This window comes from Candoia aspera, chromosome 5 (genome assembly GCF_035149785.1).
Source record: "Candoia aspera isolate rCanAsp1 chromosome 5, rCanAsp1.hap2, whole genome shotgun sequence".
NCBI lineage: Eukaryota > Metazoa > Chordata > Lepidosauria > Squamata > Boidae > Candoia > Candoia aspera.
This window is the reverse complement of record NC_086157.1, coordinates 93,090,145-93,162,233: the sequence shown is the minus strand read 5'-3', so window position 1 is coordinate 93,162,233 and position 72,089 is coordinate 93,090,145. Positions and strand designations below refer to the sequence as shown.

The 72,089-nt window shown below is 40.8% G+C and overlaps 1 protein-coding gene across 2 annotated transcripts; it reads right to left on the bottom strand.

Annotated features, from left to right (window-relative positions):
- Positions 1-26,883: 26,883 nt before the first annotated feature.
- On the bottom strand, positions 26,884-71,213 carry KATNAL1 (katanin catalytic subunit A1 like 1). 2 transcript variants are annotated; one of them, XM_063305721.1, is made up of 12 exons: positions 71,041-71,213; positions 67,529-67,601; positions 63,168-63,343; positions 56,170-56,330; positions 48,868-49,033; positions 47,526-47,653; positions 46,294-46,399; positions 37,267-37,425; positions 36,682-36,808; positions 34,755-34,889; positions 29,004-29,130; positions 26,884-27,162 (listed from the first exon to the last, which is right to left on the bottom strand). In XM_063305721.1, the coding sequence occupies exons 2-12, from the start codon at positions 67,563-67,565 to the stop codon at positions 26,964-26,966; spliced, it is 1,521 nt and encodes a 506-aa protein (XP_063161791.1). In that variant the 5' UTR covers positions 67,566-67,601; positions 71,041-71,213; the 3' UTR covers positions 26,884-26,963. The 2 variants fall into 2 exon arrangements, with proteins under 2 accessions (XP_063161791.1, XP_063161792.1); XM_063305722.1 differs by lacking the exon at positions 67,529-67,601.
- Between the last annotated feature and the right edge of the window lie 876 nt (positions 71,214-72,089).

The window sequence follows — 72,089 nt, the reverse complement described above, 5'->3', positions numbered from 1 at the left end:
CATGAAGCACGTGAGAGGAGACAATCACTTGCAACCTTTCACCCGGCCAAATGATTAGGTATAATAGTAGCTTAATCTGTTAGTAGGGAAACCTTAACACTCCCCTTTTTACACTACAGATTAAGATGCATAACCAATCTTCTCTGACACCTTTATATGTCTTTCCATTATCTCCCCTTTGGTTTAACAGAAAGCTACCATCCTTCTTCCTGTGTTTTTCCAAACCTAGGTTATTATAATTCCAAGGCTTCTTAATATGAAATGGCTTTTCATGCAGGCTTCAAAATCAAGCCTTTGTTTTTCTGTTGATGTGAACAGCAGCAAATCATCAACATAAATGCAGAGATACATACAGCCTTGTTTGTCCTTCTTCATATATACACAGGGATCTGCTTTTCCTTTTTCAAAACCAAAATTCTGCAGTTTTTCATCTACTTTTTGGTTCCAGGATCTAGCAGCTTGTTTTAACCCATAGATTGACTTCTGCAGTTCACAGACTAGATTCTCCCCTTTTTCATAGCCAGGGGGTTGCTGCATGTATAATCTGTGGTCTAAATCACCATAGAGAAATGCAGTTTGAATGTCATAGTGGTTAACTGACATTCCCTTGAGTGCAGCAACTTTTAACAGTAATCTAATTGATTCACCTTTAGTAACTGGTGCAAAAGTCTTGTCAAAGTCTAAATCTTTCCTTTGAGTGAACCCTTTTGCAACCAACCTTGCTTTATATTTTTGGATTTTGCCATCAGCATCCCTTTTCAGTTTGAAAACCCACCTACAACCCAGACAGCGTTCATTGGGAGGTAGATTTACCAGTTTCCATGTTTTATTTTCTTTCAAGGATGCTAATTCCTGTTGCATGGCAGAATGCCAATTTTGTGCAATCTCAGGTGGTAAAGCATTCACTTGTTCTAAAGATTCAGGTTCTGTGAATATGTGAAAAGCCTTTACTGTTTCAGCCTGAAAACGTGATGGAGGAACGCCTTTATTACTCCTCTGAGATCTGCGAGGTAATACAGGGCTTAAATTTTGACTCCTATCACTTTCCTGAGAAGCATCTATCTCATCAGACAGATCTTCAGTTTGCTTTTCTGGTTTAATGTCCTCATCAGGCAAAAGATCACCATCAGCAAGTCCTTGCTGTTCTCTTGTGGTGGTCAGTTCAACTGGAGAGCTAGAATTTAATCTCCCCCAGTTTTGTTCAGCAAAAGAAGCGCTTTTGCTAATTATTAATTTCTCTCCCATTATGAACCTGTAGCTCCTCTGGCTTTGTTCATAGCCAACAAAGATGGCTTTCTTTGTTGTGGGGCCTCCTTTCCTTCTCTGCTGTTTTGGAATGTGAACCCATGCAGTGCTACCAAACACTCTAAGATGGCTTACCTTTGGTTTCACACCATAAAACAAATGGAATGGAGTGTCCTGAATCATAGAGTTATACAACCTGTTCTGAACATAACAAGCAGTCGATATAGCTTCTCCCCAGAACTTAAAACATAATCGTGAATCTTTTAACATGCATTCCATCGCATTTTGCAAGGTTCTGCCCTTTCTTTCAGCAACACCATTTTGCTGAGGGGTGTACGGGTTAGAAAGAATTTGTTCTATCCCCTTTTCCACTAGGAACCTTCTGAATTTGTGAGAAAGGTATTCTCCTCCTCTATCACATTGGAGTGTAGATACAGGCCTAGGGAATTTTCCATTTGCCCATGTCACAAAACTTTTAAATTTCTCAAATGCCTCATCTTTATGTTTTAAGATGTAGATAAATGTGTATCTTGAGAAATCATCAATGATGGTCATTGCATACCTTGCTTGTCCAAGACTTGGAGCAAAAGGACCAATAATATCAGAGTGTACAATTTCCAAAGGTCTAGTTGTAACTCTGTCACTGTGCTTACTCACAGGAGCTTTCAGTGTTTTGCATTCTTTGCAAACTACACAATCTAAGTATTTATCACAGGGTTTTATCTTTAGGTCAGCACACAGCTGTGGCATTTGTGCTATATACTTGTAATTAGCATGACCAAGTCTCCTGTGCATCAGGTGTACACATTGGTCATGATATGGTGTGTTGCCAACTGCAGCCTTGCAGCTTGGCTTCCTTGCATTTTGCACAATGTACAAGGAGTCTTTTAACATACCAGTAGCACACAATTTCCCATTTTTACGTATCTCACAACCATTTTTCTTAAATGTTATGATATACCCTGTTGCAGCCAATTGTGCCACAGATAAAAGGTTTGATTGTAAATTTGGCACATACAACACACCTTTTACAGTTTCTCCTAAGCAGGATAAATACAAGTCACCTTGTCCCATAATTTTGGTCACAGACCCATCAGCCAAAGATACACTTTGTCTTTCAGTTTTAGACAGTGACACAAAAGAGCTTTTACAATTACATAAATGACAACTGGCCCCAGAATCTAACACCCATACATCAGAATTACCCTTCTCAGCAACCTGTGCAATTTGGGTTGTCTGAAGAGCCTTCTTCTGTGTTGCCCTTGTGTTCTTCTGCTCTGTCTTTCTACTCTTGGGTCTCATGGCACAGTCTCTTTGCAAATGTCCAGCTGAACCACAAGTGAAGCATCTCTGGCTTGCTAGTGCTGTGCCCTCAGGTTCCTTTCCCTTCTTTTCCCTCATTTTCTGGTCTTGCAGCTTTCCAGAAGAGATGGGGGGGGATCTTTCCTCTCTCTTCTCCCATTCAGCGAGTAAGCGCTGTGTAACATACGATGGGGTGAGGTCTGCTTCAGGCATAGCCTCCAGGGTACAAATCAGCGTGTCCCACGTTTCATTTAGTGAGGACAGGAGGATATAGGATTTTGTGAGAGGTGTAAATTCCATTCCTCTCTCCTGCAACTCAACATACAGCTGCTGAATATAATGCAGGTGCTCAGGAAGGCTTTCTCCTTCTGCAAGGTAGGCTCTGTACAGCTTTTTCGTCAGAGTAACTTTACTCCCTGCTGTTGCCTTTACATATAAGTCTCTCAAAGCGTCCCAAAGTTGCTTTGCAGACTGCATGCCTCGCACGTGGACTAGCTGATTGTCCTCAACTCCCAAGATAATGGTGGCTCTAGCCCACTCATCCTGTCTCAGCCATTCAGCATTGGGATTTTGGGGGGTTTGCTCACCAATTTGCAGCCAAAGATTCTCTCTGCGAAGATACATCTCCATCTTCAGGGCCCAATTCAAATAGTTGGTCTCTGATAGGCGCTCCAGAGGCATCGCTGAGGGCTGGGAGGTAGCCATGGCTTCTTCCTTCTTTTGCAAGTCACCTCAGCTAGCTTCTTTGTCCTGCAGACCGGCAGTTGCTGGAAAATCTCCAGGTGGCTCCAAAGAAAATCTTCACAGGTCTTTGCTACCTGCCTTTAAATTGTGCATGAGGTGTGGAGCTGACCTCTCTTTTCTCTCTGGGTTTTACTGCGTTGTTTACTGGGCACATAACCTGTTGCAGAATGCTGGGAAAGCCTTTAGCCCAGGAGAGGTCAAAAAAGTCACACACCAAGCATTTCTATAAAAATAATTTATTTACAGAAAGCAAAAACAAAAGCAAAACATTTAAAGTACTTAGCTCCGTTTGGAGCAAGCCTTGCTGAGCTACATTTCCAGCAGAGAGAAAAAGAGGAAGTGAGAAGACAAGTCCGGGCAGGATTCTCCCCTCCCCCAGGCTATTTGCATGAAGCACGTGAGAGGAGACAATCACTTGCAACCTTTCACCCGGCCAAATGATTAGGTATAATAGTAGCTTAATCTGTTAGTAGGGAAACCTTAACAGATACCACTTGGATGGCTGAAAGCGAAGAGGAACTGAGAAGCCATATGATGAAGGTGAAAGAAGAAAGTGCAAAAGCTGGCTTACAGCTAAACCTCAAAAAAACCAAGATTATGGCAACCAGCTTGATTGATAACTGGCAAATAGAGGGAGAAAATGTAGAAGCAGTGAAAGACTTTGTATTTCTAGGTGCGAAGATTACTGCAGATGCTGACTGCAGTCAGGAAATCAGAAGACACTTAATCCTTGGGAGAAGAGCAATGACAAATCTCAATAAAAGAGTTAAGAGCAGAGACATCACACTGACAACAAAGGTCCGCATAGTTAAAGCAATGGTATTCCCGATAGTGACATATGGCTGCGAGAGCTGGACCATAAGGAAGGCTGAGAGAAGGTAGGTGCTTTTGAACTGTGGTGTTGGAGGAAAATTCTGAGAGTGCCTTGGACTGCAAGAAGATCAAACCAGTCCATCCTCCAGGAAATCAAGCCAGACTGCTCACTTGAGGGAATGATATTAAAGGCCAAACTGAAATACTTTGGCCACATAATGAGAAGACAAGACACCCTGGAGAAGATGCTGATGCTAGGGAGAATGGAAGGCAAAAAGAAGAGGGGCCGACCAAGGGCAAGATGGATGGATGATATTCTAGAGGTGACGGACTTGTCCCTGGGGGAGCTGGGGGTGTTGACGACTGACAGGAAGTTCTGGCGTGGGCTGGTCCATGAAGTCACGAAGAGTCGGAAGCGACTAAGCGAATAAACAACAACAATTGGCACCAAACTGTCTTTCATAAGAGCACTTCCAATTAAAATCCATATTTTATGGATTTACCTTGTAAAATGATTTATTTATCAATTTGTGCATGCTTTTATTTCTACTTTTATCCTCCAGCCTCATTTCCCAAGGATAATAGCTGCAGGCTACTTTATAAATTGTCTTAACAGAAATAACTCTTATTTTGTCATTTCATTTCCTGTAGATCTCTGCTTCCAGCACCTTCTCTCCCTGGAGAGTTTATTATACCGTTTTTTCTCACATTATGGAAAAATAATAAAACTTTTGGGAAAAAAATTAAGAACATAAATCTTGCAGTTCTGTGTTAAATTCTCCTTCTCCCTCCTAACATTTGCGTATTCCTTTAGAGGCACACACAAGAAACTTCCAATAGGCATAATACTTTTTTTTTCTCCCAAAAAACACAAATCACTGATGACTTCACACAATTTTAGAATAGAAGGGGCTTCATTCTGTCCTTCACAGAAATTACATATACTTTGATTAAGGTGCTATAGTTCAATTTAACAATGTTGGATATCTGACATTGCTACAGTTGGAAGATTTAGTCCACTAATCTGGCTTTAAGATAGATATAAATGGGCAAAAATATCCATGGGCCACAGACAACCACATCCCCACTTTTGTGGCCCCACAACTCAAGAACTGGTATTGACATTCAGCGATTGAATCGAACATTAAGCCTTGGTAAGTTGATTGTCCTCCCCCTGACCCACAAAGAGCTGAAAATGTTGGGGCCACTGCCCCAGTTGTGTCATTATCACATCCCTTGCAGGCTTCAGGGACTGAACATTTAAATTTTAAAATTTCTTTTAAAATTTAAAAGAAGGATATCTCTTACTAGAGGAAAGGTACTTGCTTCTGATACAGGCTGACTGTAACAACTTCTTTAAATGATAGAGGCCATTTCCTAAAAAAAAAAAAAAAGCAATTGAACCATCTTACATAGCCGAACCAGTAGAGGGCAGCTCCACCATATTTTAAAAGCATAAAGAATAATTGCTTATGGAGCAGCAGCTATTTACAGCAGATTCCAAATTGGGTTAAGCCTCTTTTGTACTAAAACCTATAGGATTAAATGGAACTAGTTATCCCAGTGAAGTAGATGCAAGATGCTTTCAGACAGACATGACTAGTGTTACCAGTCAGAAGACAGACAGCTGTTCCATTCTTTTCACCCTTAAATAGTTTATTATGGAAAGAAAAAAATGCAGATACAGCTGTGGAAAAACTTGGGAGAGTTGCATCTGGAAGTCAGCATTGCCTGGGCCTCCCATACCATTCTGTGAATGAGGTAGGACTTTGCATCATTAAAGTTTCACTTGGAAATAACTCCAAACTGATTAGCTTCAGCAGCCCACATTTTATTTTCCTCTTTTGCATATATAAAGTCAAATGCAGCCTGGCCATACGATGGAAATAACTCTTGAAGTTAAAATCATTTTCTTATGATGCTCAATGCCAGATCAGAGTGTTCTGTTGCCTGATGTGGAGATTGATCCATGAAATCCCACCCACTCATTTTCCAAGACTAAGACATTTCAAAAAGGTTAAAGCAGTGGTTCTCAACCTTGGGAACTTTAAGATATGTGGACTTCAACTCCCAGAATTCCCCAGCCAGTCATCCTGTTAGGGGAATTCTGGGAGTTGAAATCCACACAGCTTAAAGTTCCCAAGGTTGAGAAACACTGGTCTAGAAGCTTGAAGAGGTTAGAGTCCGGGCGAGAACCAAAATGTGAAAGAGAGAAGGATGGGGGAGCAGAAAATACATGATTGATTTGGAAAAAGAGAAGGAAATTGTAAGAGAGAAAAATATTGGAATGCTGAGTGAATGTTTTGGAATTTAGCTGAGGTCTTCTGGAGAGAGGGTAAGGGACCAAAAGATAAAATGAAAGTGTGGGAAGACAAAAATAACTATTGTTAAAAATGTGGAGGGATACTAGTAAAAGTGAAGATGAAAAGAAGGAAGTGTAGGATTGTTGTTACAAGTTGGAAAGAATGGTTCAGTGGAAGTTAGTTGGAAAGAACTTCATCTCTTTGGGTATGGTCATATTCCCTTTGAAGGAGCAGGCTTCTTGAAGGAGCTTAAGGGTACTTCTCAACCCTACACTATCCTTAAGTGCTCAGGTAAGGACTGGCTTCTTTCAACTATGTTTGATTTACCAACTTCATTTCTTCCTGAATAGGTGTGACGTGGCCTCCATTATTTACTTGCTGGTTACCTCCTGAATATATTACTGTAATATGCTTTATGTGAGGATGCCCTTAAAGGAAACCCAGAAACTCCGCTGGGTTTAGAGTGTGATAGTCTGGCTTCTGCTGGATGTTTCTCATTGGGAATACATTTCATCTGACTTCCCATGGTTTTCCAAGTCAAAGTCAGTGCTTATTGTAACATAAATCCCTTTATCGCTTGAGTCTGTATTTCTCAAGGAATAACTTCCCCAGTATGTTACCAATCAGAAGCTCTGTTTGCCCTCTATGGCTTTGGTAATGGTGCCAGCTAGAAATAACTATGCTCAAGACCATTTCAGTTGTGCCCTTATGCTATGGAACATCCCCCTTGAGGTCCAGACTTCCACCATCCAATTTTGAGAGAAATCTGAATGCTTTTTTTTTTATGCAAGTCTTGTCTTCTTAATAGCCCTTTATTATTGATGATTAGTTTGGTGCTGGATTTTCAAATGGTCTTCTAGTTCATTTGCCCGGGATTTCACAAGATGGACGTGTTCCTTTCTTCAAAGCCCTGAAAGAACACTGAAAGTCAAGTTAGAAATAGCAAACATTAATTTGAAAGAGGACACATCAACACTTACGATTTGGATGTTTATGATGTTTCCTTTTTTATTGTTCTTACTTTTTTAATGTAAGCCACCCAGAGTCATCTGGGGTCAGTCATCCTCTAAACGGAAGGAAGGAAGGAAGGAAGGAAGGAAGGAAGGAAGGAAGGAAGGAAGGAAGGAAGGAAGGAAGGAAGGAAGGAAGGAAGGAAGGAAGGAAGGAAGGAAGGAAGGAAGGAAGGAAGGAAGGAAGGAAGGAAGGAAGGAAGGAAGGAAGGAAGGAAGGAAGGAAGGAAGGAAGGAAGGAAGGAAGGAAGGAAGGAAGGAAGGAAGGAAGGAAGGAAGGAAGGAAGGAAGGAAGGAAGGAAGGAAGGAAGGAAGGAAGGCCTCCTTATACATGATTTTGTTATCCATAGTTTTGATTATCTGTATTTAATACAGATGAGACCTCATTTTCTGTGCTAGAGGATTTTGCATATCTGCAGTTTGGGATATCTGCCATTTGTGTATGCATAAAAGTGTAAATCAAGCATCCATCCCATCTTCTCAACGATTTGTTGCCCATCTATCCTTCAACCCACTCAGCCCTGATCTTCCTGCTGTTTACCCACTAATCTTTAAGGAACTTCTCTCCCTCCTTCCCATTAGCTCATCTAGCCCCACTCTTCACACCACATGCCCACTGTTCTTCACACTGCCTTTTTGGACATTTTCCAGGGCTCTGGAATCTAACTCCCCACTCCTCATACACTCTAGGTTTCATTATTTATAGTTTCATTATTCACAATAGTAGACTGGACTGGAATGCACAAAAAAAATGAGGGCCACCTATATATTTTTACATATATGACCACCTTGGTGTAGGGAGCAAGACCATTCCTGGGTTTTGGAGTTCTGCACCTAATATAACCCCACCACCGCAACCAAAAATAAACAATTTCTATATATTTGTTTATCCCAGTATAAATATTATTTTGTAAACCTCCTGAGAATAAATCCCATTAAGCATAACTGAAAGGATTTCTGAATAGATATGTGTAGGACTGATATATTCCTGGGTTTTCACATGGAATTTAGTAATAATTAAGTGGCATGAAGAACCTTCTCAAATTAATGAAAATATCCACGTATCGAGTCCTTCTTAAGGAGAGGCAGATGCTGTTGTTTGATGGTGTTAAAGGTATTGCAGCAAGATGTAAGCTGCTCCAAGTAAAACTGCCTTTTGCAATTGACTGTGATTTTGTCAATCCCAATGGTGTTCAAGCGGTGCTCCAGATCTTTTGGAATTGCACCCAAGGCGCCTATTACTATTGGTACTACCTTTGCTTTCTTTTGCCACACTCTACTTCTATTTGCAGATCTTTGTATTTTGTGATGTTCTGTAGTTCTTTCTCTTCTCTTCTACTGTCTCTAGGTATTACAATGTCCACTATGCAGGCTTGTTTTTCTAAACCACAATTGTTAAGTCTGGAGTGTTGTGTGGCAGGTGCTTGTCTGTTTGAATTGTAGTCCCAGGGCACTTTACCTTCTTCATTTTCAATTATTTGACTATTTTGTGGTCCCACGAGTTCTTGTTTGCAGGCAAGTGATATTTCTTGCATATATTCCAATTCACCACTGTTGCTGCTTTGTCATACTGCTGTTTGTAATCAGTCAGTATTATCTTCTTGCAGCAGCTAATTAGGCGGTCCACTGCTTCTTCTACTTCTTTGCAGAGATGGCATGTAATACTTTGCCTCGCCATGTCTCTTTTCTATTCTTACTCTAACGCTTAGTTTGAAATGTTGTACTTTAGCTTCTGAACTACTGTTGCAAAATAATTCAACCACAACTGAAAAATTTCTGACCAGCATAGAGATAAATCCTACAGTTTACCTTTGTAGGTGACAGGGATCTACTGCACTTCAGATCCAAAAAGAAACTGCATTTTTTCCTGGGCTCAAATGGTAGCCATACAATCCCACAAAATATATATTTCAAGTTAAAGAGGTGCCAGCAATGCACCCATCCCCTCTCCAGACCACCTCATCACTTGCTGTCAGCACCTTCACAAAGCTGAGTGTGATACTCTATACAAGCCACTTATGCCCAACTCTTGAGTTTTCTGATGCTATCACCTTTTCACAGAAAAACATCTTCAATTGTCATGACAACCTACAAGAGGGAGAGCAAATAGCAGAAACTAGTACATTAGCTGGGATAGGAAAAACTGTACAGAGGAAGACATTTTAAAATTTTTAGATTTCATTTTTCCTTGTGACAAGTCACATTGCCCAGGGTGCACCACGAGGAGGCTTGTCTACATTGCACCAAGTTGGGCTGAGAGAAAGTCTACACATCTGGCTGCTGGACCTCACAAGGATTTCCCAGCAACAAAAAGCAGCATGAACACCAGACTGCTATGCCATTCGATTAATTTTTTTTTCTTTGTGGGTTTAAAATCCAGATTACATATTGAAATTCAACTGGATCAGTTTTCTAACGACCACAAGTGAGATATGAATGACATGATACCTTACCATTGTTACAAAGACACAGGAAGTCTGTTCTCTTGCTGATTAATCAGAGACGTGTCCAGGGTGTATTACGTGGGTGCTCAATAAGGCCCTTTTAAATATTTTTATATAAAACTGACAAACCACTTCACAGTAAAAGAATTCTAAGGAGCATGCATATCCCTCAGCAACTGAGTTTAACTGCAGCCAGATTTTTAACTGAACAAAATTAGTTCCATTGGCTCAACTTTCTACCATGCAGGCAAACAGCCAAGTGTTTGACTCCATTACCACAATAGCAACAGAGAGTTCAGAAAAGCCCTTCACTGACCTCTGAGTTTGATAACTTCCATTTGCCTGTTCTTGATTTAGGTATTATGATGAGCACCCAAGGTATCAAAGGTTGCTTCCACACTTCATTTATTCTTTGAGGCAGCAACAAAATGGCAGCAACAACATCAGCAGTGACAGAGGGCAAGTCCACCAAATACACTCCCTTAAGGCTTGCAATTGCCATCGAATTAGCCAGCCAAAGGAAGTATTTCGTGACTAGTCTAGTCCTGGTCTCCTGGACATTACCTGATCCCTTTCCCACAATTCAGACTTGAGGCTGGAAGCAACTGTTTCAAGAAGGGGTTGTTTTCAAAACCATTCTGCTTTTTGGCATAAAGGAAGAGAACCTGTTCCCTTAACAACGTAACAGCCTTCTGGATCTGCCCAAAGCCCATCTAGTCCAACATTCTATAGAAGCCAACCAGGTGATAATAGGAAGCCCCAAGCAGAGCAAGAATGGGAAAATACTCCCTTGCTGTTCCCCTGAAACTGCTATTTAAAAGCCTTTTACCTTTGATATTGTACAGCCCTTGATTATTAGACACTGATAATTTCTACTCCATGAATTTCTCTAACATGCTTTTAAAGTCATCCAATTAGATAGCCAATCACTACATTTGTGGTATCAAATTTTGATGGGGTAGACTGCACTAATCAGTATACACACACCTATAATTGTCAGGTGAGGAGTAGAAAGCAAGCAATAAAGTCAAAAGGAAATGCAGAAGCTCTGGACAGTACCAATAGTGTCCCTTGAAGATAGCTTGTGTACATAATTCACCATGGAAGCCTGATCAATGCATATCATGCCATTAAAGACCAAAATGATGAAACAATCATAGTATTAATAACTTGGTTTTGATTCATACCCTATCTTTTCCCCACAGGCAATCAAGATAAATAACAATAAACACATACAATATCTGTCATAAAAATTCTTTTGAGTCCTTTCCTAAAAGCAGAAAAAGTGAGGGCAAAGCACAATTTGCCTAACTGGGCCTGCGTAATATAGATTGGGAATAGATTGTATTTATTGCTCCCTGGAAAGCAAAAATTAGTACAGCTGTATTAAAGGCTCCAGACAGCCTATTTTCTGTCATGTTGATTCAGCAAAGCATCAATACTTTCAATCTCGAAAGAGTCAGTTAATTTTATTCTGCTGCATACATCCAATTTTGTACAGCAAAATATGCCTATCAAGCCAGCCCTACCATTAGGCAGAGTGAAGCAGTTGCCCTGGACTTCAACTGAGGGAGGGAGGTAGCAATGGCGAGGTACTATATGTTCCATAAAGCATGTCTTGCATTTCCAAAAGGTAGACTCTGCCCCACTGGCTGTCCCCTTATTAAGGGGTTATATTAAGTTATATTAAGAAGCAATTGTTGGCATTTACAGCTGAACACTTTCAGAGGAGACAGCTTTGGAAAATATGGGACACAACATTGCAAGGCCTGGGCTGATTCTGAAAAGGAACAGCCAAGTTATTTAGAGCCAACAGATATTCACACATGGTCTTTTGCAGTAGAAGTGTACTATCAGAAAATGTCAAGAGCTGGTGCCTTACATCTTAATTGTCATAGCATTTAATCTTCACGGTATGAAGATTCCTCAGCTCTTAAGGCTTGTAAGTGCTCAGTGGAACTGAATGAACCAGGGTAAATTAAATTTAAATGAACAGGGTAAGAAATCTTGTGACATTTTTAAAACAATAGACAAATTACATGACATAAGCTTTGAAGATTTGAGTCCCCATGTGTACCTGGAAGTATCTTACATATAACTGGTTTACACATCGCAAGGACTGAGGACCTTTGGTCTGTAGGCCTAATCTGGTCCCATCAGGTTAGGCTGTGATTATATTACTAGCTGATAGAGAAGTAAGTTTTTAGTGTGAATGCATTTGTGTCACTTTATTAAACATGCAAGCAGTAGCAACTCTAAGCTATAGCTTAGCATACAGTCTTCAGGTCATTCAACCCACTTCTGCTGAAATATATACTACTATATTATTTCTAAGTAATATTAATAAGAAAATAACTATTTCAATAAAGCCCCTGGGATATGATGTGGAAAACATGAATGAGAACAGCCAAACCTCGGTGTGTAGCTTCTGCCTTCACAATACAGACATACTACTACTCATTATGAAGAGCATTTGGCAGCAAACATCATATCTACTCATGGAAGAGTTTTAAATATTGCTCTGCAACATTTGAAAATACATATTTCAAAACATAATACAGTATGTGTGTGTGTGTGTGTATTCATTCATAATACACAGTATGCCTCAAAAATAGAAGACCTTTTCTGCGCTGTTGCCTCTACTCTGGAAAATCCCTAGAGGATTTTCAAGGCACTGTCATTGCAATCTTTTCAAACATTTCCAGACTACATGTATTTTACTTTAATGTTTCAGCATACAAAATCACTTCATTGTATTGTTCCCAGAAGTATTACTGGAATGATGGTAATCTTTAGACTCCAACAGATTTGCAGAGGTTTACAGCATATGAAATCCGTAAAACATTTTAAAAAGCCATCAAACTAACATCTGAAACCAAGCTTTCCACACCAAAAGTTCCTCAGGAATTTGGTTTTGACTGCCATCCCAAACATGGTAAAGGAGGTACCATTTGGATCTCCAGAACTGAGGGATTCTATAATGGGAGTGTCATGTTCATCGTTTCAATGTTCTGTATACATAGTCACTTTTCTAACCCGTGTTTGCGGGTTGGAAATTTCCAGCCGTGCCAGGCTGTAATCTTCTTGCTGCAACTGTGGAATGTATGTTTGGGTTAGTGACTCTGTTCAAGGTTACTTTCTCAGGCTGATGCGGGTAACGGTTGCTAACATCTGGGAGGGGGTGGTTGCTAGGAGGGTGGAAGGGCGGGGCTGGTTTTGAAGCGAGGGCTTTTAGTTTGTATTTGGCGCGCTTTTGCTCATTCTCAGCTTTCTTCGTATTTGCATACTATCCTTTCAATAAATCAGTTTTATTCACTAAACTCTGGTGAGACTGACTTCGTTGGGATAAGGCAATCATTACATAAAGCTGAGAAATCATCAAAGAAACTTATCCCGCTAGCCCCTAGCCAGGTTACCTGTGACGGGGAGCACTAGCGATGTCTCTACTACGGGAAGCCGAGTGGATTGAAGAGGAACCGGACACCACGGTGCGGGTGGCCCGGAGTGCCCACGCGGAGAGGGCGGCCCGCCAGGAACAGCTGGGGCTATTACCCGGTGAGCAGTTGGTAACGTCGGAAACGACGGGCACGTCAGGGGCCGAATATAGAATGGGGGACGAGGACGAGGACTCCGCTGTAGGGGATGCCCAAAAGGTCCGGAAACCAGGACCTCCGTTGTCACCTACAGTGGTAGTGGTAACCGGTGCGGCCGAAGAATTGGTCACCCCCGCGCGTATGAAAGCTTTGGAGGAAAAGTTGGAGTCTTTGGCGGTGATGCTAAGGGAAAGCCGTGGGAAGTCGGGGTCGGCTGAGGGGAGACGAAAGGGCGCTAGGGATCAGAGCGTTAACCCGGAGTCACCACCTCCATCTCCGCGGAGAAGAGGTCAGACTCGGTTCCGACAGTCAGCGACAGGGAGGAGGACCCTAGACGTGACTGAAAAAGCCGAACGGCTGGAGGCGGCGAGACCCCCCCCCCTTTCCTGTGAAGTTTGACGGCGACCCTACGAAGCTGTCCTTCTTCATTACCAATGCTAATAGCTACATGGAGGATTGGGAGCAGAGTTTCCGTTCCGAGAGGGGGAAAATCAATGCCGTTGCAAATAGGCTGAAGAGGAGGGTGGTGGATTGGTACGTCCAGCTGTGTCAAGCAGAGGCCCCAGAGCTAGAGGACTTTGAGGAGTTCCTGTGGGCACTAAAGCAACACTTCGAGGACCCTCTGGCACAAGAAAGGGCAAAACGGGCTCTAAAGAACCTGGCCCAGGGATCGCTGTCAGTGGCAGACTACGCATTAGAATTCAAAGCACTGGCTGGAAAAGTTGAGCATTGGTCCCAGTCCACCTTAGTAGAGATGTTTAAAGATGGACTGGAAACTGAGGTCCTTCGGTGGGCTCTGGGGCGTGATGACCCAAAGACCTTGTATGGGTGGATTCAGCTAGCGGGCAGCACCAAAAACGCCCTGGAAACCTTCGCACATCGTAAGGCGGTGAAGCAAGGCAAAACCATCAAAAGCGCCCGCGCTCCGATCTCTTCGGGACAACCCAGCCACCGTGCGTGGGAAGAGGAGAGGGAGTGTTGCTTTGCAAAGGGGCAATGTCTGCGCTGCGGGAAGGAAGGGCACCAGGCAGCGGTGTGCCCAAAAAGAGCCGAGGATCGCCCAGCTAAACCGGCTGGGAAATCGCCATCCCTACCAAGAAAGATGAAAGCCGCCCTGGCTGAGGCGGAACCGGAGGGCAGCCCTTTCTTTGGAGAAGAGAGGGAACAGGAGACCGATGAGCCGGCAGGAAACGCCAGCCACCTGCTTTAAAGGGCGCCGTGGGGCAGGTGGAAGAAGCAGAAGATGGGCGCGACCATGTTTCGGTGCGTGGGGATTTCCCTACCCTGACCGTTAGAGTGAAGTTGGGGTCCAGCACCTGAACCATAGAACTGTGGGCCATGGTTGATTCGGGGTGCTCACGGTCCTTGATGCACCCCGACATGGTTACTGCGTTGGGGTTACCCACGTTCCCTTTAAAGCGGCCGATGATCTTTACCCAGTTGGACGGGACCATGGCAGGGGGGAAACCAGTCACCCACTCCACCGGGATGGTTGCCTTGCAAATGGGCAGCCATTGGGAAAAATTACCGTTTATTGTGGCACCAGTAGGGGGACCTTTGGTCATCTTGGGGATGCCCTGGTTTGTACGGCAAAATCCCTCCATAAACTGGGTGCATCGAACGGTGACGTTCGCAGATGGATTTTATAAAGCCCCTGCGAAAGACCAGCTAGACGACAATGAGGTGGGACGGGCAGCAACCACTTCTCTGCAAGTCCTCCAGCCGCTTGAAGGGCTGCCGGAGCAATACCAGGACTTTGCAGATGTGTTTGGTGAAAAAGAGGCAGATCGGCTACCGCCTCATCGCAAAACTGACTGTGCAATAGAATTTGTTCCTAATGTGAAATTGCCTAGTCCGAAAATTTATTCTATGACCCAGAAGGAGCTGGCAGCCCTACGAGAGTTCATTGACAAAAATCTAGCTAGGGGTTTCATTGAACCCGCCAGCTCTCCGGTAGGCGCACCTGTACTGTTTCGACCAAAGAAGTATGGCACTTTGAGACTGTGTACAGATTTCTGTGGGCTCAATGCAGTATCGATATTAAATAAATATCCTTTGCCCCTGATAAAGGACATGCTAACACATCTGGCAAAGTGGAAAATATTCTCTAAGCTGGACTTGAGGGAGGCATATTTCCGTATTCGCATACGGGAGGGGGATGAATGGAAAACTGCGTTTAATTGTCCTTTGGGTGCTTTTCAATATAAAGTGTTGCCATTTGGATTGGCGGGGGCACCAGGAGTTTTTATGCAACTGATCAATGAAGTCTTGCATGACCACCTATTTAAAGGGGTATTGGTGTATTTAGATGATGTTTTAATATATACTGAAACGATGGAGGAACATATATATCTAGTCAGACAGGTTCTAAGCAAACTGAGAAAGGCAGAATTGTATGCTAAACTGTCAAAATGTGCATTTCATAAGTCGCAAATTGATTATCTGGGCTATAGGATTTCCGATAAAGGAATTGAAATGGATCCCGCTAAAATTGAAGCCATTTTGGCATGGGAGCCACCACACACGCGTAAGCAGCTCCAAAGTCTCCTTGGATTCGCGAATTTTTATTGGCCCTTCATCAAGGGGTTCGCGGAAATTGCGCTACCCCTCACCGAGTTGCTCAAAACTAAAGGTTTGGGGGACACACGGAGGGTGAAAAATCCAGGAGCACTGCTAAAGTGGACACCCGCATGCCAGAGGGCTTTTCAGACCCTTAAACAGCTGTTTACGTCCGAACCCATTCTGCAGCATCCTGATCCTGACAAACCATTTGTGGTACAGGTGGACGCTTCTGATTTCTCAATTGGAGCTCTGTTAATGCAAAGGGACAATCTCGGACAGTTAAAGCCATGTGCTTACCTCTCCTGAAAATTTTCGGAGACGGAAAGGAGATGGCACGTTTGGGAGAAAGAGGCTTTTGCTGTTAAAGCTGCTTTGGAAAGCTGGCGTCACTTATTGGAGGGGGCTACCCACCCGTTCGAAGTTTGGACTGATCATAAAAACCTGGAGGCACTGACTGCCTCTCGTAAACTGAGCCCAAAACAAATTAGGTGGGCTCAATTCTTTAGTCGTTTTGACTTTAAACTGAAATTTATACCTGGAAAAACCAACTTCCTGGCTGATGCGCTTTCGCGCCAGCCGCAAGATGCTAGTATGGTGCCAAATCTAGTGGGAACTCTCTGGACTGAGCCCCAAATGAGTCTAGCAGCTGTGACTCGCAGCCAAACCCGAGCGCAGCGCACAGACGCTTCAGTTTCACCTCGCCTGCCTGTTCCCTCAGACTTGCAACAACAGTTTCTTTCCGAGCTAAAAACAGACACTTGGTTGCAAGCAAACCTCAACGAGGTTACTTTTAAACAAGATTTTGCATGGAAGCATGATCGTCTCTATGTACCTGAGACGTTGCGCAAAACCATTCTGTCACGATCCCATGATGACAGGATGGCTGGGCATTTTGGGTTCGGGAAGACCCTTCATCTGGTCAGACGCCAATTCTGGTGGCCAACGCTCCAGCGCAACATCAAAGAATACGTCAATTCCTGCTCAGTATGTGCTGCTTCCAAACGGAAAGTGGGAAAGCCCCAGGGCTTGTTACAACCAGTGGCTAATCCTTCCCGCCCTTGGGAGGAGATCTCTATGGACTTCATTGTTGATTTACCTCCTAGCCAAAGGAAAACTGTCATTTGGGTGGTGAAAGATGTTTTCTCTAAACAAGCCCATTTCATCCCATGTACCTCCATCCCATCTGCACAACAGCTAGCCCGCCTTTTCATTGTACACGTGTACAAAATTCACGGATGCCCCGCCCGCTTGGTGACGGACAGAGGAACACAATTCACGTCCAAGTTTTGGCGGGAATTTATGAAATTACTGGGTACTAACCAAGCATTGTCAACTGCGTCGCATCCGGAGACTGACGGAAATACGGAGGCGGTCAATTCTACCCTTGAATAATATCTGCATGCTTTTGTCAATTATCAGCAAGATGATTGGGTCGACCTCCTACCATTTGCAGAAGTTGCCTACAACAATGCTGTTCATCAAAGCACTGGCCAGGTGCCATTTCATACCGTTTTTGGGCGTGACTTTGTCCCGATCCCAGAACTGCCTCAGCCAGCCTCCCCCCCGTCTTCACCTGCTGATTGGGCTACACGTCTGGCAGCTGCCTGGCCAACAATACAACAGGTGCTTGCTGATGCTCAAGCCACTTACAAACGACATGCAGATTCCAAACGATCCACCTCGCCACCTTTCCAAGTGGGGGATAAGGTGTATCTTTCCACCAAATTCATCAAGTCTACACAGCCTTCAAAAAAGTTGGCACATAAGTTTATTGGTCCTTTTCCTATTGTTGCTCAAATTAACCCTGTTACTTTTAAGTTAGGTTTGCCTGCAAATCTTAAACGCTTACACCCTGTCTTTCATTGCAGCCTGCTTAAGCCTTTCCACGAATCAGCCCGCTGCTTATCCCGCTAAGCCTGCTCCATGAGGTCATTTCTTTTATCGAAGGGGGGCGATATGTCATGTTCATCGTTTCAATGTTCTGTATACATAGTAACGTTTCGCATGTCACTTTTCTAACCCATGTTTGCGGGTTGGAAATTTCCAGCCGTGCCAGGCTGTAATCTTCTTGCTGCAACTGTGGAATGTATGTTTGGGTTAGTGACTCTGTTCAAGGTTACTTTCTCAGGCCGATGTGGGTAATGGTTGCTAACACCTGGGAGGGGGTGGTTGCTAGGAGGGTGGAAGGGCGGGGCTGGTTTTGAAGCGAGGGTTTTTAGTTTGTATTTGGCGCGCTTTTGCTCATTCTCAGCTTTCTTCGTATTTGCATACTATCCTTTCAATAAATCAGTTTTATTCACTAAACTCTGGTGAGACTGACTTCGTTGGGATAAGGCAATCATTACAGGGAGTGGGGTAGAGGGAAAAAACAAGAAAGGCTGGGCTCTAGCACTCCCTGGCCCTGATATCATAAGGGCAATGTTTCTCAACTGTGGCAACTTTAAGATAGGGTTACTTCAACTCCCAGAATTCCCCAGCCAGCATAGCACCTACCTATCTTAAAGTTGCCAAGGTTGAGAAACACTGCATTAGGGACAGAAATTCTTCACATGTTCCTCTTGGCAGAACCTTCCAGATGAGACGATTCTCCGTTAAAGAAGGTGGATCTGCAGATACCTAGATGCCAAGCCATTGAAGGCTTTATAGGATAAAACCTGTATGTTTGATTTTTAGCATCGTTTTGCTGCAACCAAAGTGGAGAAAGAATTCATCTGAGATCAAGCATTTCAAGCTGGTGAGAGCCAGTCTGGTGCAATGGTTAAGGCTCCAGGCTAGAAACTGGGAGACTGAGAGTTCTAGTCCTGCCTTAGGCACAAAGCCATCTGGATGACCTTGGGCCAGTCGCGCGCTCTCAGCCCTAGGAAGGAGGCAACTTCTTCCTGGAGAAAGTAAGAAACAGAACTAATAGCTCCAAGATAGAGTATCTATTTTATATGCAAAATGTGCTAACTTCAGTCCTTCACATTTCCAGCTTTAAAAGATAGGGAAAGCATGCAGGGACTGGCTTCTGGGATTTTTTTACAACTTTTTTACCTGCAGTGGCCATAGGAGGCTTCTGTATTTTTTCCGGCATAACAAAGTAACATTGCGTTCATTGTTCATATAATAAATAACATTGTTCATGCCCTTTTCTCCCCAGGAACTAATCTGGATGTGGACATAAACACACTATGTGGGGTGGGGGGGTATGAGATTCTAATCCAGTGTTTCTCAACCTTGACAACTTTAAGATAGGTGGACTTCAACTCCCAGAATTCTGGCTCATGCTGGCTGGGGAATTCTGGGAATTGAAGTCCACCTATCTTAAAGTTGCCAAGGTTGGGAAACACTGCTCTAATCTCAAACCAAGTATGTCCACTTCTGTTTTCAGAGCTATCCTGCTGACAGACAAACAGATGGACAGAATCCCAATCCCCTTACTTTCTTTCCACCATTCGACTGAGTTAGGAAGAATGAAGGGAATCTTGGGAGAGGCTCCTTTCCTGAGATCTGAACCAAGGTCAGGTAAGCTGTGGCCCTCCAAATGTTGCTGGACTAAAACTGTCAGTATCCTTATCCTAGTGATGCTGCCAGGAATTTTCATTCAGCAACTTCCTGAGAGCTCTAGGTTCCTCATTTCTAGACTTGAGAACTACTGCCAAGCAGAAAGTATACCAGTCTAGAGGAACAAACTACCTGATTTTGGGCAACTTCCTCTGAGCAGAAAATCTGTCTCTAACTGTTCTATATCTGATGTTGGTAAACCTTAGCAAGATACAATATAGTTTCTGCCTGTTACTCTGAAAAGCAACTTGGTATTACGGTTTAGCTCCCATAATTTCCAGTCAATATTTCTATCCTATCTGGAAATTAGGGGAGCTGATGAAAGACCAGAAATTCTAGGGAACACCAGTTTAGAAAAAGACTGATTGAAATAAAAGCTCTGATTTTTTTTAGCACCACAAGATGCTGATCAGCATTCATGTGCACACTGTTTTGTTGTTTCTTAGCTTGGATACTACAGTGTTGCCCAGAAGTCCTTTGTGCAATTTATTTAGCTCATATGACTTATATTTATAACTCTTTCTTAGAGTTGCTATGGTTTCCACTACATTCATCCCCAACTCATTTTCCTTCATCTCCATCACTGCAATATCCTCTTCACTACAACCTTACGTGTGATTTCTTTTTAGTTATAATTTGTGTCATTCTAGACCTGTATGGACAAAAGATCCCCATTAAGCCAATGGTACCAGAAAAAGCATTAGAACAGTAAAAGCACTAAAACAGTAATTTCAGGCAACCAGAAACACAAAAGGCAACACTCTGGCCCATTCATTGACTAAATCTAGAAAAAAAAGAGAGACAGAGAGAGACAGAGACTGATTTCTTCTAATTAAAACAATGTCACTTGTGATTTATGTATCATTATAAACTGCAGCAAAGTAATATTCTGCAACTGCATCTCTTTTGTTAAGTAGTTGAGAAGCTCAAGGGGAGAGTCTGATTTTGCAACTGCTTCTCTTTAAAGATATTTTTTTCAAATGAAATAATAATCAAAACTACCAACAGTTGTTAAAGAGGAATAATGCAGACACATATTGTTTTTCTGCTACAAAACAGACTGCTTTGTAGCATCACTGCTGTAATCTAAACTGCAGTCCTTAACAGTTGCTATGAAGTTTTAAAAAGTAATTAAAAATCACACATTTAATTACAGGTTTCCTGCCCAATATCTACTTCAGCCCCAACTTACTTTTAACAGACATACTGAGAAATTATCAACAGCTATAAGAACATTAATTCTTGGCTCTGCAATTTACTCATTAGTAATTTCAGGCATATTGTTTCTCAGCTGAACTTTGTTATCTCTGTAAGATAGGATTAATGGCAAAAAGACAATGGGGAGAACAGGAGTGAACCATTATAAATACTAACATCATGGAATAAATGTTTAGCCATTCTAAATGATACTGTATGTTTAAGAAATGTTTTCTGAAAATCTTGAGGCAATCCCATGCAAATAAGGAAAAAAGTGTTCTTGGTATTTAATAATATTAAAAATCATTCTACAATTTTTCACAATAAAAAAACTAGTACTGGTACTTAAGTTATTCTTTCTATTCCATACTGATACACTTTCAAATCATTCTCAAGATTGCACTGAAAATGCAAATAATACTAACAACAACAACAACAACAACAAGAGGTTTCATTAGATTTTTCCATTATAGGATCAAGAAACAATTATCTAGAGTTTTCAGATTAAAATCAAAAATGTAAAGTACCTTTCATCGGCAGAAGTAGACTAGCTACAGTGAGTACTTCAAAGAAACTGCTGCACCCCTCAGTGTTGAATTAGTATTTAATAGTACTCCCCCAACAAAGAAATACTGATAACCACCTCCTCCTATCATCCCTAAGGCAAGGGACTAAAGCAGTAATCCAGCACATCTGAAGTACCCAATTGGATTTCCATAAAATAAAACAAAACAGAGCAATCCAAATCAACTGGAAGAAACTAGCAAAGGCTGCCAAATCCAGTAGGTAGGTAAGCAAGCAGAATTTTGAGAATGATTTTTACCTTTACATACAAGTACTTTATGTTCAGCTTAATTATTTATTGTGATATCTAGCATTTTAAACATATTTATGTGCATGCATCCTCAATAAATTATCATGCTGCAATCATCATGCTGATATTGTAGAAAGATTCCAAAGATTTCATCTATCTGTTTTTTGCTATTTCTGAAGTACAGAAAATGTGACAGCCAGAAAGCACACAACTTCTTGTATGAAAACAGCAGAGGGGCCTAAAAGAGTTTTATGTTTCCCATGAGAGTCCTTATTTTTCTTGCAGATTACAATGCCAGGCCCACTTTCTTCACAAAGGAAAACAATGAATGGATCTAAAAGAAGTAATGTTGTTAAAACTGGAAAATTTTATGAGATACTGATTTCCTCATAGAGCTGTCAGAGCATCACTGCCAACTCAGCTACAGCAGGAGTGCAAAATCTGTCCACAGAACAAAAACTGCCACATGAAAGAAAAGTGAGTCATCATTAGGACATTTATTATGATTTCTTCTGTTCAAGGTAAAAGCTGTCTTTTGTTGGAAATGAACACAATGCACCATTCAGTCTTGACACAAGAAGACTTCTATTCAAATTTATAAAGAATTCTGGTTTGAGCTGAATCATCTTGTATATGCTCATGCTGCTTGATCATTCCCACTTGGCTCCTCCTCAAATGGGTGTAGCTAAACAAAACAGGAAATCCATCTATGGTTTGTTTAGCATTATGTTTGTTTAGCACTGATCGGGATCTTGGCTTTTTCTTCTAAGAAGCTGAAGGGATAAGTTAGAAAACAAACAAACCTGGATTATGCTTAGGGCTTTTAAGAGAGAGAGAGGACAACAATCCCCAGATGTAAAGCTAAATCACGGATAGGACATTCTGGTTTGTTTACCTGCTTCCAGTGGCAGGAGGAGCCAAGCACCAACAAACTTTCTTGATTACTTATACTTAATATTATATGGTAACTGGTGTAATGTGTTGTAAACACAACCTGCAAAATTTGTCATACGTAGTATAATAGGTCTCTGCCATTTGACCACTGATCTTTCTCTTCCCTACTGAGCCAAACTAAATGTTTCAGCTATTTTATCTCTCTACTGGGAGGAACAGCACTGTATAAATAATTATTAATATTGATCTATAACTGTAGACATGCCCAAAGATTCTGCCAAACAGTTGGTTATCACAATGTATGACACATGAAATCATTGTAAAGCAAATAAAGGCTAAGTGTTAACTGTTTGACAGTTTAGGTAGGAATTAATCTAAAGCTGAAGAGATACCAGCTAATTAGAGGTTCCATCAGTCACTATCAATTATGATAATTCTTAATATATGCTGGGGAGGGAAGGCAGAAAGAGTGCCAGGGATCTGTACAGTTTCCACTTCGCTTACTGGTGTCAGGATTGACAAAAAGGGCAGCTTTGGGGTGATTCACCTCCAATTGCAAAGATACCTAGAGAATAAGCACAGAGCATTTAAATAATTCTTTGGCAACAAAACCTTAACTTCGGTTTTTCATAACATCTGAAACTCATGGGATGCGATCCCTTTGACATGTAGACAGCTTGGTTTGTAATTCCCAATCATGTTCACTTTTGTAGAGCCACGTTCAAAACCAGAACCTGGCAGAAATTTTTATCACACATCTTTCTTCAGAAACAAACAAATAAATAAATAAATAAACCAGATCCACCAATACAGAGGATCAAGATTTCAACTGTACTTCACATCTGCACAGACCTCAAAGACAATGACACTGTTTTGTAACACCTTCCAAGTACACTACTAAAAAATTATATTGGCATGAATATAAATTACTACATCTGGGAATAGCATAATGTTATATAAAAACCAATGACAAATACTAAAATAATTGATTTTTTTTTTTTAACAAAGGGAGAGGGGAGGGAGTATTTCAAGAATGACAGTTCTACAGCTTCAAGTTTGGAGTGTCACTGTGTTCCAGCTCAATATCCGATATTGCAAACACGGAACTAGTGTTCCTAAAATATGAATTAGAAAAATATTAGCATAAAAACCAGCCACGCAAAACCTTGCAATGGCAAGTTAAATCACTAGTCACTGGAATACACACACATACCGTCTTAGAACGGCTAAGATAGTTGAAGCATTAATATTTACCTTGCTCACAGCAGTACACAGAAATTGCTATGCATCTACATCTCTGTAAAGCAGAAACTAGAGCAACAGTGGTCCTGAAATTTCAAATAACAAAGTATAATGCAAGATCTCAAATCCCAGCCTTTCTGATTTGGTGCAATTGAGCTAATTGCATTTAATCTGCTGCTGGCTATGGTAAACATGCACAGGACAAAAATGATATGCATATTTCCACAAGTGATGGATATGATGCCAAAGAGCTCACTTCTTTGGTACATCTCCTTTCACCTTTCATCTTACTCTTCCTGAATCTTGCACCCTCTAGATGTGCTAGGACTGCAACTACAAGAATGCCTAGCCAGCCTGCCCAAAGATTTCTGGAAATTCTGGGAGATGTAGTCCTGATATATCAAGAGGGCAGTAGATAAGGGAAACTGAAACAGTTTTGCCTTATTATTGGATTCTAGCGAGTACCACTGTAGCCATAGCAACCTGAATGCAGCATAAAAAATTATCCCCAATATTTTCAGTCTAGATCATACTGATAAGCTCTGCATAGAAGGGGAAAAGGCAGAATAAAAACCTTCAACCCACATTCAAAGAGGTCAGGATCTGATGCTAATCTGACAAACAATAAGCCCAACATCAAGGATGCAGTATCACTTATTTTAATTTCTTCCCATCCCAATCTCATATCTGATTAGCAAATAAAACTATGTGGACAGAAACAGGACACTGGCATTCACTGTTAAAGTGAAGACCACCAAAACTACACAAGGATTCCTTCCCTCTGCTCAGTTTCAACATTCTTCTATAGAATACCACAACCTCATTGTATTGTATTTTCATTTGTTCCCCTCAAAGTGCAAAAATAAAAAGGGAATCTTGTCCATAAGAAAAACACAAGCCTAAAACATTTCAACTTCAGCAAAGGATCGTTACCTTGTCATGGTGCTGGAGCTTCAGCACCTCAACGATGCCATGAGCTAAACCGTGAAGGGACACCCAAGACGGGAAGGTCATGACAGAGAGGTCAGACTAAATGCGATCCCTGGGGAAGGTAATGGCAACCCACCCCAGTATTCTTGCTGTGAAAACTAAATGGATCAGTACAACCAGAGATATGTCGGTATACCATCGGAAGATGAGACCCCAGGTCGGAAGATGGTCAAAATGCTACTGGGGAGGAACAGAGGATGAGTTCAACTAGCCCCAGACATGATGATGCAGCTAGCTCAAAGCTGAAAGGACGGCTAGCGGCTGACGGTGCTGGTGGTGAACGGCGAATCCGATGTTCTAAGGATCAACAGACCATTGGAACCTGGAATGTAAGATCTATGAGCCAGGGCAAATTCGATGTGGTTATTGGTGAGATGTCAAGATTAAAGATAGACATTTTGGGTGTCAGTGAACTGAAATGGACTGGAATGGGCCACTTCACATCAGATGACCACCAGATCTACTACTGTGGACAAGAGGACCACAGAAGAAATGGAGCAGCCTTCATAATTAATAGTAAAGTGGCTAAAGCAGTGCTTGGATACAATCCAAAAAACGATAGAATGATCTCAGTTCAAATTCAGGGCAAGCCATCTAACATCACACTGATCCAAATATACGCCCCGACCACAGATGCTGAAGAAGCTGAAGTAGAGCAGTTGTATGAGGATCTGCAGCACCTACTGGACAACACGCCTAAAAGAGATGTGATTTTCATCACAGGAGACTGGAATGCTAAGGTGGGCAGTCAAATGACACCTGGAATTACAGGTAAGCATGGCCTGGGAGAACAAAATGAAGCAGGACATAGGCTGATAGAATTTTGCCAAGACAACTCACTCTGCATAACAAACACTCTCTTCCAACAACTTATATCCCCATACCAAAAACGGGAAACACTAAAGAATGTTCAAACTATCGAACAGTGGCACTCATTTCACATGCCAGTAAGGTAATGCTCAAGATCCTGCAAGGTAGGCTTCAGCAATTCATGGAGCGAGAATTGCCAGATGTACAAGCTGGGTTTAGAAAAGGTAGAGGAACTCGGGACCAAATTGCCAATATCCGATGGATAATGGAAAAAGCCAGGGAGTTTCAGAAAAACATCTATTTCTGTTTGATTGACTATTCTAAAGCCTTTGACTGTGTGGACCATAACAAATTGTGGCAAGTTCTTAGTGGTATGGGGATACCAAGTCATCTTGTCTGCCTCCTGAAGAATCTGTATAACGACCAAGCAGCAACAGTAGGAACAGACCATGGAACAACGGACTGGTTAAAGATTGGGAAAGGAGTACGGCAGGGCTGTATACTCTCACCCTACCTATTCAACTTGTACGCAGAACACATCATGCGACATGCTGGGCTTGAAGAATCCAAGGCTGGAGTTAAAATCGCTGGAAGAAACATTCAGATATGCAGATGATACCACTTGGATTGCTGAAAGCGAAGAGGAACTGAGGAGCCTTATGATGAAGGTGAAAGAAGAAAGTGCAAAAGCTGGCTTGCAGCTAAACCTCAAAAAAACCAAGATTATGGCAACCAGCTTGATTGATAACTGGCAAATAGAGGGAGAAAATGTAGAAGCAGTGAAAGACTTTGTATTTCTAGGTGCGAAGATTACTGCAGATGCTGACTGCAGTCAGGAAATCAGAAGACGCTTAATCCTTGGGAGAAGAGCAATGACAAATCTCGATAAAATAGTCAAGAGCAGAGACCTCACACTGACAACAAAGGTCTGCATAGTTAAAGCAATGGTGTTCCCCGTAGTAACATATGGCTGAGAGAGCTGGACCATAAGGAAGGCTCAGAGAAGGAAGGTAGATGCTTTTGAACTGTGGTGTTGGAGGAAAATTCTGAGAGTGCCTTGGACTGCAAGAAGATCAAACCAGTCCATACTCTAGGAAATAAAGCCAGACTGCTCACTTGAGGGAATGATATTAAAGGCAAAACGGAAATACTTTGGCCACATCATGAGAAGACAGGACACCCTGGAGAAGATGCTGATGCTAGGGAGAGTGGAGGGCAAAAGGAAGAGGGGCCGACCAAGGGCAAGGTGGATGGATGATATTCTAGAGGTGACGGACTCATCCCTGGGGGAGCTGGGGGTGTTGACGACCGACAGGAAGCTCTGGCATGGGCTGGTCCATGAAGTCACAAAGAGTCGGAAGCGACTAAACGAATAAACAACAACAAAACATTTCAAAGTCCTTCCAACATTTTATAATTGAAAATCTAAAATCCTTCATAAAGAGTTGTCTCCAGGATTAAGTGGATCCAAACTCTGACATCCACTTCTCGTACTTCTCCAGATCTGCGGCTGAAACTGACTTGGAGATTTTCTTCAGAGCCAAGTCAAAGTCCCCTTTGGTGACAGGCATCTGAAGCTCTTCTTTAGAGAGGGCTCGGATCTCTTCTGGTGACAAGCCGTTGATGCGTCGCCTCATCGCCATCAATGAGGCATCCCTAAGAGCAAAAGAAAATACATAAACTCTACATATTAGTAAGGATATATAACAGTAAGGCTGAAATCACCGCTTTACTTATTCATGACAGTTTTTTGCATTGTCAGTAAGAATTCTATTAAATTTCATTTCCTGCATTTAAAACCAACAGCATAAAAACTTGCATTTGTTTACATGTTATTTTAAAGCATGAATGACTTACCCCTTTAATTTTATATTTATTTTCCAAGCCTGAAATAGGACTGCAAAATTTGGATAAGTGTACAGCCTGAAAGCTAATTGTTCTAACTGAGATTTTCATCCAAGAAGGAACCACACAGATTTCTATTTATAAGTTGCAAATTCCCAACAGGAATAGGTAAAGCATTTATCCTGTCTATCTGCTTACCTCCACATCCAATATAGAATCAAAATATATGATTCTACATTGGATGTGTTCAAGTAGAGGCTGCACCGCCATCTCCACGGCTGTAGTGGGGGGCAGGGGGGAGAGCAGGTGGAAGGTTAGAGTCCATGGTCTAAATCAGAATTCTGAGAGTTGAAGATCACACCTCTTAAAAACTGCTGAAATTGAGAAACACTGGCCTAAACCATCCTTTCCAACTCCTAGGATTTTATAACCCCTCTTGACAATACGAATTTGTCATTTCTTACATCCAGTGAAATGCCCAGCTGCTATATCCAATCACAGGTATATTCTAATTTCCATAAGTCTATAAAGAGGTAGTATAACTCCACTCCTCTTCAGGTTGGTCTTTGGCTCCACACTGCCAATGATCCAATTTGTGTTCCAATGTGTGCATCCTGGTCTCTAGTTTAAATAAAGCCCTTTGAGGGAAAATATTTCTTACTGCAACAGGCATTAGCAGACATCATACTGCCCATCCAGTACTTAAGAGTATTAGAAACACAATGAACATAAATGCAAGAAATACATAGATGACAGAATATCTGTAGCAGGAAACAAGGCTTTTTTCACTAGTGGTGCAGAATATTAGGAAATTCTCTCCTGGGACACATGCTGGAGGTAGATTAAGACTAAGGACTTCAATGGGGATTATCTTTTTTCTAATCTTTACTGAGTATTGTACTTATCACCCATGTATGAACCCTGAAAAAATACGCCATATCTCCAATGAACTTTATTTGCTACTTGCAAAACATACTACTTGACAAAATGTCAACTTCAGCAATTTCAGTGACTTTGAGAAGCCATTTTATGATTCATTAGCGTGGAAACAAGCTCTTGTTACCAAGCTCAAACCATTTTGGCTTTAAATCACAAAATGTTCTGTTAATCTGACCATCTTTTCATTTTCAGCCTTGAGAAGGCTGAACAGTAAAAATTGAGAGTTGACCTGTTACTCTTCCACCTGTTTTTGCAGTATGAATTCAATATTTCACTAAATGAGGAATGAAGTCGTATTTACAGAGAATTAAAGGTAAGTATTTTATTCATTTTTCAATTGTATCTAACCAGTATTTTGGTGAGCTTTGTGTTTCCTCAGAAACTTCTTAGAGATCCCTCAGTTACTAGGAAAATACAGAGAAGTACTGAATATACTTCACTAATAGTTCATAATGAGCAAGAATGAGGCTTAGTAAGCTTGTTCAACATCCTTTGTGTAGAAAGAGAGTGTCCTAAAAACATCCCAAAGATTTTCTGTACTGTACCACCTTGAGATTATATGAAAAACATACTAGTTCCTCTGCAAAAGTGAGATGGAAGGAATTTCCAGAAAAGTATGAAAAAATGTAAATTCTGAAAGATTCAGAGTTCAGCAATGTTCTTGGAAAAGGACGTTGTATATTCTGACCAGTCTAGATAGGAAAACAGAATACCTGCAGACATTAGTGATATCAGCACCAGAGTAGCCTTCAATCTTCTCAGCAATTTCTTCCAAACTAATGTCAGGATCCAGTTCAACTTCCCGAAGATTAATCTTAAGCAGCTCCACTCTGCCTTTTGCTGTAAAAATAAAGTCATCTGATTAGAGGAAACTGACAAACAAGTCAACATTTCTGCCACATTTAAAGTTATAATTTGGTTTTCTCTGGAGGGAAAAAAAACCTCTTAATCAAAGGAGTTTTGTGAATGGCTCTAGAATACTTTTCCTTAAATTGATGCTCTTTGGATTCAGTGTTACTACAGAGGCTACATAGGTTGCATGCTCTGAGAGTCAGTCCCAAATCCAAGGTGAGTAGATTGGGTGTGATGGTTCTAACTCTAAACAGAGCTCTATAAGCAGAGAGCAAGGCCCTCTCCCTGTTCACACTGAAGATGTTGCCTAGTCTGGCAATGAAATGTCTGCAAGAAAACAACAAGGCTCAGAGAGCACCAAGGTTCAACCCTGAGCTACAAATATTCACTTCGATTGGTACCACATATGGGCGTCAAACGCTCCACAAAGCACGCAAATGGGAGAACAGCACAATACACCCTAATCAAGAAACTATTAACTCAGTCAATCAACCAAGCAGCAAACAACAGCCCAACCAAGGAACTCCCAAGGAGAGAACAACACCCCTGCCATCACAAGCAGGGCAAGCCACGGTATATAAACCGAGAGCAAGGCCCTCTCCCTGTTTGCACTGAAGATGTTGCCTAGTCTGGCAATGAAATGTCTGCAAGAAAACAACAAGGCTCAGAGAGCACCAAGGACTCCAGGGTTCTAACTCTTAAAACTATGAGATATATTTAACAATTTTAGCCACCCAGAGTCACTTCTATAGTGAGATGGGAGGTGTATAAATTTAATAATAATTTTTTTTTAAAAAAAATCAGGAAAAATAATGAGTAGCTTTATGTATTCACCCAGGATTATCTAAAAACAGATAGGTTCTTTTTTTCCTTTAATTAAATTTATTAACAATTAATATTACAATGGAGTCTATACAGAAGCAAAAGACATATAACCTTATTTAATTAGATTATCTAAGAACCTGGTATTTAGATTAATTAAATCTTAATAAATAGTAAATAATAATAAACGTATTAATTATATGCAACACAGGCAGAACAATTGTCTATTGTCTATTGTTCTGCCTGTGTTGCATATAATTAATAAGTTTAAACCAGATGAAGTAAAAATCATCTTCTATATTAGCATGATGGTGTTTTGGGAGTCAGCTTTTCCATCAAAGCTATTTTCCAGCATATTTGCCATCAGATGGAAAAATTCAAACCCTTTCATGTTTTCCAGGATGTTGCTACTACCTTTCTGGCTGCAACCAATAAGAAAACTATCATTTTACGGTATGTTTCAAGGTGTCATTTGAATTATCAAAACAAAAAACTAGAGAGCCAGTTCAGTGTAGTGGTTAAGGCACCAGGCTAGAAACCAGGAGATGGTGAGTTCTAGTCCTACCTTAGGCACAAAGCCAGATGGATGACCTTGGGCCAGTCACTTTCTCTCAGCCCTAGGAAGAAGGCAATGGCAAACCACTTCTGAAAAACCTGCCAAGAAAACTTCAGGGACTTGTCCAGGCACTCTCCGAGAATCAGACACAATTGTATGGATTAAAAACAATAACAATAATGGCCTGGGTTGTGACCTATCCTATTTGAGTAACTTTTTGGACAATGTTACAAGATCCCCACATATGATAATATTGCTTTACATTTTCTCCAGCACATGGGGCTTATACTAGAATTTATTATGTTAAGTTTCCTTGGTATTAAGTAATATCTATAAAATACTTTCATTAAGGTTTCCCCAATTTTGGGTGAAAGCAATTTCAATGGTTTTCTATGTCAGTTGGTTCACTATAAAAGCAAAGGTAAATGGGGCAGTTATATTTTATTCTGATATGGCTTTTAACCTATTCAAATAGTTTGTCTTCTCTTCTAATAGAATGCTGCAAAATTTTGAAATTCACCCTTTTCCCTTATTAGGTGATTGTTGTTTATTCGTTTAGTCGTTTCCGACTCTTCGTGACTTCATGGACCAGCCCACGCCAGAGCTTCCTGTCAGTCGTCAACACCCGCAGCTCCCCCAGGGACGGGTCTGTCGCCTCTAGAATATCATCCATCCACCTTGCCCTTGGTTGGCCCCTCTTCCTTTTGCCCTCCACTCTCCCTAGCATCAGCATCTTCTCCAGGGTGCCTGTCTTCTCATTATGTGGCCAAAGTATTTCAGTTTGGCCTTTAATATCATTCCCTCAAATGAGCAGTCTGGCTTGATTTCCTGGAGGATGGACTGGTTTGATCTTCTTGCATTCCAAGGCATTCTCAGAATTTTCCTCCAACACCACAGTTCAAAAGCATCTACCTTCCTTCTCTCAGCCTTCCTTATGGTCCAGCTCTCGCAGCCATATGTTACTAATTAGGTAATTAATTTAGCTTAACTTCAACTTTGGTCATGACTATTGTTGCTTGTACTAGAATTTCTGAACTGCAGTGAAATGTATTTGACATCATGAACGAGCCAAACTTCCTAAAATTATTTATAATTACTCTCCCATTTTTGAAGTGTCCCCATCATATACATCTTTTAAATAATAAATGAAATGATGAAATATAAAAGGTTGAAGCAGTAAAAATTTTCCAAATTTAACCAAGCAATTATAATTTTAATTTTGACCGCTCTTTCAAGTGATGATTTCAAGTTCAGCTGAAATAATTACTCCAGATTTTTAGGAATGTGAACCCCTATATATATAAAAGAGCATTTACAGTTTTAAATTCCTGATTTACAGTACATAAAATGTACAGTAAATTTTACACTGTCATAGGTGTATTTACACACATACACTCTTAGAAGAATTAATACTTAAACCTGCTAATTTGCAAAAATTGCAAAATATTAATAATTCTGGAAAATGTCTTAAGGGGTTTTGATACAATCAGTGCAGTAACATATAGATGCATGAATATATTAGAATCATTTATCATGTATCCGGATGGATAAAGAATTCCTCATCCCATCAACAGTAACAAATGTGAAATGGGGGTGAGGAAATTCACTTCAAAGTCCTCAGGTGGGAAGTGATCTTATATTCTCACACCTATATTCCAAAAGTTCAGCACCAGCCTCAGAATAAAATACTGTTTGTATTTAAGATCAAGCAGTGGTGTTTTGAAAATTGAGGGTTTTTTTAAATTAAGCATCCAGTGATCAACAAAACATAGAAAATAAAGCACAAAAACCAAAAACCTTCATGGTTTGGGAGTGTTTATAAATATGCTTCTAATCATAAGGAAAGATAGAAGATGTTAATCAATCATGTTCAGTATTGCTATTGACAGATCAATATTGCTATTGACAGATGTAATCCATTAAGAATTATTAGGAATTGCTTTGTTAATATAACCTAAACATAGAGACAAAATAAATAAAATAATCTTTAATTAAGGGTTTCTTCAAGACTCACTGCTGCTGTGTTAATATATCACCCAATGTTACTTCCCACACTTTAAAATTCCATTAATCCAGAGAAAGACATTTGCCAAAGTTTGCTACGGTATATCTGGCAGTCAACAACAAATATTTTTTGTAGCTTTTGTATGTCCCTGGAAAATAGACAACAAAACTAAAATATACTTACTTATTAAAGACAGTGGTGCACACATTATTCCATAATGTAACATAATTGCAAATGGTTTGTCTGTGTGAGCTTGTTTAAAAAAAAAATTAGTATAGCTAGTCAAATTGCCAGGCCAAGACTAGATGAGAGGAGAAGGAACGGCTGGTGAACAAGCAGCAGCAATTATTTAAGCAGATATGTTCAGCGATACTTGTGCTGGCCCTGTCATGGACTCATCTAGATCAAACTAGGTTTATTGACATTCAGAAGCAATTCAGGATGGCCAGTCCCAAACATGAAAACAGACAAAGATCATTATCCACTTTCTGCCTGCCCTTTGCTGTGTTTATTTTTACTTTCTATGGAGAAGTTAGAGTCCATGGGTTATATGTTGTATATCCCATTTTAAACTACCCTGGTAAACAACACAAAGTCTGGCACTGCTTCTATCTGACCAGGACCCTGACATATCTTCCCAGGTTGCCCAGTTTTGTGCTATCGTTTGTTGTATCTGTCCTACCTACAGTTGAAGTTTAGCATACATTTTATATAATAATGTATTTTATGTAATTTTATTGCTTTTTAAAAAAAAATTATAATAATTACAAGTTTGTGTATTTTACTTTGTGCTTTCTGGCCCAAAGGCCATAATAAAAGTTTGATTTGATTTGATTTGGTATGTAGTTGTGCCCCATGTTGCACCTTGTTTTGCAGGCATGTAACCATTAGGCAAATGTGTGGTTGTGCACTGCATGTTAATAAAGCTGTTGAGGTTTTCAGGTTGTAAGTTGTAAAATGTAGACTGTTGAGGGGTGTGTGTGTCTTGTTGATATTGTGCTTTCCAGCTGCATGTTAAATGTAAAGAATTTGTCTGCTTTGGTTCGTTAAACCCCTGCAGCAGGTTGCCAAATGCACAAGTGTATACTGTGCTGATAAATTTGGAAGAGAAAAAAGCTTTAGCCCAGGAGTTAGAAAAGTGAGCTTTTGTTGCTATTGTTCATGAGCTTTTCTAAAGTGAATTATTCTGTGTGTTGCTCTTTGTTGGGCTTCTGTGGATATCTGTTCTGGGAAACAAGTGTGCTTAGCCTGTTGTTTCTACTGTTTCCCACAGGAATTTTTAAAATTTATTATTTTTAAAAAAATTCACCCTCTTGGTCATTTCTTCCTGTGGAACAGGAATTAGGCAGCAATCACATGGATTACCACCCTACCTACTTTCATGGCCCTACGGTAAAAAACAAGGGAGCAAGGCGCTTGTTTTAGCTTCCACTGTTCCCTGCTTGAAACACTCTTAGAGGTGTTTTTTCATTAGAACCAACTGAGAAAATTCCAGTGGAATGTAAGGCTGTTTGTCCAAAGCTCGAAACAAAATGCTTTTTTTCATTAAATGCATACCCCAGCAAGCAGGAAAAATAAAGTGGTAGGGTTAAGAAAGTCCTCCTTTCCACCAAATTTCATTAAAGCCGCTGGAGAGAAGCAGGTAACATGCCAGCTTAAATCAAGAGAAGAAACAGCTATACAAACCTAAGACGATACAGAATCTTGAAGTTCATAGCAGCTCTGATTGACAACCTGGAGAGTCATTCTACAATGACGCTTCCTCAACCAGGGGAACAAATCAGCCAACCACTCTATGAAGAGCTCAAAATCCAGTCATAAAGTTCAGGCAGGAGTTGATTTACAACATCGCAAGCTTGAAAGTGAAAATTAATGGCCCTGTTTTTCTGCATTCAGCAATAGGCACAGGGGAATGCACTGGCAATATTTCTTTAAAGGTGTCTACAAGGCTCAATCTGTGCTCGTTTAAGGACTGCCTGTTAAACATTTTAAAAAGTTTACAGGTTCATTAAAAAACCTGATCCTTCTCACTAGGTCTACGTTGAAAGCCTGCCGCAGCTCTTCCATTCTGCAGTCTCCAGCAACTTTTTACTTTTTTCCCAATGAGCAGGAGAATTATTAATGCCTGAAAATCCAATGTTGCATAAATTTCAATGTGTTCTTGAACAGCTCCCTGAGGAAGTCTCAAATAACAAGTGCCAGACAAGCACATTTAAAAAGAAAACCCACCTGTTGGCAAAGGTATATAAATCCTTTTCTCCAGCCTCCTTCTCAAAGCTTCATCGATGTCCCAGGGAAAATTTGTAGCAGCAAGCACCATCACCATTCTTGAAGGATCATCATTCTCCAAAGCTCCACCTACACCTAACGGAGCAATAACAGAGCTACAGTACATGGTGCTTTTCTATTGTTGTTCACTTAAATTTGAGGTTTTACATGCTCTGTACTCTGAATCTTGGAAGCAAAGAAAAGTGATATCTTAGTTTCAGCAGCACCACATATTGTAGGGAAATATGAAAAATGAGAGACCCCACATATTTAGGAAGGGCAAAGAAATCTCCGAGATCAGTCCTAAATGCATCAGGAAAGGAGAGACATACCATAATATCTATTTCTTTCAAAGCTTTATTAGCTCATACACTATGTATGAGGTCCCTACATTCTCCCTGCCTTTTCAAAGTCTTTTTTTATACGCTCTGGTTCCAGACATAACAGGGAAAATACATACACCAGCCTGAGGACGATGTACCTGAAATGCCTTGGGTCCAAAAGAAGATGGAACAAAACCCACAGATTCATGTCCCTCTACCCCCATTTGAAAACAACCCTACCAACTGCAGGCAGAAGAACTGGCAGCAGATTTTCAGCTGAAGAGTTTTCCTTGGGTATACTTGGCTATTGTCCTTACTCTCTAACTGCCAGGAGAGTGTTGCTTTGCACTATAAAGCCAGCGGTATCCTTTTGCAGTCTAACTTACATTCAAAAAGCCATTGTGACTATCATTTTCTAGTGGATTCAAGTGTGCAGAGTTTTTGGAACAAAAAAGCCAACATGAATTATCATAGAATGTTAAAACATAAATCAAAAAAGTAATATGTGGGCAAATGTCGGAATCTGTCTCAAAACCACATTAAGAATTGTAACATTAATTTCAGCAAAATACAAGTAACTATGATTGGAATGTTGTGATTAAATCATTTTTGATTTCTAAAAAAATGAGCATGAGTGTCAGGGTTCCTTGAGCAATTCTAGTTGCTTTAGGAAATAGCACAAGAAAAAGCAAAGATAAATGTGACCATGACCTTTCCCTTCTCCCCTACCCCCAACCTGATCTTGAGCAACATCTTGAGCTTGTTAATTATAGAACAACGAAAAGGCACAGGAAAACTTGACCATAGACTTTCCACATCATTTCCACTGTAGTCTATCTTACTATGATGATTTTAATGCATATTGTATATATCATTTTTATAAAAATATTTCAGCAAAATAAACCAAATGGTAGTGTGTATCTCATTTGTAATTTCTCTAAAATTATCTGGGTCTTCAATTTTCTAACTTCTTTTTGCACTGATTTATTTACATTATTCTTAATGCCATTCAAGAATGGAACTCCAAGTACCAAACCTCACCCTCCGCATCTTCCTGCCACTGTCCAGTACCCTTAAAAGAACAGTGGACAACCTGGGGTGGCATGTGAGCTTTTTGGAGCTCCCCTGAAGGCCCTTCCACATTATGTCTTCAAATTTGTGTGTGTTCAGTGTGGAATGGACATAAACTCCTCATACCTGCCTGAGTTCCTAATATCAGAAAGATGACAATCCAAAACTGAAAGAACAATGTCATAAGAGCTAAAATAAGTACAGCAGGTTAAACTTTTTAAAAAGCATGCCACAAAAAAGAGCCATGTTTTCAGCCCCATCCCTTCAGGGAGCTCCATTATCCCTGCAGTTCTCAGAGTCTCCAAATGTTGGCTTTTTAAAGGTGCCCTCTGGGTGCAAAGGATGCTTGGATCAGGTTTAAAGAATGGGCATACGGTGCTTTTTCTTTAGAAAGTTACTTTTCAACTGTCTGCCCTCCTTTGCTGAAGCTATCCTACAACAAGGTATAAAATAGGGAAAAGACTCCCCAGTGCAGGCAGAACAAACCCATTTACCATCCATCTGAACCAGCAGTTCTGACTTGACTCGGCGGCTTGCCTCATGTTCATCCACAGTGCCTCTGCGACTACAGATAGAGTCTATTTCATCAATGAAAATGGTTGTAGGTGCATAAAACTTGGCCTTGAAACAAAGACAAACGTTCCTCACATGACTCTGGGATTCATAAGGGTTTTTTTAAAAAAATCATATGAAACTTCCCACAGCAGTACAGTTATATTTAACAAAGACAGATTGCCAACAAATTTTCTTAATAACTCTGTATATTTCTTGCTAAATCAAAGGCAGTCGTAAATAATTTTAAGGAAAGTTCTATGGATGTACAAAAACAAATTATACTGTATATCAGGTCAAGACATAGATATGGGATTTGGAGGAAATTGGGGAACTTGTCCATTTAGCCCACCATCCCCAAACCAATTCAGTATGGACACTTACAATAGGCTCACTGTAATGTATATTTACACTGAGATAAATTATGCAAATAAGTGCCCTGAGATCATTTTACAAAGAAAAGCAGCTAGCAAGAAATTATGCAAATGAGTAAGAATCTAGTATCTGAGGGAATCAACAATACATACCATTTCAAACAGCAAACGAACTAACTTTTCAGACTCGCCTCGATATTTTGATGTGAGAGTGGAGGAAGACACATTGAAAAATGTAGTTCCACATTCTGTAGCCACAGCTTTTGCTAGCATGGTTTTACCAGTCCCAGGAGGGCCAACCATAAGCACTCCCTGAAATTAAAATCCAAACAACTGAAGAAACCATAAGCCTGGTGCAAGCATATAACATAGTGCAATTAAATTCATCTAGGTGTAACTTAAGACTGTGGATCCTCAAACTTAGCCCTTCTCAAATAATGATGTGATGTGGCTTGACTATCTACAAATCCTATATATCCTATATATCTCTTGGCGGCTTTTGATACCATCAACCATGGTATCCTTCTGGACCAGCGGTAGGGATTGGGAGTGAGAGGCACTGTTTTGCAGTGGTTCTCCTCCTTCCTCGGTGGTTGGTGCCAGTTGGTGTTGGTAGGATGGGAGAGGTCCAGCCCTAGGCCCTTATAATGTTGGGCACCCCTACATGAAACGGCTGGGCTGGGTTATCCAATGGCACGGGGTGTAACATCATCTGTATGCAGATGATACCCAGTGGTGATACCCAGGTGATGCTGTCTCAGCGCTGACCCAATGCCTAGAGGCTGTGAGGGTCTGGAGGGGGAGTTTCTTTCTGGGTGCAATTCAGGGTGCTGATTATCACTTTTAAAGCCCTACCTGACACAGGGCCAGGTTATCTGAGGAACTGCCTCTTTCTGAGGGTAGCTGCCTGTCCCACTAGATTGGATAAAGTAAGCATGCTCCAGATCCCTTCCCTCAAATGTTGCCCTCTAGTGGGACCTAGGAAGCGTGCCTTTCTCATAGCAGCCCCTGCCCTGTGGAACACCTTCCCTTTGAGATCTGGCAGGCCCCCCACCCTTTTAGCCTGCCAGAAAGCTATTAAGAGCTGGCTTTTCCCCCAGGCACTGAGACAGCAAGGTTAGACCCTGGGTGGCTGTATTGCTGGGTGGATGTAGTTGTTGGACTGGGCGCCTGACTTTTCTTGTTTTTGTTGTATTGTTTTTATTGTTGTGTTTTTACTACTGTTGTTAGCCACCCAGACTTGTCTCTCACAAGATGGGTAGCCATATAAATCTTTTTAGATAAATATTCTCACTCCTGGATCCTGATGAGGAGCTTGTTTCCATCTGCCTTGTGAACAAAACTTAGATAATTGAAATGCAAAATGGTATTTCTTTGTTTACTACTACCCACAGAAAGAACTGCCTACACATTTTCAATAACTTATTTATTTAATTTATAACACATCTTTCTGTAAAAATGTTGTGTTTCAGGTCAGCTTCTCCAGCATTGCAAGCATTTTTACATTGATTGCCTGTTATATATTTAATGACCAACCATAGTACTTTTTACCTTGGAATACGGGATGTGCTACAAAAGACAATGAGAATCTGAAGCCTTGAGATGGGTGAGAGAGCTGCATCATTTATCCTGGCGGTTTCTAAATTTTACAGAGCTCTTTCTTCAGAGGCAGAACTATGTGCACTTTATAATTTTAAAAGAAATGTCAACTAAAATCCTACTTCTGTACTGGCTGCTCCGCTGCCATGCAAGATTCCTACTCAGGCTCCTGGTTTCAATCTCAGGTCTGGTGTTGAACCTCCCTCACCTTGGGGGTTGGGTGACTTTAATCTCCATGCACTGGGGGCTAGAACTGGGGCAGCTGGGATTTCGTGACCTCCACCCATGAAGATGGAGTAACCATGGGGAATCTTCCGCCCATCATACCCAGGCAGTTATACTTTAGACCTCATGTTTGCCTCAGAGCACTTGTTACATGATCTTGATATGGTTGGCATCTCTTTTAGCCTGCTGGTACAGTTAGATAATTTCCTGGTCTAGATAAGATTTTCACCCAGGTCCCTTGTTCTGATGGAATGTGAAGGTGACCTTGGAAGATGGCGGTGGGGAGATGCTGCCTAGGGAACAATCAGATTAAAGAAAAAGGAGTCTGCAACAGAGTAATGGTCAGAGGAAGAAACTTAGGGAGCCCCCCCCCCTAATTACTCAGGCAGTAAATAGGGAGGGCGGGAGATTTGTACTTTCAGACTCGCAAGATTCTGTTAATGTAGCCTTACAATAAGGCAGAATTAGCTCATCTGGTCATGTTTCCTGTCTGGTTTACCTGGGAGGGCTGACGCTTGTAGGGTGAACAGACTGATTATGGTGGTCCACACCAGGCATATTATGGAAATGGATGGATTCAAGCAAATGCTTGGGGGATTTCAGAGCAATCTAGTAGGCAATTCGGATGAATACATGGTGAACTGCTAGCAACAGGAAGTGATCTAGGCTCTTGATGTGATTGCTCCCAACCAGCCTTGATTCTTGGCTTGACTTTTCTGTTGTAGAGACGGGGATATCTTGCAATATTAGCTGAGATACCTTTAGGGCTATGAATTCTGATGAAATGTAAAGAGTGTGGTCTTCTATGTCCTCTGCCGCTTACAGACTAGATCTATGTCTTAACTGGCTCCTCCAGGGGAAGAACAAATGTGACTAGCTGACTGTAATAGTTTCCATTCCTGAATTACAATAAAGATACAGCTCCTAACTGTGTTGTTCAAGTCTCTGGGACAATTCTGCCTAGTTTATAGTATGCCTGACTTGGGGAGCTTCACTATCATATATCTTAAATGACAAGTCCCCAGGACAGCACCAGTGTGCCTAGCAACACTTCCTTGGTTCCTACCAGACCCCACAGGTCATTCCATTTAATTGCTTTGTTTAGACTTCTTGTAAATAGCTGGTGCTTGTTAAAAAAAGAGTAATAGAGAATATCTTGTGAGAAGTTATCTTTTGCTAAATGTCTGTTTTATGAGCAAACCCACCACAGTAGCCATTTTGTGAGGGTGCCCACACAAGATGTTCAAATTTTCACATATATCCAGTGGTGCAGAAAGGTTAGAACTCATGATTTAAACTTCATTTCTTATTTTGCCCCCAACTTGTAAAGGAATGTTGAATTTACCTTGGAGAAGGTATGGAAGAGCCATTAATGGGGGAAGGAAGGAAGGAAGAAACCATTAAGGAAGGGCTTGGAGAAGAGATTGCACAGTTCAGAAACTGAAACAAGTGTAAGAAAGAAACTCAAAATAATCGCACCTTGATTTTGTTTATAGAAGATGGGACAGAGAGAAACGTGAACAGGCTTTCAAGATTCTGTCAATATTATACCCTACAATAGAGTAGCTTTCCTGGAACCCCTGAGATGTCTGTTTCTTGACCTGGTTGATCTCAAAGAGATTATTCCATCTCTCCTTCAGCCTGGACCTACTGCTCCAACCATAATCCTTAAAATTTCCCTGTTCTGATTTTGCATGGTAAATTTTCCATCTTGATCTATTATCAAATATGGCTCATGAATGCTTAGAATGAACATTTAATGATCATCCTTTATCTTTTTTTTCATTCACATTGTTCATCAATGTGTACTTAGAACTGTTGAAAAGTCACATATAATTCATGAAGCAAAGGTTAACCACTTCTGTGTAAAACTAGGTTCTTAATTACAGAACATTACATTACATTCTTTCATAAAAGGAAAGCAATGAATAAAGACACCACACAGTTATCAGTTTTGCTGCTGTTACTGCATGTCTTTTATCCCCCTGCTAATTACTGTCAAAAGATTTCTAAAGAAAAATGTATTTTTAGGATAACCAAATTAGCACCAGACATCACAATGAACTTTGCACCATTATCGTCTCACACATTTTCAAAATAAAAGAGCTAGTTAAAACTAAAACAAAGAAATAAACTTTGCAAAATGTCTATTTCTTAAGGGGAAAAATAATTCAAAACAATGATACAAAGAAGACTTATAAAAATAAATAAAACAAAATGCAATTATTCAAAAATCAAGTCCCTTCTCATTATTTTAGATTGTCTCCAAGAAACTCCTAAACTGGCATCCTTCACAAAAAACAAAAGTTAATTACCAGTGCTATCTCTACCCTGGAACCCAACTATATCAGGACTTTGCCAAGACAAAGCAACAAGCCTATACTATAGAGCTTGCCTCCTGGAAGAAAAAGATGGGAAAAAACATCCAAGCATCTATAAGCATCCATTCACTATAATGGGAAGATTCCACAGACCTACCACAACACTGTGAATCTGTCCAGTCACATGCTCAGAGTCCAGTCTTGCATGAGGCTTATTAACTCACACAAAATATACAATTGTTACGCGACCTGCATTGGGTACCAGTTTGCTTCCGGGTCCAATTCAAGGTGTTGGTTATCACCTTTAAAGCCCTACATGGCATGGGACCAGGGTACCTGAGGGACCATCTCGTCCCCATAACATCGACCCGTCCCACCCGGTCAGGCAGGGAGGGCATGCTACGGACCCCATCAGCAAAGGAATTTCATCTAGCGGGGTCCAGAAGGCGAGCCTTCTCTGCAGTGGCGCCCGCCCTTTGGAACATCTTGCCCCCGGAGTTGAGACAGATTTCCTCACTCTCAAACTTCTGGAAGAAACTTAAGACCTGGTTCTGCCGCCTTGCTTGGGAGGGGGAGAGAGATAGCTCCACCTGGGGATGGCTGGCGCCATAGTACCCCTTAGTGATCCATCTCCACTTGGATTTCATGCTTGCTGTTATGTATATTTTAATGTAATTTTTATCTGGCTATGTTTTAATGCTATTTATTGTAAACCGCCCAGAGTCCCCCATTGGGGGAGATGGGCGGTGATAAATAAACTCTGTACAGACACTGAAACATTTTTTCTCCACTTGAGTCATAAGGAATATTTTCAAGACAAGAAACAAGGCACAGATATACAGTCATTATCAACCCAACACATCCTGGGAAAACACAACCACAGATCACATCAAATGCATTTAAAAGTGGGTTTTTTCTATACTGAAAGTTTTCACCAATGAACTCAACCACAAACTCAAAAATCTCAGCAGGGCAGAACAAGATGCCATCCAAGTCCTCAAGAACAATAACATCATAATCAAACAAAGGACGTGCAGTTGTCATTATGTAGCATTCCCAACTACATAAGGGATATCACAGACTAACGCCATTCTAGCTACCATGGATGTTGAGGTACTATATACTAACATCCTCCACAAACAAAGACTTCAAGCCTTTCAAGAACATCATGATTCATGTCAACACAGCATGTTTTGTTACCAGACTGTATGACTTTGTACTCACCCATAACTACTTCACCTTTCGCATAACATATAATTGTAGATTAGTGGCACAGCTGTAGGCACATGCATGGCTCCCAGATATGCAAACATCTTCATGGCTACCTAGAGCAACACCTTCTCAACTCTTATCCCCCAAACCTTTCCTTTGCTTGAGATTCCTTGAGGACATTTTAATCTTTTTGAGCTATGGAAATGAATATCTTTTTGAATTCCTTAATGAATTCAACAACTTCCACCCCACTATCGACTTCAGCCTCAATCTATCTACAAAACAGAAGAAGGTAGTATATAAAGTTGAATCATGTGAAGCTGACTGGAGTCTACGAAGATCAGAATTGTGAAGGCAATGGTTGCAGGCACAGGTTTTCCCTATGACAGTCTATGGAAGCTAAAGTTTGACTTTGAAGAATCAGGATAGAAAGATTATTGATGCTTTTGAACTTGGTGCTGGAAAAGACTCCTAAGAACTCCATGGATAGCCAAGAAAACAAATGAATGGATGTCAGCCTTACCATTGACCATCAAACATAGCCCATTTCTATGCTGTCACGGTAAAATTACAAAATGGGCACATAAACACCATGTTATACAAGAAACCTACAGATCTCCATGCATACTGCATGCTTCCAGCTTCCATCCAGAATACACCACCAAATCTATCATCTAGATTCTACACTTGCAACCACATTTGTTTTGAGTCAAAACAGGAAAAAGCTCCAGCAAACTCCTATCTTATTGCACAATTTAGGATCAGACTAAAGAGATTAGGGAAGACCCACAGATCAGCTACATATGAGCTCACTAATATTCCTAAGGAATATGCAGTGGAGGTGAAGAATCGATTTAAGGGACTGGACTTAGTAGATAGGGTCCCAGAAGAACTATGGACAGAAGTCCGCAACATTGTTCAGGAGGTGGCAACAAAATACATCCCAACGAAAGAGAAAACCAAGAAGGCAAAATGGCTGTCTGCTGAGACACTAGAAGGAGCCCAAGAAAGAAGGAAAGCAAAAGGCAACAGTGATAGGGGGAGATATGCCCAATTAAATGCAAAATTCCAGAGGGTAGCCAGAAGAGATAAGGAATTATTTTTAAACAAGCAATGCGTGGAAGTGGAAGAAGACAATAGAATAGGAAGGACAAGAGACCTCTTCCAGAAAATTAGAAACATCGGAGGTAAATTCCAGGCCAAAATGGGCATGATCAAAAACAAAGATGGCAAGGATCTAACAGAAGAAGAAGAGATCAAGAAAAGGTGGCAAGAATATACAGAAGACCTATATAGGAAGGATAACAATATCGGGGATAGCTTTGACGGTGTGGTCAGGTAGCTAGATCCAGACATCCTAAAGAGTGAGGTTGAATGGACCTTAAGAAGCATTGCTAATAACAAGGCAGGAGGAGACGATGGCATCCCAGCTGAACTGTTCAAAATCTTGCAAGATGATGCTGTCAAGGTAATGCATGCTATATGCCAGCAAATCTTGATAAAATAGTTAAGAGCAGAGACATCACACTGACAACAAAGGTCCGCATAGTTAAAGCAATGGTGTTCCCCATAGTAACATATGGCTGAGAGAGCTGGACCATAAGGAAGGCTGAGAGAAGGAAGATAGATGCTTTGGAACTGTGGTGTTGGAGGAAAATTCTGAGAGTGCCTTGGACTGCAAGAAGATCAAACCAGTCCATACTCCAGGAAATAAAGCCAGACTGCTCACTTGAGGGAATGATATTAAAGGCCAAACTGAAATATTTTGACCACATAATGAGAGGACAGGACACCCTGGAGAAGATGCTGATGCTAGGGAGAGTGGAGGGCAAAAGGAAGAGGGGCCGACCAAGGGCAAGGTGGATGGATGATATTCTAGAGGTGACGAACTCATCCCTGGGGGAGCTGGGGGTGTTGACGACCGACAGGAAGCTCTGGCGTGGGCTGGTCCATGAAGTCACAAAGAGTCGGAAGTGACTAAACAAATAAACAACAAAACTCCTATCTAACTATTTAATCTTAAATGAAGGTAAGTTGCGTTTGCTCAGATTCAGCCAACCCTCATAGGCTTATCTAACTAGAGGTAGAATGGATTAGTTTACAGGTCAATTATGTGTGCACTCTGATATATTAGGGATTTCTAGAAGCATGGACTGCTGGAGATGCCCGTTGCAGAATTAGATAATAAAAGCAGTAATTTTAAAAGGCTGAAAATTAGACTGGCAGGAGTCTGAGAAATGAATGGTAGGGATGTTTTGACCATGGTCTGTTCACCAACATTCTCCAAAATGAAAGGCTTCCAATAAAGAAATAATTCAATCTAAAATCAAAACATAATTCTTTGGGGCAGGGAGTGAGCAGCCACAAAAGTAAAGCTTTCAAAAAATTCAGTTTTCCTAAGAAAATTACTGAGATAATTATCATAGCCAACCATATTTTTCATTTCAACAGAAGACAGTGAACTTGTTCCAAATAAAAACATTTGAGCTGTAAAATGCCCCATATTTTCAACCACCTCTGTGAAGTTTTAATTCCCAAATAAAATAAAACTTGAGCAATTTTATTAGTAAAAGGGCTTGCAAATTCATCTGCAATAAAGATATCTCATATTTTAGAAATGGTTTGGGGGAAGGATATTAGGACATTTATTACTTGGAATAAATCCACCAGATGAAATTTGCTAGGTAAATGGCAATGGAGAAGCTGTTAATGCTGTTACAGGACCAAGCCTAATCTGATGCTATCTTAGAAACAGCCATACTGATTACCTTACCATATGAGCTTGGGGCTACAAGGACCTTCAGATAGCTCTATTATGTGTAGTAATTAAGACTTCTTCTGGAGCAGGAGCTCTTTTGAGAGTCACTCATGCTTTAATCACCTCTTGCCTGGACTTGTACAAGCAGTTTACATGGCCTATTCTTAAAGAACATTTGGAAGCTACAGATGGTTCAGAATGCAGCATCCTGAGTAGTCATGGGCATATCTTAATTTAGTCATATAATTCCACTACTTTGTGAGTTACGCTGATTACCAATTGGCTTTTAGATGCAATTCAAGGTTCTAGTTGGTACCTTTAAAGCCTTGTATGGCTCACGACCTGGTATCTTCGGGACTACCCACTCCCAATTGTATCTATCCATCCAATAATATCTCTGGATGTCTGCTCTCCTGGAATGTCATCTACAGAGATCACAGAAGTGAACTTTCTCAATTGCCGTCCCCCTTCTATAAAACACCATTCCCCCTGAAATGCAAAAGGCTACTATTCTATTGGTTTTTAGGAAGGCCATTAAAATGTGGCTGTTCCAGCAGGCTTTGGGGGTTGGGATATTTTAATGTTGCTCCCTCTGGCTTTGGAGTATTTGTTCAATGTTCCCAGTGTTTATATCTATAGACATATTTTGATTTTTGCATTGTAATTTTGTTATCTTTAACCTGATTTACAGACAACAAGTACGTATGATGCTCAGAGTCATCCACAACTGGAGTGTCATAAGCACAGCAAATAAATAAATAAACAAAATTCTAGCCTTATGTGGAGAAATACTGTGACAGGAAGAACAGCAGCCTCAAACAGATCTTCTAAGATGGTTTAGTATCATCTGATCATATCCAATGAGCAGATTCACTTTTTTAAGTCAATATAGAATATTTCATTTCCTTTCTTTAAACTAATACAAAAGATCATATTTAATATGCACCCCTAAATTGGTATAGATTTGCTACAAGAGGAAATATTTGGATATATAGTACAATATTATGCATGACTATATCTTCATAGTGACAACACACACATAAATAGTAGCTGGAGGTTCCTTACCTTCCAAGGTCGTCTGATTCCTTTGAAAAAATCTGGCATCCATAGTGGAAGAACAACCGCTTCCCTTAATAATTTTTTGGCTTCTTCCAAATCTGCTATATCATCCCTGTAGAGAATAAACTCAGATTTAGAAGGGAAATTTACAAACCATTTTTTCAACAACAAATACATAAATAAATGTTAAGCGCTCCCATTTCATTGATAAAATATATACTGACAAATTCTGACGCAGGACGCTAGTACAATCCAGTGTCCTGAAAAATGACCTTCCATTTAAAAGGCACGAGGAAAATAACTTGCAGCTAATCGCAGAACAGAGTGTTCAGTTTAAAAATAGGTTTCTTGAAAATATGATTATCAAGGCAACACCTAAAAAGCTTTTCAGCATTGTTGCACATTTTAATGAGTGTCTGTAATGAGCCTTTTGCTCATGGTACTGTTTTGAAATGAAGTGTGCTTTGTAAGCTAAATAGCACACACCATTAGCTCTAGAAGCTTTTCTGCTTTAACGGAACTGGAATGAACAACTCCAGCCTGATAGGGTATGTGGCTGCCATCTGGACCAGCTTCATGTCTGCTTTCAACAGTCTGGATTTGGCAATAGCCTCCAGACCCTAGAGGACAACATGGCATGAGACTCCAAGCTGGCCCATCCACTGAGCGCTTCTAACACCTATCTCAAATATCTCCTTAGTCTTTCAATAATTGCCTATGTTTCAGTCATAGTAGTTATTTTAGTCAAGGGCAGGAAAGTAGCTGATTCTGCAGCCCAGGACCCAATAAATGAGTAAACTGGCAATGGTTTTGAAGGTTAGAGACAATTAAGATGATACTGTTGTTTTAGGGGCAGGCAGACCCCGAATAGGAGGAAAAGCTGGATCACATTCAGAATGTTCAAATGACAGAACTGCTACTTTTCAGTGAGCTTCTAAAAAAACTATAAAGCCCAGCTCTTTGTGATTTACAGAGAAAACGAATAATATGGGAAATGATAACGAAAGATAATGATTTTAGGTCTCCATACTCTCAATTTATTTATTTATTTTGTACTTGGACTAGTCCATCAAGACTTACAAAACCATTAACCTTTATTGTGCAACAAACCTCTTTGTTTTTCTTAATACTAGTAGTTACTACAAAATAACCACAATAATTGCCCACATGTCAACATCTACCGGATATGTATCCACAATAATATTAGTATCTCTCATTTTACAAAAGAAGCACTATACCAATGAATACTTAGATTTCTTGACACAATATCTCTCTCAAGAGCTTCAACCAGGTCTTTATCATATCCTGTTCCATCAAATTTCTGAATTTCACTGTCACCACCACCATCTTGAGGGATCTTCTTTCCCTGGATAAAGAAGTTAGAAGCAAACAAAATATAACATACAAATTATACATCTATATTCATTTTTCTTCTCTTAAACGTTTATGCAGGTGCTACTCAGATACTCAAGGAATTATAGTTCTGGAAACTACAGACCAGTAACCAGCTGTATAAAAACCAAGGATTTCCAACATTATCTTTCATGAGATATGGAAATTTGAAAGGAAATCTGAAGGGCACGTGAGCATTGTGGGTGGGACAGAATAAGCAGTATGCTGGAGCCACTTCTAAGCTGTTTGGATGTGCCCAGCTTAATTAGAACAGAACAGAACAGAACAGAACAGAACAGGATTATTTTTTAAGTAATTCTCCTTTTTCTTCTGAGGGCTGTATTTCTCTTAAGTATAGTTTCAAAAGATAAATGCCTGCCATATGTAAGACCAAATCCACCCAACACTGGCAAATGCATTACTGGGTGTATTTAAGATCAAGATCTAGTCTTTCTTTCGTTATAAGATATATTAGCTACACTATAGCCAAAATTCTCAGAGCGTTGTACAATAAAATAACTCAATAAAATCCAAGCAGAAGAAGCTAAACACAGCCGCCTTGAGGGAGGGAGGGAGGGAGGGAGGGAGGGAGGTCTTTATTTCACTTGTTTATGGACTATTTCTAAATTAAACTTAGATAATATTTAGGAGTGATAATAGGGTAGTAGCTAAGTGAGAAAGAGCAGGCTCCACCTCTCACCCTGTCTGTGACACCATTTAAATGCAGGGCTAGGAGTGCAGATACTTCTTGGCCTGCCCATTCTGGAAGCACAGCCCAGGTTTCTTCTCAGCCTGGAGCCACTGGTCTTAGTATCTGTGATGAACCAGTGAACATCACAGCTTTGTACATTCCTGCCTCTGCCTGGCTGAGACCGGCAAGCTGCTGGCCTAATTCCAGCAGTTGTTCTCCTGGTGTGTGTACAGTGAGGGGGTGCTTTCTGTTGTTCTGGACTACCATCAAGCTGGCACCCTTTGTCTCCTTCCCTCCTTGTCTGCCAGCCCCTCGGTCTAGTTTGGTTTCAGCTCATGTTACTATCACTGCAGAGAGCAGTGCCTCCTTCTGTTGGCCTAGATCTCACCAGTCAATAGACACAAGCCCTGTAGGGCTTATTCTTTCCTCTAAGTATTCTTGTGAGTCACAGAAAATGTCTTGGATGTGAGTCTGAAACCTCTGCTTTAGAGCTTTACCTTTTCATCTTTCCCTTTTGCTCTAGATTCCCTCTCTCGACTACTGGCAGGTTTTTCATTTTTTGATATTGGTTGAGCTCTGCCCACAGGTCCCCGTTGTAATCCTGGCAATTCTCTCCGCAGAGGTTTCACTTCTCGATTGGGTCGTTTTATCTGAGGTGGGACTCTGTGTCACACAAAGGAAGCACACAAGAAACTGTTACGATGAGCAAGACTGCTTCCATCTTGTATTGCTCTCAATTTCAGTCTTTCCAACATGGTGTCCTCCAGATACCTACATACAACACCCAGAATCCCGAAGCAGCACAGCCATTACTGAAAACTCTTGTGAACTGAAGTCCACCCATTTGGAAGGTGCCAAGACTGAGAAAAGCTGCTCAGTTCTGGGGGAGAGCTGATGTTCAAATTGCATATGTTGATCTCAGAGGAGCCAGTGTATGGCTATGCTGTGGGGCACACTACCTCACACATTGCACACTACCTCATACCTAAGCAGTGCTTTGTATCCACATAATACTTTTCATCCCCTTTCAGTGCTGTGCAGATGATGATGATGATGATGATAGGAATTATATGAAGGCATTTAAAAACCACACACACACACACCACAAAATGGCAAAAGACTTGCAGAAACTAGGAAATTAGGGGAATTGTGGAAACAGAGCCATATTTATTTATTTTATTTATTTATCAAATTTTATCACCGCCCATCTCCCCCCAAAGGAGGGACTCTGGGCAGTTTACAATAAAAACAAAGTTAAAATTCAAGACAATTATGAATACAATAAATACAAATGTAAATAAACAATAAGAATATAAAATGTGATAAAATCCAGATGGCTGAAGGTTCTCTATCAGTCCATGAGTATAAAGGCCCAGTCTAGGGACATTCTAGGGCGCTAGCCATCCCCAGGAGTGGCTATTCCCCTTCCCGCTCCAGGCATGCTGGCAAAACCAGGTTTTTAGTTTTTTATGGAAGTCCAGGAGTGAGGGGGCCTGTCTCAGCTCTGGGAGAAGAATGTTCCAGAGGGCGGCAGCTACTGCAGAGAAGGCCCGCTTCTGAGACCCCGCCAGATGGAGTTCTTTTACAGATGGGGTTCGTAACATGCCCACTCTGCATGACCGGGTGGGATAGGTTGATGTGATGGGGATGAGACAGTCCCTCAGGTAACCTGGCCCCATGCCATCTAGGGCTTTAAAGATAATAACCAATACCTTGAATTGGACCCTGAAGCAAACTGGGACCCAGTGCAGCTCGCGTAGCAAAGGTGTTACATGTGCCAACCTTGGGGCACCTAAGATTGCCTGCGTGGCTGCATTCTGGACCAGTTGTAGCTTCCAGATAGTCTTCAAGGGTAGCCCCATGTAGAGCGCATTACAGTAGTCTATATGGGAGATGACCAGGGCATGAGTGACAATTTGAAGGGCCTCTCAGTCCAGGAAAGGACATAACTGGTGCACAACACGAAGTTGAACAAAGGCCCTCCTGGCCACAACTGCTACCTACTCTTCGAGCAGGAGTTGTGAGTCCAAGAGGACCCCCAAGTTATGCACTGGGTCTGTCTGGGGCAGTGTGACTCCATCCAGAACTAAAGATGACTACTTCCCAGATCCCGAGGAGCCATTGATCCACAGCCACTCTGCCTTACCAGGGTTCAGCCGAAGCCTGTTGTTCCCCATCCAGGCCCACAGAGCACCCAGACACCTGGAAAGAGTGGTCACGGCGTCACTTACTTCAGCAGGGATGGAGATATATAATTGAGTATCATCAGCATATTGATGATACCTCATCCCGTGGTGATCTCGCCCAACAGTTTCATGTAGATGTTAAAAAAGAGTGGAGAGAGTACCAAGCCCTATGGCACCCCACAAAGAAGGGGCCGCGGGCTAGATCTCTCACTATCAACACCAATTAGGACCAGCCCTAGAGGAAGGAGGTGAACCAGTGTAGAGCCACCCCGCCCACCCTCAACTCCCTGAGTCACCCCAAAAGGATACCATGGTCAATGGTATCAAAAGCCGCTGAGAGGTCAAGAAGAGCCAGGATGGATGCACTGCCCCCATCCTGCTCCTGCCAAAGATCATCCATAAGTGCAACCAATGCCATTTATGTCCCATAACCAGGCCTTAAACCTGACCGAAAGGGATCTAGATAATCCATTTCATCCAGAATCCTCTAGAGCTGCAATGCCACCACTTTCTCAACCACCTTCCCCAAAAAGGGGAGGTGGAAGACTGGACAAAAATTGTCCAGTACACTAGAGTCCAGCAATGTTTTCTTCAGGAGGGGGCACACCAGTGCCTCCTTAAAGGCCACCGGAAACACCCCCTCTCTCAAGGATGCATTTACCATTGTCTGGACCCAACCACATGTCACCTCCCGAGCTGCCTTCACCAGCCAGAAGGGACTTGGGTCTAATTGGCAAGTGGTAGCATTTACAGACAGGAGGATCCTGTCTACTTCCTCAGGCCCAACAGGATCAAACTCTTCAATAACTGGGTAAGTACGTTCCCCGGCTTCAGCAAAGGATCATTACCTTGTCGTGGTGCTGGAGCTTGAGCACCTCAATGATGCCATGAGCTAAACCGTGAAGGGACACCCAAGACGGGAAGGTCATGACAGAGAGGTCAGACTAAACGCGATCCCTGGGGAAGGTAATGGCAACCCACCCCGGTATTCTTGCCGTGAAAACTAAATGGATCAGTACAACCAGAGATATGTTGGTATACCATCGGAAGATGAGACCCCCAGGTCGGAAGATGGTCAAAATGCTACTGGGGAGGAACAGAGGATGAGTTCAACTAGCCCCAGACGTGATGACGCAGCTAGCTCAAAGCCGAAAGGACAGCTAGCGGCCGATGGTGCTCGTGGTGAACGGCGAATCCGATGTTCTAAGGAACAACACGCCATTGGAACCTGGAATGTAAGATCTATGAGCCAGGGCAAATTGGATGTGGTTATTGGTCAGATGTCAAGATTAAAGATAAACATTTTGGGCGTCAGTGAACTGAAATGGACTGGAATGGGCCACTTCACATCAAATGACCACCAGATCTACTACTGTGGACAAGAGGACCACAGAAGAAATGGAGCAGCCTTCATAATTAATAGTAAAGTGGCTAAAGCAGTGCTTGGATACAATCCAAAAAACGATAGAATGATCTCAATTCGAATTCAGGGCAAGCCATCTAACATCACAGTGATCCAAATATACACCCCAACCACAGATGCTGAAGAAGCTGAAGTAGAGCAGTTCTATGAGGATCTGCAGCACCTACTGGATGACATGCCTAAAAGAGATGTTATTTTCATCACAGGAGACTGGAATGCTAAGGTGGACAGTCAAATGACACCTGGAATTACAGGTAAGCATGGCCTGGGAGAACAAAACGAAGCAGGACACAGGCTGATAGAATTTTGCCAAGACAACTCAATGTGCATAACAAACACCCGCTTCCACCAACCTAAGAGACGGCTTTATACATGGACTTCATCAGATGGACAACACCAAGATCAGATTGACTACATCCTTTGCAGCCAAAGGTGGCGGACATCTATACAGTCAGTAAAAACAAGGCCTGGAGCTGACTGTAGTTCCGATCACGAACTTCTTCTTGCACAATTTAGGATCAGACTAAAGAGATTAGGGAAGACCCACAGATCAGCTACATATGAGCTCACTAATTTTCCTAAGGAATATGCAGTGGAGGTGAAGAATAGATTTAAGGGATTGGACTTAGTAGATAGGGTCCCGGAAGAACTATGGACAGAAGTCCGCAACATTGTTCAGGAGGCGGCAACAAAATACATCCCAAAGAAAGAGAAAACCAAGAAGGCAAAATGGCTGTCTGCTGAGACACTAGACGGAGCCCAAGAAAGAAGGAAAGCAAAAGGCAACAGTGACAGGGGGAGATATGCCCAATTAAATGCAAAATTCCAGAGGTCAGCCAGAAGAGATAACGAATTATTTTTAAACAAGCAATGCGCGGAAGTGGAAGAAGACAATAGAATAGGAAGGACAAGAGACCTCTTCCAGAAAATTAGAAACATCGGAGGTAAATTCCAGGCAAAAATGGGCATGATCAAAAACAAAGATGGCAAGGACCTAACAGAAGAAGAAGAGATCAAGAAAAGGTGGCAAGAATATACAGAAGACCTGTATAGGAAGGATAACTATCGGGGATAGCTTTGATGGTGTGGTCAGTCAGCTAGAGCCAGACATCCTGAAGAGTGAGGTTGAGTGGGCCTTAAGAAGCATTGCTAATAACAAGGCAGCAGGAGATGATGGCATCCCAGCTGAACTGTTCAAAATCTTACAAGATGATGCTGTCAAGGTAATGCATGCTATATGCCAGCAAATTTGGAAAACACAAGAATGGCCATCAGATTGGAAAAAATCAACTTATATCCCCATACCAAAAAAGGGAAACACTAAAGAATGTTCAAACTATCGAACAGTGGCACTCATTTCACATACCAGTAAGGTAATGCTCAAGATCCTGCAAGGTAGACTTCAGCAATTCATGGAGCGAGAATTGCCAGATGTACACGCTGGGTTTAGAAAAGGCAGAGGAACTTGGGACCAAATTGCCAATATCCGATGGATAATGGAAAAAGCGAGGGAGTTTCAGAAAAACATCTATTTCTGTTTGATTGACTATTCTAAAGCCTTTGACTGTGTGGACCATAACAAATTGTGGCAAGTTCTTAGTGGTATGGGGATACCAAGTCATCTTGTATGCCTCCTGAAGAATCTGTATAACGACCAAGCAGCAACAGTAAGAACAGACCACAGAACAACGGACTGGTTTAAGATTGGGAAAGGAGCACGGCAGGGCTGTATACTCTCACCCTACCTATTCAACTTGTATGCAGAACGCATCATGCAACATGCTGGGCTTGAGGAATCCAAGGCTGGAGTTAAAATCGCTGGAAGAAACATTAACAATCTCAGATATGCAGATGATACCACTTGGATGGCTGAAAGCAAAGAGGAACTGAGGAGCCTTATGATGAAGGTGAAAGAAGAAAGTGCAAAAGCTGGCTTGCAGCTAAACCTCAAAAAAACCAAGGTTATGGCAACCAGCTAGATTGATAACTGGCAAATAGAGGGAGAAAATGTAGAAGCAGTGAAAGACTTTGTATTTCTAGGTGCGAAGATTACTGCAGATGCTGACTGCAGTCAGGAAATCAGAAGACGCTTAATCCTTGGGAGAAGAGCAATGACCAATCTCGAAAAAATAGTTAAGAGCAGAGACATCACACTGACAACAAAGGTCCGCATAGTTAAAGCAATGGTGTTCCCCGTAGTAACATATGGCTGAGAGAGCTGGACCATAAGGAAGGCTGAGAGAAGGAAGATAGATGCTTTGGAACTGTGGTGTTGGAGGAAAATTCTGAGAGTGCCTTGGACTGCAAGAAGATCAAACCAGTCCATCCTCCAGGAAATAAAGCCAGACTGCTCACTTGAGGGAATGATATTAAAGGCCAAACTGAAATACTTTGGCCACATAATGAGAAGACAGGACACCCTGGAGAAGATGCTGATACTAGGGAGAGTGGAGGGCAAACGGAAGGGGGGCCGACCAAGGGCAAGGTGGATGGATGATATTCTAGAGGTGACGGACTCATCCCTGGGGGAGCTGGGGGTGTTGACGACCGACAGGAAGCTCTGGCGTGGGCTGGTCCATGAAGTCATGAAGAGTTGGAAGCGACTGAACGAATAAACAACAAAACGTTCCCCGGGCATCTCCACAGACCCTGTCTCATGCTTGGGGTCCAATTTGGAATGTATCTGAGCAATTTTATCCTGCAGATGCCCAGAAAACTCCTCAGCACGGCCCTGTAGGTGGATTTCTGAATCCCCTTTCCCCAAATTTTAAACAGGGCCGCCGGGCAGCATTCCGCCGATGCAGTAAGAGCGGAGAAATACTGATGGTTTGCTGCTCTTACCGCCACAAGGTAGGCCTTAATAGCAGCTCTAGCTTGTGTTCGGTCGGGTTCAGTCTTTGTCTTTCTCCAGCAGTGCTCTAGTCTCTTAATCCTCTTCAAAACCCTCAACTCCTCCGTAAACCACAGGGAGTGTCAGGTTTGACGGGACAAGAGAGGCCACACAGGTGCAATCCTGTCTAAGGCCCCAGCCGCCTCTCTGTTCCAGACAGCAGCCACAGCCTCCACTGGACCATGCAGCAGATCTTTGAGTATAACCCCCAGCTCCCTCTGAAACCCTACCGGGTCCATCAGTTTCTGGGGGTGGACCAATCAAATGGGTCCTGCCTCCCTGCAGAGGGGGGCAGCATAAGAGAATCTCAAGGTCACCAGGGTATGATCCGTTCATGACAAAGGGGAAAGGTGTAACTCTCCCCTCAGATCACATTGCTACTGCTCCGACAAGAAAACTAAGTCCAGTGTGAGGCAACTGTCTTAAGTTGGATCCTGAATAATCTTAAACAGGCCCATGGCCGCCATGGTGGCCATGAACTCCTGAACCGCTTCCAAGACCTGCCCCAGGGAGGGCAGATTGAAGTCCCCCAGAACATTAAGCCTGGGGAACTCCACTGCCAACCCTGAGACGGCCTCCAGCAGCTCAGGCAGGGAGGTTGCTACGCAGCAGGGAGGCTGGTACAGTAGCAACACCCCTAACTGTTCTCAGGAACCCAACTTGGAGAACAGGGTCTCACACCTGGCCACTTGTGGAGCAAAGCCCCTGAAGGCCACTAGAGAGTCCCAGTTGACAATATGCTAGAAAAAAAGTAAAATGATGAAAAAAATCAGGGTGAGGAGTCAGCAACACAGTCTGGTCACAACAGGTGCAAGAAAGAATCAGAATCAGAAGCTCAGTTCAGGCATTGCACCAAACCACAATTACAGAAACTTAGCTACAGTTCAGTGTGAAGTCCAAATTAAATTAAGGTTTTTAACAGGCCAGCATACTGGAATTTAGGAACTATGGTTAGAAGTGGTTTTGAAAATAACAGTACTTTCGTAAAATGTCGTAGCTGAAAATCTGTAATTATAACTGTAGTTCCACTTTTAGAGCCCACTGCATCATACTAACAGCAATAGCCAGCAGAAAAAAAGCCAGACCTAAATGTTTTATTTGTAATGTGAACTAGTAAATGGGTTCTGAATAATAGTTCAAATGTTTGATGTGATACTACAGCCAACGCTCTGATTCTTAAAAGTGAAAAGGAGGACTAAAGCAAAATGGCTCTTTTCTCAGTCATTATACTACTTTCTCTCTCAAACTGTAGTTGCTATAGCTAGCAAGTAAACATGTCATCCTATTTAAACCCAATTACCTGTGCTCAGCTGGAACAGGAGGTGGCCATACAGTTGGATCTCTAAAATGTTCATCTTGATAAGATACAGGAATATCTGTAGGCTTGTCTATTTTAAAACTCTCCAAAGTGTTGACAATGCTCTTTACTTGTTCAAATTCTTCTAATAATTCTTGCCGAACCTGAAAAACAAACGTTAAGTCATTCAAAAAGTTAAATTGCTAGATATTATAGCACACAGTTTAAAGCAGAGCAGATACAACTGCTGTCAGTATGAACCAAGAGCCACTTCGTAGAGGAACTGTTGATTTCTGGTATTCTTTGCACAAAACAAACTAAACTGAGTAAAACACAAGTCTCTTTAAACACAAGGGCTGCGCCAGTCTAGGATCTGCATCATACCTGTGTGTTATACACCTCATATGAGCATCCAGATAGGACTGCCTGTTCACTTACTTGTTCCTTCTAGCCAGCAGAGCTGAAGTGTTTAGAATATAAAGTGAATTTTACAATTCTGCTAGATGAAACATTTCCCTTAATTTTCTATTAGCAACACAACTCACCAGGCCCCTGCTATGTACCCCAGAAGCCCCACCTCCCTCACCAATTTTGCTCCCCTTTGCCAGCAGATCAAAATTTCCACAGCCCTGCTGCCAATCACAGTAGAATAGCGAGTTTCTCCCTCTTCACCAGAAGGGAAAAAATGAGCCTATAACTTTATTCTTATTTTTGAGCAGAGGTGCTAGAAATATCTTTGCTTCACTGTCAATGGTGGCAAAGTGTAGCAAAAAGGAAGATTCATATAAACTTATCATTAATCAAATTTATTACAAGGAAACAGAGATTCAGTTGCCCAGATCTCAACTGTATCCTTTCATTGTAGTGCCCAATTTATTGCTAAGTGCTGTAGAACTTAGTTCTCTTCCTTACAACCATTTGAGGGATGGAGAGGCGGCTAACCATTTTCCTGAATATTCAGATGTTCTAAGCTAATAATGGGCAATGTGTTACTTTTTGTCTCAGGCTCTGAGAAGGCTATATGAGGGGCTGTTTCTTGTAAAAAACTGAACAAGAGTGTATAAATATATGCCTGTGTGTTTGTGACAAGAGTACATTTTTGTATTTCCATGTATATTAACATGTGGGGAGGTTATACATGTTCGTTATAGGACTCACAGGAAACGTACAAGCGTGTGTGCATTCATTTTTTTAAAAAAAAATTCCTGCCTTTATTATTTTTATAAATAACTCAAGGCGGGGAACATATCTAATACCCCTTCCTCCTCCCATATGCCCCACAACAACCACCCTGTGAGGTGCGCTGGGCTGAGAGAAAGTGACTGGCCCAAAGTCACCCAGCTGGCTTTCATTTGTTGAGCTCAGTGGCAGGGCTGCCTATCCTCCATGCCCTCCTGGTCCATAAGCATGATTTGATGTCAACTGCATGAAAAGATTGCCTATCCCTGCCTTAAGCCTTTAATTCTCACTCCTGATCAAATCGTTACGTTTTCTCTTAGTTACATTCATCTGTTGTAAACCCTACTTCATTCTCCCTTTTAGATCTCAACTTTGTTGGACTTACATTTAGGGATATACACAAAATGGAGAATATATTTTCTTTCAACCCCAGAAGTAATCATTGCATCCTTGATGTTCTATCAAACCATTTTGGGTCAACTATTAGAATCAGAGTTCATTGGAGTTGGGCAGCTAATAAATGCAAATACATACATACATACATTTCAGTAGATATAAATCCCAGAATATATTTGTTGTTCCAGGTTTGGATGAAACAAAATCCAGGGGAATCCTGGCATGATTTCATGGGGCAGGCACAGCCGGACTGGAACTGATTAATCCCAAGAACAAGTTTGAGTTCAAATTAATAAAAAAATCACTAGGAAGGAGATTAAAATAACAAGAATTCTGGTGAGTACCCAACTTTCAAATCAGAGACCTACATACAGGCGAATCAGAGTGGGAAGAGTTCTTTCTTATGTGCTTTCTGTATAAAGGGGAAAAGGTTCGTCTCTTTTGTGAAGGTGCAGCCTGCACTTACTGGCTTCTTGGAAATGGCTACTTGACTTACAAATCTGAGAACCAGTTTTACAGCAAACAGGCTGATGTGCATCACCACCTCTATCCCCTCTTCTCAGCAGCACCCAGAGCAGCATATCCCACCAGTTTGCCAATCCCCCTGGTCTTCCCAATGCCTTCCCTTCCCATCAGCCACAGCCAATGTCCCAGATAAGGGCATTTAGCAGGCCCACCTGCTCCCAATATCCCAAGTGCCTCCACTTCTCTCCCTTCCCTCAGCCACTGGCACTGCTGGAACCACTGATGTCACAGTTGTCAGACCTTTGCCAGCTGCCTGAACTGAGTGCAATTTTCCCCCAAGCACTAATCTCCCAAAGTTTCATTCTGCAAGCTTTGTGAAGGTGAAAGCAGTAGAGATAGAAGAATTCCAACAAGTGAACTATTTTCAATTTAGAACCACATCTCTGTGTACATTAGGGCAAAGACTTCCTGGGTCATTTTTTTCCTCACAGCATCACTGTGCACCAGGGAGGAGATAGGTCTCTTCTGCAGCTATGAATTATTTATACAATAAAGTTGCTTGAATCTTTATAAACCTGAGAACCAGCTTCCTCCCTGCAAAAAATCAGTAAAACAAAAGCCTCCCTCTTCCCTTCTTATCTAAGAGAGTATGGAGCAGGGTTTCTCAACCAGGGTTCCATGGAAGGTCACTAGGGGTTCCCTGGGAGATCATGATTTATTTAAAAAATTATTTCAAATTTGGGCAACTTCACATTAAACAGGTAACTTTCATTCTTTATTTTTAGTTTAAGAACACTGTTAATGCATATATACAGGCCTACCCATGAAACAAATATAATAATTTTGTAACTTGTGGCCTATATTTGAGCCTGAATGTACAGGGGTCCCCGAGGCCTGAAAAATATTTCAAGGGTTCCTCCAGGGTCAAAAGGTTGAAAAAGGCTGGAAGGAGAAAAATAAAGATCAACTTATAGGTTGGAAAAAATGGGATGAATAGAACAGAATGAATTTTTAACAGAGAAAAATGTAATATTATCCACTCAGAAAATAAAACTGAAATGCATTTATATAGGAAGGGGGATATCTAGCTTAACAGTAGTACTTAAGAAAAAGATTTTGGAATTATGGTTGACTTCAAATGGAATATGAGTCTGCAGTGTGATATGGTGCAAAAAAAAGGGGGGGGGATACAAGCAATAACTTTAATTTATTCTGCTTTGGTTAGCCCCCCACCTCAAATACTGTATTCTGTTCTGGCACCACACTTTAAGAATATTCAGAGAAGGATGATGAAGAGGACGAGACATAAGTCATATGAAGAGAACTTGAAGGAATTGTGATTGTTAGCTTTCAGAAAACTGAGGAGAGATATTACAGTTCTTGAAATTCCTGAAAGCAGGACACACAGAATAGCGTTAGGTTACAAGTAAGTGGTGGATTTGTTAGGAAAAGCTTTCTAACAATAGGAGTTTAAGAGTTTAATTACCCAGAGAAATGCTGGATCCCTTCCCCGCGATGTATTCAGGCAGAAGTTAAGACAGTTATCCGTTTTACATGCCTTAATTTGGATTCCTCCAATGAGCACAGGCTTGAACCTAGTGGCTTTGAAACTGTATACTGTAATTATATTATCCATAGTAGCCTATTAATCATAATTCTAGAACTGTACTTTATTAAGTAGCATGATTAAAAAGGACTGTTGTAACGTGTTGTTATTAAGTGAATCCATATGATATAGCCTTATCCACCTCCTTTTGTAATTAGAAATTACCTGCCATTAAGATGATCAACACTTATTTTTAAAAACATCAAAGGATTACACACAAAAACCTGAGGGGCAGTTCAATTGGAAACATCTTTAAGTTGTTATGTTATTTCATATTATGAATGATCTGGTAAATAATTGTTTATATGTGTTTAGCACAGTCCACTTGTTTTTTCACTGTGCTTGCCTACTTCTTACAGCAAAGCTTATCATCCATGATGCAATGAGGGGGTTGGTTTATCAGCCAGCTCTTCGGCTCTTTGCAGAGCCTGTCACTGATTTATTGTTGAGAGGGAGTGACTGGTCGCCCAAGGTCACTCACTGACTTCTATGCCTAATGGAGCACTAGAGCCTGGGTGTCTGTTCTTAGTCCAGCACTTTAACCAGTAACCATGTTGGCTCGCTTGTTTTTATTCCAGTTAATGTATGAAAATCATAATTGAAAAAGACATTATACCCAAACCTAAATATATTTATTTAGAAATGAGGCTCAACAATTTCAATCAAACTTACTTCTCAATAAATGTGCTTAAGTGGATTGCATCTCTAGAAAATGAGGATATATGATTTGTGATATACATTCTTCCTTCTAGTTCAGTAATGAACATTATAAATGCAGCAGATGACTGACTCCAGGAAAAGACTTATTAAAGAAAATGTAACACAATTTCTAAACTATATCAATGAGTTTTAGTGAATGAAGTTCATCTGTCATAGCTTCCTTGCAATTTAGGTGACATCAACATAAGACTGGTGAGGAGAATCACTTACAAAATAGCATTCATAATCTTTGTACTGAAGAAGGATCAAATGCCGAGGTATTAGTATTAGAGTGACAAAAAATAATACTGTAAAAAGAGTTGAATCTGTCAGTTCTAGTTAATGTAAAAGCTTTGTTTTGACATATTGGTTACCAGATGAATATTATCCAGAAAATAAAAGACTGAATACTGTACAATAAAAACGACAGATTTTATCCATTGTAAAAATACTTATTTTAAAAAGAAAAGTGAATTACTCTAAATCTCATCTATGGTATGGACTTCAACTGAGTTGTAGTTATATGATGACCAAGCAAGTAACCACTTACAAAACATCTGTATACATCTCACAGATGCTTACATTTAGATTCCTGAACAGAACATCGAGTTAGACTCACTCTCATAAATTCCAGGTGGGAATTCAGTTATCAAATGCCCTAGAATGCCCTGGACAGTTTACAGTCATGGTTCAGGCGTGGGCAAGGAACAGAAACAGCACTGATAAAGCTGGTGGATGATCCCTGGCAGGACTTACTATAAAGCTTCTGGCTCTATTGGATCAGATACAATAGTATCCTTCTGAACTGTCGGGGGATGGGGGTTAGAGGTCCTGTTCTGCAGTGGTTTCACTCCTTCCTTAGTATGCAGTTCCAGTTGGTGATTTGGCTGAGTGAATCCTAGGAGGGTGCTGCAGGGCTAAATCCTCCCCTGCTCCTGTTTTTTTTAACAACTGAATGAAGCCAATGGAAGAGGTCATCTGTCAGTTCAGGATAAGGTATCATCAGTGTGCTGATGATAGTCACGCTGCCACCTCAGGCTGCAGTGGTGATGCTATGGAAATCTTGTCCTAGTATCAAGGGGATATAGGAGTCCAGATGGGGCAAAACAGGCTGAATGTAACCCAAATAATATGGAGTTACATTTTGTTCATCAAGATTCTTGGTATGCTCTAGAGTTGTCTCTTGAGGGGAAGGTATTACCCCAAAGGTGCTGGTCTGCAACTTGAGGGTTCTCCTGGACTCATGTCTACAACTGAATAGACAGGTAGAAACTGTTGTCAGGACTTTTTTGCAGCTTTGGCTGATATGCCAATTGCAGTCCCATGGACTATGAGGAACTCACAATAGTGACTCATGTCTTCATTACGAGGCAGTTGGACTATCACAATGCACTCTACATGGGGCTGCCTTTGAAAACCACTTGGAAACTGCAGTTGGTACAAAATGTGGCACTCCATTTATTGGCAGTTAACCACCAACTGCCAACAGGTTTTTCAAAGTGCTGGCACTGACCAATATGGCTTGGTGTCCACCTGCAGGATGCCTTCCCCAACCAGGATCACCCTGTACTGAATGTTCATCTCAAGAGAAGCACTTGGTTGCACCCCACTTTCCTGAAATGAGGGGACCAAAGGCTTGGAGGCACCGTTCTTCTGTTGTAATTCCGTGTCTTATGAAAAAGTCTTTCCTTGAAAGTGAAGTATGACCATTCTGTTACAGGTTCCAGAAATTACTTCAGATGGAGGTCATTCAGTAATTAGTATCTTGTTGCCATATGTGGTATTTTTATTATCTGTTATTTTGTATAATGATTATACAAAATAATCATCAGGATTATTATTTTATTATGATGCTGACTTTTATTGGTTACTGGTTATTATGTTTATTGTGGATGCATTAATTGCTTTTATTGATAATATTTACCATGGATGCTTTAATTATTGATTTATGATTATTAACTGCTGGATGTCCATGGAAGATTTGGCAGCACACAAATGGAATACATAAATACGTTCTTCCAACGCTACATTTCTATAATTGCATAATTCTTGAAGAAATCAACAATACTATAAAATAAAGCTATAAAATAAAACAATTCAATAAAAGGATCAACATTATTTGTGAGAAACAGAAGCTGGAGAAAAAGCAACACAAACAGATAAAAGAGCCTAGAACAAACTGGTGTTGGATCCTGGCACATCATAGAGATGTCATTCTGTACAGTGCAGGCATCACTGTGGAAAAGGTCCAACTCTACATCATTGCTAAATGAAATCCTGCTTTCTAATTTTGGATGTAGAACAGCTGAAAGGGCACCTTCTGCAAATGTCCTCCACAGTTTATGTAATATATAGGGAACTGTATATTCCAAGTAGCACCTCCTGTTCAGAGGGGTCCCTTATTAGGCAAGGCAAATTCAGCCAGTTCAGATAAAGAAAAATAATCTATTTTTTTCTGTTAAGAAAGATTTTAATTGGACTGATGGTCAAAGACATTTAATAACAAAAGTGACATGTTCTGCTGTTAGTTTGTCAACACTATACAGGGTTATTTTGTCTTTCAGTGACTTCATACTGTTATTCTGCTACATAAGAAACACCATTAGCAGCAATTAGTTTCTTTAAGCATTTGCACTCAAACCCCATTTTATTATACCTGCTGCCATTTGCCCTTTAATGTTGGGTCTCTGATCGACTGACAATGCCGCTGAATTTGCTGGATGACACCCTGGTAATAAACCATGGAAGAGTCATAATTTCCAAGAAGTGCATATTCTCTTCCTTTTTTAGCATTATCACAAATCTCAGCCAAATTCATCTTCTTTGAGAAACCTACAATACAACATGAAACAACAAAATTAAATTAACCTTTAGGACAAAAAACCCTCATTCACTTAGAACCATAACTGCAATGTTTAGTAAAGTGCATTTTATTGTTGTTTGTTATACTAGTTATGAAACCTAGCAATCATTTTTTTGAAGAAGCTATGCAGTCATTTTTTTGGCTTTTGAAATTTCAGCAAGAACTGCCCACGTATTTGCTACCACTACTGTATATTCAGAACTGGAAGTACTACAAATGTGACTTTTTGATGAAAAAAATGACAGCCAAGTACTTAGCACTACATATTGCACTTTTTCTTCACCTCCCCTCTCCCAAATTGCAATGCACACAATACAGCCCTAAGAAATTGGCTTTTCAGCCCATTATAGGAAAATCCTGGCTGGATAACTAAGAATACACTTGACAAATAGCTACAGTGAGTTTTGGCTCTCTGATTCCCCTATCGCTTTTCATTCATTGTTAGTTTTACTTTTTCATATTTTTGTATTAATTGTATAATATTAACATTTCTAAGTAACTACTTTGCAATTTTTTCATGAAAATGCTAAATACTAGCAACACAATTTCTGGTGGGGGACAGGTAATGTTCATAAATAAAATATATGAATAAAGACCTAAATGCATAAACAATGTATTACATCACCAGAAAATGCAGCTGTAGCATTCATACATAAAAGGATGCTGAATGACAAAGACTAACAGCTTCCGTCCAAAACTTAACTCTTCATTAAAAATAGTCTTCAGTCTCCTTTAGTCCTAGATGTTAAAAAAAAAAACCTCAAACCCCCCAAAGCCAACAAGTTCACCCTATTTTGTTTGTATATGCTTCAGTCTTCAAAAATATGTCTCAAAACATGAGCTACATGATATTGCAAACAAAGCTGTTTCATTTGAATATACAGAACTATTAATTGCTTGAAGCTGGCGTCTGTTCAGAACATTATCCAAACAAATTAATTCACTTGAGATACAGCAAATCCGTATAGATAATTTCTCAGCGTGTGGCAGAAGAAAAGCTGATGTCACCCAGCTATATTTGGTATATGGCAGATGCAATTCAAAATTACAACTTATGTAATACATATGATCCTCAAAGATTTGTATAGTTCAAGAACCACCATCCAGCACATTCCCAGCTCAAAAAAGGTGATTCTCCACCTCAGAAAGAATATTATCCATATCAAGAAATGCTCTAAATCACAGGTGCACAACTCTTCTCAGGCTGTGGACCCCAGTTAGCCTTTGAGGAGTGTGTCGGGGCTGCCCTTCAACAAACAATGCTAAGACAAAATTAAATTAGATTGAATTGAACCATGCAGTCCTTTATACTCTCTGAGCTTCTTTAGACCAAGCTAAATCCAAAAACACTAGGGAATTCCTGGAAGCTTAGCATTCAGACAAATCAGCCATCAATAGACACATAGAAATAAACCGTATTTACACACCATTCAAAAGAGACAACAAAAAAGCAAAGAAGGAAACAAAAAGACCAGCAGCCAACACCCAGATAAGCAGGGATTAACACCAGACAAACAGTCAAGCAAAAAACAATACCCTAATCAAGGAACAATCAAGGAGAAAACCACATCCCCACCAACACTGGCAGGATAAGCTACTGTATAAAAACAGGGAGCAAACCCCCACACTCACTAGCACTGATGACGTTACTTAGTCGGGTAATGAAACATCTGCAAGCAAACAACCAAGCTCAGAGAGCACCAAGGATTCCATAGTTCAACCCTGAGCTGCACATATTCTCTTCTATTGGATTGGATTGGGTCAGGGCCAGCCCAAGAACATTGTAGAGTCAGTGTATTCCAAGCTCCAGTTCCTTATTGCTTTCACTATACAGAAAGAATCTTGACAGACTAAAGCTACTCTAACTGACCTAAGGGTAAATAACGTGGGAGACTCTAGGGCAGAGCTACCTTGAGCCTCTTAACTGGCAGAACAAGACATGATTCTGATGATTGGTTTATTGGGAAAACTAATGATTACGGTTTGCTCAATAAAACATACTGAAACAAATATTTGTTAAGCATTTTGTACAATTACAACACATACATGTTCAAGATTCAAAGCATAATAATAATAACAATAACAATAACAATAACAATAATAATTTATTAAATTTATATGCCCCCCAATTCCCAATGACTCTGGCAGTTTACAAATAGTTAAAAATATTAAAAACATTTAAAAGAGTCACATGAATAGAAAGGGTGAATAAGTAATCATTTTGCAGCTGAGGGCTACATTTAATTTTTGAGGGGGCTCTCAGGTGGCAGGATACACAGCAATGATGCAAAATGAAGGGATCAAATCATGCAAATCAAAACATCGAAATCCTTTTTTTTTAAATGAAATTATTATGTTTAGGGATTATAGTTCCTATACACTTCATGGATCAAAACTGCAGGAAATTATGCACCCATTTTTAGCAATCACACCATGGAGTTTCAACAGTATGATTAGAAAAAAGATGCATACAGGTTGCAAAAAAAGGTGTTGCGGCATATCTAGATCTGAAGCTCAGCTTGTCTACCTCTGCTCTAGGGCAAGAGGGTCTGCTACGTCAGCTGAGAGGTACTGTGAAGCTTCTAAACTGGCATAACAGGTAGTTACAGCTGTAAAGTGTCACCATTCTCTGGGTAACAACTCAGAGTACCAGTCTAAGGACCTATGAAATAGAAAATGCACCAATGAAGAGGTTTTTTGCCACCTAGAATGTCATCTTACCAGTGGCTTTCAAAAGTTTACTTGAAAGTAATATTATTGCTTTTATAATCTTATTATTTACCATTTAAGAGTTCACTTGAAATAATTTTATCTCGCCGTTTCCTCTAAATATTTAGGTACCAAACCAGATTACAACATCAAAAGGATATGTAAATATGATTTGGAACACTGTTAGGACACAGGATGAGAAAATGAATACTGTCAAATTTTGCTTTAGGGCACCACATCACTGGGTACCACAAAAGAGAAAGTTCACATAAACTTCAGATTAAGATTCAGATTAAGTTGTGGGATACAAATCCAAAACTGTGATAACTACAGTGAAACAGCAAGACCATATAATAAGAGATGGCCCTTCATAACCAGATCCCCAGCTATTTAGAATTTTAAATTTCAAAAGAAAAAAAGAAAACTAGCCCATTTTGGGGAACCCTTCATTCATGAATCATGGATATGAACATTTTTTACTTGAATGTATAAAAAGCTGCTAATCCGACCTGACAAAAAAAAACAGCATTAATTCACCCAGAGGTAACAAAACATACCAACCTTCACTGTTCATGAATTAAATAAAGATCACCTTTAACCAACTTATAAAGAAACTGGTGTCTCCTGGATTGTAAACAAGGCACTACTAATCTAAGGTGGAAAAAAATTTCCTTCATTGCACCATCCTCTCAAGTCTCTAAGATTCTAGAAATGTTCAAAATCATTGTACCATGTACATTATGTCACTCCAGGTTCTACTAGTCCAGTTTCCATTATCAGATCTTCTACTACAAACACAATTACGTGTGCTAATGAGGATATTATGCAGCCTGCTTGACTAGTTCATTTTCCTTAGTTTTCCATTATCCTTTCCTCTCTGCACAAAAAAGCACATGCTAATATAGTATCATGGATCTTGCTTTCCAAGTGCCAAGCACACATTGTTTGCAATATTTTCTGCCTTTTGTCCTCAAGCACAATTGCTATACATTACATATTTTTTTCAAGAAATGAAGAATAGCAGATCTCCTCAAGACATGCTGATTTTACATATTCTTTATTAAAGCAATAATGCATTAATATCCTGATGATGCACACAAGCTCCATCCCATCCATTGCCCAATTGGCTGGTGTCACCTTGGACCCAGTCATTTTTATGAGGAAGGGAACTATCAAGGGAATAGATAGTTGAGATGAAAGCATGGAAAAAATTGCGAAGTTGCATCAAGGGATAGACTAAAATTGTGTAAAAGGTGATAAAGTAATTTGGAAGGGAAGCTCTAAGAAAATAACATACTTTATGGATGGTTCAGTGTGAGAATCTTTGCTTCCTCAAGCAAAAAATTTACATTTTGTGTATTTTAGGATAATCCTGTCATATAGTACTTCTCAGATGCCTTGTGATAGGAGGTTGTCTTGAAATATAGGAAATGTGAATTTATTACTTGAGTGTGCAGGATTGTCACTGTAGATTTGTCTCATTCATCCATCTTTATTACTATCCATGAACTTCATATCCTAGGGTAAAAAAAATGACATTAAGGCCAATTCTATAAAATTATTACCAAACATAATCTCACACTAGCAACTGTGCACATTAAAATGCAAGCCTACATATCTTATCAAGTAATGCACACACAAATTCCTACTAAGTTATCATCAAGGAAAAACTCTATATCCAGATATTGCATAGAACAGTTAAATTAATGGTGGCTTAAAGTGCCAAGCACACATTGTTTGCAGTATTTTCTGCCTTTTGTCCTCAAGCACAATTGCTATACATTACATATTTTTTTCAAGAAATGAAGAATAGCAGTTCTCCTCAAGACATGCTGATTTTACATATTCTTTATTAAAGCAATAATGCATTAATATCCTGATGATGCACACAAGCTCCATCCCATCCATTGCCCAATTGGCTGGTGTCACCTTGGACCCAGTCGTTTTTATGAGGAAGGGAACTATCAAGGGAATAGATAGTTGGGATGAAAGCATGGAAAAAATTGCGAAGTTGCATCAAGGGATAGACTAAAATTGTGTAAAAGGTGATAAAGTAATTTGGAAGGGAAGCTCTAAGAAAATAACATACTTTATGGATGTTATATATTTACATATATACTCACTGAAAGGTACAAAAGAAGTTTGAAAAGATACATCCCCAGAGGGATTGCTATGATTTTCATTCTTTTGATTACAAAATCCTAAACCTGACATGGATCTAGAGATCTTTTAAACATTTCCAGTGAGAGAAAAAATAATACAAAATGAATTACCACATATGGAATTAAGTTATTAACTGTCAAGCTCTTTAAGATGACATCTGGGAAATAATAATTTTAAAATACAATTTTATATATAAAACCTATCTTTTTTGTTCGTTTGTTTTAAACAGGATGGGAGACATGGACAACGATCTCTGTCAACACACCTAAACTGTATGTTTGATTGCAATGTCCTCTATCCCATGACATTTAGCAAGTTATATCTGAGAAAAAAAATTTATTGTACATATATACATACTCATCAGGGTATTCCTCTTTGGGATAAATCATAATATAAGCATAAAGATAGAATAAAAAATAAGTCAAAGAAATAAAAGGCATGAGAGAAGAAAAATGAAAGAATTCTGCTTAAATATAGTTTACAATACTATGCCTCCCCTAATTTTTCTACCATTGCAAACAATCCTTGCATCCACTCCACCACATCTGTTCACAATTTTATACATTGCCTTTCTCAACTCTCTCTTTTTCAGGAGCTCATTAGTTCCCTCTAACCACAATTTTCTCATACTTCCTCTGTCCATTCACTCTTTCTTCATGTATTGCATGAAACATGTATTCATGTTTTGCAGTTAAAGTTTCATGCATTCATTATATAAATACACTTCAATATATTTATTTAATGCTGGTCATTCTGTTTTGTATGTCTCTAGATCCTAGCTTGCAGAGAATACACTAGCCTACTTGGGATGGACTGCACTTGTGGCATACTGGCCAAAACGTGCCAAAACTGACCATATGGTCCTTAGTTTTAGCCAGGCTTGCTGCTGAGTGGGCAGTAGTACGACAAAAGCTGATAATCTATACCTTCTCTATCTTACTAAAATGCATTATGTGAAATGTATTATGTTTGTTGATTAGATATAACAAAGTAAATAGGCTTGAATTACGAAAAGTTTTGTGGAAATAGGGAATTGAAGGTTGAATGCTGAATGCAATAGCAATGGTATATGATAGAAGTCAAGCATGCATGTTCATAAATAGAATGCTTAGAAAATGGTTCAGTATTAAACAGGGAGAAAGATAAAGATGTGTGATGGTGTCCTTGGTGTCAGATTATTCAAGGTATTTATGGTCAAATATAAAAGGAAAGTTTGTGTTGATGTTTAAAGGTATTTTGGTTGGGGAGATGAATGTGAATGTATTTTTGCATCCAGACATTATCATATTGTTAACAAAGAACCCAGATGATTTGCAACAAATGTTAAATGCAATTAGTATGGATTTAAAAATTAATGTACTGTAATAATTGTGACTGATGGCAAAAGGAGTCATTGACTGCATGTATAAAAATAATAAAGGCAGGATAAAAATTAAATAAATAAATGTTATAGATACAAGACAAAAAACCAGCACAAGTAAAATGCTGGTGATTTGTTGTGTGTTCGTTGAAAGAGGCAAGTTCTTGTGTGCAAGAAAGTGCTTCTGACCACTGTGTTACATGTGAGGGTTGGGTATGTCAGGAGAAACATAAAAGGAAGTTGAATGCAGTAAAAACAGAATATTTAAGATGTAGTAAAACAATAAAAGATAGGGTCAATAAAGAATGGGTAAGAAATGGACACAAAAGTGAGCAACCAAGCATGAAAGAAACACATTAAAGAAAAGGCCAAATTGTAAAACTTGCATTAAGAAAGAGTGAATGGGTCACTTTGAAAACTAATAAAGTTCTTATTTAAAAAAAATGAAACTTTGAAAGAAAGAGTGAATGGGTCAAGGTAAAGGAGAAGACTGAGAAAGTCAGAGATGGATGGAAAATATCATCAGAAAGGTGAGAAATTTAAAGAACAAAAGGCAATGTATGAAGTCATGGTGAAATCAACTGATTGATTATGTGCCATCAAGTCATTTTTGACTCCTAGGGACCCATGGGGTGAAATCAAGGATGGTTGCAAAGAAAGAAAAGTATGGAGCAATATGGTGAACAGTATTGGTGACAACCAGATTTTCCTTTCTTAGCTCATGCCTTTAATTTATTTTGCTCACTATTTTTTACTCCTTTTATCATTATTATTATTGTGTTTTATATAACCTTGTTTACCATGAAAGTGAGCGGCTGATGGGCATGTAACCCCTCTTGTCCCCGCAATCCCTTTTATTTTGCAGCCATTGCAATAGGGCTCGTTAATTTTCCATCTCCTCACTGTCACTGAATATTTATCCGGATACCTGGGATTCTCCCATCCTGCAACACAGGAGCCGCCCTGAAAGGTGCTGCATTGGTAGCCCCATCACACTCAGCAACCTGTCCTGCTAGTTGAGAATGGAGGGAGCTGGAGTCCCATAGATGTATAGGACGTCAGATTGGAGGAGGAAATCCCAAATGACCAGGACTTGCAACTGACCCCCCCCCCCTAAATCATTAAAGAGGGACTTCTCTGCGCCGTTATAATCGGGATCCAACCCCACTTACAATCGCTCCGCGCCCAACTCCATCCATTACATAGGTAAAACATGTCTTTCCCCTCCCTCCCTTAGAATAAGCAACTAAGCATCCCAAATCTGATCTCCCCCTCCCCAAAGGCTCACGGGAATTGCCGGCATGTGTAGTCCTTTGAAGCCCGCTCTCTTCGAGCAGCCAGACAAAACGACCGCCAGCGAGACTACAACTCCCATCATGCTTCTCGAACAGAAAAAAAATTCCTTTCTTTCCAAGGGCCCCCTGACTTGCTCACCTGGGGAGGAAGGTCTGTTACGAATTCCGGAGGCTCGCGATTCCGAGCGGGGGGGTCGCGCTTCGCATCCTCCGTTTTCGAAGCTAATCCTTGGGACAAAAGCAAAAAAGGATGGAGCTGCTGGGCCTACGACAGGGAGGGGCCACCGCCTTCGCGTGCTCGTGCACGTAGGGCGCGCGCGCGAGAGAGAGAGAGAGAGAGAGAGGAGGGGGGCATCGCCTTCCGGGCCCCTCAGCCCGTTGGCGCGCGTGCGGTAGCGGCGGCGATTGGTTACCATGGAGGCAGAGGGAAGGGCGGGTTGAAACCTCCTGTCGCTCCTCCCCCTCCTGGCGGGAGGGAGAGCCGAATCCTTGCGGTGTGGGCGCTTCACGGCGCCTTCCTGGATTGATCTTTTTCCGAATTTTTTCATCGTCAGTCCTTCCTTCCTTCCGCCTAAAGTGAACTCTCTGTTGCTGTTGTTTATTCGTTTAGTCGCTTCCGACTCTTCGTGACTTCATGGACCAGCCCACGCCAGAACTTCCTGTCGGTCGTCAACACCCCCAGCTCCCCCAGGGACGAGTCCGTCACCTCTAGAATATCATCCATCCACCTTGCCCTTGGTCGGCCCCTCTTCCTTTTGCCCTCCACTCTCCCTAGCATCAGCATCTTCTCCAGGGTGTCCTGTCTTCTCATTATGTGGCCAAAGTATTTCAGTTTGGCCTTTAATATCATTCCCTCAAGTGAGCAGTCTGGCTTTATTTCCTGGAGGATGGACTGGTTTGATCTTCTTGCAGTCCAAGGCACTCTCAGAATTTTCCTCCAACACCACAGTTCCAAAGCATCAATCTTCCTTCTCTCAGCCTTCCTTATGGTCCAGCTCTCGCAGCCATATGTCACTATCGGGAATACCATTGCTTTAACTATGCGGACCTTTGTTGTCAGTGTGATGTCTCTGCTCTTGACTATTTTATTGAGATTTGTCATTGCTCTTCTCCCAAGGATTAAGCGTCTTCTGATTTCCTGACTGCAGTCAGCATCTGCAGTAATCTTTGCACCTAGAAATACAAAGT

Bases quoted from the DNA above. Each gene is read 5' to 3' on its own strand.
- KATNAL1 (XM_063305721.1), bottom strand. From the start codon at position 67,565: ATGAGACAAATCTACAGTGACAATCCTGCACACTCAA. The intron at 63,344-67,528 runs GTAATAAATTCA...GTTGTATTGTAG, and splicing joins TGACAATCCTGCACACTCAA to GTTTCTCAAAGAAGATGAAT. The intron at 49,034-56,169 runs GTAATTGGGTTT...TGTGTGACACAG, and splicing joins CCTGTTCCAGCTGAGCACAG to AGTCCCACCTCAGATAAAAC.